Raw genomic sequence first — 72,089 nt, forward strand, 5'->3', positions numbered from 1 at the left:
AAGCAAGTTCGGATGTGATCAAAAGCTGAGCACTCTAGTAGTGTGTGGTACTCAGACTCTCGAACTTGCAGTGAGCATAATGTGCACAATCGATTTGACTCTTCTCCATTGCCCCAACGCCCTATCTCGCATCGAAGGAAATGGGAGCTAAGTCGAATTGCTGCGATAGTGCGTATCGCGGACAAGGGAATAGGCTCAAGCATGTAAGTGTGAGTACGGTTTCCTCTCTCAGCGAAGAACATGGTTTTGTAGTTGGGGGCAATATAGGTGGTGTAATGTATGAAGCGTGACCCACCGGATTTCTCCCAAGCCGTAATACATTGGCGTTGTAGAAAAGCTTCATTCACTTGAGAGTCAATTGAAGCATCATGTAGCAAGTGTAATGCATCCCATCTCCCAAACCACTTCTTTATGTCTTGCATCCATCCCGTGCTCAAGATCTTGCTTTTATGCGTCTTTTGAACTTTTTTGCTTGCTTCCCATGCAATTGTAGGAAGTCGATGTGAGGGGTTTTGACGCATCTTTATCATGTACTCCACAACCCTTTCCATGCCCATAACCTCAATTGGAAGAGATCCCGACTCAAGAAGTAGGAGCATATATGGTGTTTGTGTCTTAACTTGGAGAAAGTTTGTAAGAAAATGCTTTTGGACATTCTCAAACTCTTTCCAAGTAGACTTTGAGATGCTCCCGCCCCACACTTCAACTCCATAAAGAAGAACCGGTGTCACCAATGCATCAAAAAGATACTTCTTGAGAACCCAACACTTGATGTTTCCCGCATTACACATGTTCTCAAATGCATAATATGCTCTCTTTCCCACTTCCAAACGACGCATAGCACATTCATGCCACTTGTGATTGGATGGAACCTCAAGGCCAAGGTACTTAAAGCTCTCAACAACTTCGAGTGTCTCGTTGTTGTACACAATGCATGGCTTCTCCTTATGGTTGGTTTTCACAAGCATAACCTTTGTTTTGGATTCATTTACAATCAGCCCACTATGCAAGCAAAAGTTCTCAAGGACAACCATAAGCTTTTGTGCATCTTCTAAAGTGTGTGCTAGAAGCACTACATCATCCGCATACAACAAAAGCATGATTACCGCATTGCAAATAGTGACCTCTTCAATGCCTTCTTCTTGCATAAAGTCAAGTACCATTTGTTCCAATTGATCGATGCATAGACCAAAGAGAGTTGGTGACAATGGACATCCTTGTTTAACCCCAATAGTGCTTACAAAAATTTCTGAAATTTCTCTTCCCTGCGTAATTGACAAATCACCTTCTCATAGATTTGAGAAACCGCAAGCATAAACTCACTTGGCACTTGGAGTTCTTCCATCCTTCTCCACAAATTGTTACGTGGAATCATATCAAAGGCTTTCTTAAAGTCCACAAAACAACAATACAATCGCTTGCCTTTCAACCGACTTTCCTCCATGAGAACACGAAGAGTGACAAGATGATCAATGGTGCTATGGCATCGACGAAAACCCGCTTGTCCCTTTGCACGCTTGTCATTCTCTTCAGCCCAATCACTCAATTTCATCTCCATTATGCACCCAAACAACTTTGCCATAAGAGACCCAATCATTATAGTCCGGTAGTTGCTGACATTCTTTACATCCCCTCCTTTATGCAAAGGCTGAACCCAATTAGTACTCCAATCATAAGGCATACCATGTTGAAGTGCAAGGTTGAACATATCACACATCCACTCATGGGTAAAATCTCCTGTCCATTTGATCATCTCCGGCTTGATACCGTGAAGATCTCCCGCTTTGCGAGTGGCCAACTTTTCAAGCCCACCGCATACATCCTCAATAGTAAAAAAAGACGGCATACATGGGAGTGAACCATAAAATAGCATTTTTTCAGTATTTGCTTGCTCATATAATTGCCTACAATGTGTGTACATATCCACTAGACTCAAGTTACCAAAATTCTCAACCCGCTTGCCTCTCAAGTTTCTCCAAAATCTTCCACATGCATGTGCCTTTTCTTGGAGTTGAAATTCTTGTTGCTTTACTTCCCATCTTCTTCTCTTCTTTTGAATCAATGCCTTGTATGTATGCAAATGACTTTGATAGTTGTCTTTGTCCATAGTTGCATCAAGCTTTATCAAGGACTTTCGAGCATCTTGACATTCTTTATCAAACCACCTTTTGCGTGATCTATCTTTGTTGATACCATGGAGATGCTTTATGGAAAAGCATTCTTCCGCACAAGAACAAATAGCTTTCTTGAAAGCTTCCCATTTAGTTTCCAATGGTGCATCACATTGAAGCTTTGTCATCCATAATTTTTGCTCAACCATTTCAATGTACATTGGTGCCCGTTTGAAATCCATACATAGTGATAACTTCTCTTTCCTTTGGCTGAGATTATCATGCTTAGTTGCTTCTCCACATGAAAGGTCAATACATAAGGTGCGATGGTCGGATTCCGGGGTCCATTGAACAAACATAAAACTCTTTATGCGATACATGATGGCTTCAGAGAGTAGCATATAGTCAATCACACTATCCCCATTATATCTCCTATATGTAAATCCATTGGTTCCACTCCACAAAGATACACCATTGGCAATGAGCATACCCGTGCTATTACACATGTGTAAAAGTAACTTTCCATAGTGATCCGGCTCTTTCTCATCCATTGAAGTACGATCATACAAGTGAACTTCCTCCAACTCCCTTGAAATGTATGGCATATCAAATTGTTGAGTATCATGTCGCAATGTTTTTGTGCGAGCATTCATATCCCCAAATACAATAACATCACCTTCACCTTTGAAATAAGCAATGTCCTCTTCCAAATCAGAAAATGGTTGATCTCTATCCATGCAAGCATAAAAGGGAGAATCATGATGAGGAATGTAGCAACCGGCTACAAAAATGGGTGCTCTTTTTGGTGTCATAATTTTCAGCCATACATAACGTTTGTACTTGTCATCTTTCACAATTGATACAAAATCTTCCAATCCTTTCTTAACCATACATGCTAACCCTCCTTGTCCTCTTCGTTGCTAGTGATTCTTTGACCACATCAATGAATGTACATTGTAATCCTCCAAGCCGTTAATCCTTTGTGTATCATGCTCCCAAGTTTCAACAAGAAGTACAACATCGGCTTTGCTTGTTAGTTCATCAATGCCAACCCCCGCATTCCATGGGTATCCATTACAATTCCAAAAGCATATTTTCAATTGTAACTCGGTCTCATAGGTCACGCATCCCTATTTGCTTGAGGGACTTGCCTCCTCCTTGGGCACATTTTCTTCATGAGAGATCTCCTTGTTTTTATTATTCTTTTCCTCATATGCCTTGCGACGCATATTTTGTTGCTTAATAGTGCGATCTTCACATACAAAACATTTTGTATCCCTCAAATAGATCCAACTATTATCAAGGATAATCTTTCACTTGGTCTCATCCGGCATGGTGCATACAATTGGCCGTTCTCCCGAGCGAGGAGCTCCTTGCTTCCCCACTCTATGTGCTCCATAGACCATAACTCCGAACATGCCGAAGTGGGTTTTGAAGAAATCTTCAATAACAATGGCAAGAGAAAGAGGTGTCTCTAACTTCTCTTCAGGAATTCCACGAATAACAATGTTCTTGGAACGTCGCTCCCGTTCCTTCAACTCCTCCACATCCACATTCTCAACATTCTTTGTTTGAACCATAGCCTGCATGAGTGAGGAATTAGAAACCACATTGCTACCACATACATCAGCCCAAGACTTGTTTGTGTATACATTTTTCATGTCGCATACATCCCGGCTCATAGTGTCAAATTTCTCCTCTTTCAATACATGGTCATACTCTACTTTGCTCATCCGCTCCTTCAAAGCATTCAAGTCCACAAGAGAGCGTTTACATTCCTTGACTTCCTCTTCAAGTTGCATCAAACGTGTTGTTTGCATCTCAAGTGTCCTCTTGAGATTCTCATTCTCAACCACAAGTATCCTTAGTGTGCCATTCTCCATTGCAAGTACTCGTAAGTCTTCGCCTTGTTTGTTTACGGTCTCTTGCAATGATACCAAGTACGTCATGATCATGGTTTCCGATGTCGTTGGTTGGGTGGTTGTGTTGCTATCTCCACACTTAGGAGATTTTGGATCATTTTCCACAATGGTTGTAAACCTTGTTGAAGAAGAAGAACCCTTGCGAGTGCCGGAAGACATTGTATGTAAAATAGGAGATGAGAATCAATTTTGTTGAACCTGTTCACTTCGGAAAGGGCATCCTTCAAGCCCTTCCAATTTCCAAGATATTATAGTTTTCTTCACATTATAGTGTAACTTTAAAAGGATAGCTAACGATTTTCTTCGGTAGAAAATGGATGAAATGCCTTAAAAAAACCAACCCTCACATTAGTACCCCAAATGAGGAGAGAAATTGCCCAGTTGACGGACCTTTTACCGGTTCTTGAATATTTTGTCCTTTCTTTTAAAGAGTTAAAATGTGGGCCATGCTTAAAAGCATATAAATTCTCCAAATTTTGACACGCAAGGGTGCCTATTAAAAATCAACCCTAGAGAGAGAGAGAGAGAGAGAGAGAGAGAGAGAGAGGGCAATTTTTGAGCGCCCAACCAATGATGCGGCAAGGAGAAGTAGGGAGAGAAAAAGACATAGCAAAATGTTCAAGGGTGTAGGAACAATTTAAAAAGACACTAAAAGTTGCAGAGTCTTGAAGAGGGGGGGGGGGGGGGGGGGGGAGAGAGAGAGAGAGAGAGAGAGAGAGAGAGAGAGAGAGAGAGAGAGGTTTTGCTGCTGGGGAGGAGGGGGGGATAGAAATTGTGAATGTCATAATTACTGTACTAGAACAATAGCAGGAGGCCTCAAGACCTATGTTGCAAATCTTTGATTGAAGCATATAATATATATATATATATACACACACACACACACACACACACACACATATATATATACATATGCATGTGTCTTGATGTGTGTGTATACTTATTTATTTATTTACACACACACACACACATAGACACATGCATATGTATATATGTGTGTGTGTGTATATATTATTTATTTATTTATTTATTTATATTTATATATATAGGAAAAACTACCAAAATACCCCTCTAAGTTGTGGAAATTTCCAAAATATCCCTCAATTTTCAAAAAGCCCAAAAATACCCCAAATATTATGTCATAAATTCCCAAAATTCCCTTCAAATTTTTGAAATCTCCCAAAATACCCTTGGTTGTGAGATTAAATTCCTCCAACAATAAAAAGCTTTGTAGCTTTTCATAAGAAGATTGATTATCTTTGAATAGAAGAAGCTAAAACTAGAATTTGAGTTGGTTATGTAGGCTTTGGAGATGAATTGCTTCATTATTTTTAGACATAATATGTATATGCATGCATATATACATGTATACATACGTATGTATGTATGTATGTATGTATGTACACACACACATATACAAAGAGAGATTTGCGTCTTTAAAAAAATCATAATTTCAATGAAATATCTATCCATAAAGTCTTGAACTCAAGCACACAATGTGTGCGTGTGTGTGTGTGTGTGTGTGTGTGTGTGTGTGTGTGTGTGTGTGAGAGAGAGAGAGAGAGAGAGAGAGAGAGAAAGTTTATGTGTATCATTTCTATATCATTCCAATTTTATTAGATGCTTCAGATCTTTGAAATAATTTGAGGTTTTTTCTATGATGTTAGAATATTCTATAACTTCTTTATTGATGTCAATGGTGGCATCTTTAAAGTTTCCATAAAGAAGATGATCCTCTACTACAAATTGAGTCCATGAAGTTTCTTGGAGAGAGAGAAATATTGTAGGCCGTGATCCAGGCTAAAATGTAAGAAAATAAATTTGACGTGATCAAAAGCTGAATACTAAAGTAGGGTATGATATTAGTACTCTCAAATTTTCAAAGGATATAATGTGCATACAAAAAGACTCTCTCTTACATTGCCTCAATGTTTGGTCTCACATGCAAGGGAGAGGAGCTAAGGAGCTAAGCCAAATGGTTGGTATGATATAGATTGTGCATGAGGGAATAGTCTGAAGCATGTAAATCATTGAATATAATATGCTCTCACAAAGAGGAACATGCTTTTGTAATTCGGGGAGAGAGGGAGAGAAAGATCAATGGCATGCATGATTTCATGTCATCGACTTCATTTTGCACCACATCCTTCAATTTAATATAATGGCCAAAACTCTTACAAAAATAAGCAATTAAGCAACCTTATTTTACTTTCAATTCTATCGCATTTAAAGATGCAAATGACATGAAAGTATAAATGAACAAATAGTGTGAACCTTGTTGTATTAAGTTGCTTATGCATTATTGTGATTAGGTGATGATTTAAACCATTACTATGCTTGTGCAGAAAACATAGATAGAGATGGAAGCGAGTAATCTAGAGAGAAACATAGATGGAAGGGTCAATCACATTCTTAATATTAATAGAAAGCCAACCCCTCTCTTTGAAACTTGAAACTTGAAACTTTCTTGGTACATTGGAAACTATGAGCCCTAATCTTTTCTTACACAATGTAGGAGTCATTGGTCCTCATCTTTAACAATTTGCTAGCTTACCCAGTTTGTACTTCTTGACTTGGTAGCACTTTTGTCAACCCTAGGTAGACCAAGGAAAAGAAATCCTTCTTATTATATAGGCTGTTATGATGTGCACTACTACCATGTTTTGCTCATAAGAAAGACGCAAGGATAGAAGCAAGTAAGAGATTGGAGTAGAGACATTGAATCCAATTGTGTTCCTATCATTGAAACCAATTCTAGAACCCACTTCGTTTTCAAAAAAAAGTTTTACTCACATTGACTTCTCTTAGCATTCATCTCTTCACACCATGCTAACTTATCTAATCTCTATTATCAATTTTGGTAGCATCGCTAGATTAAGATAGACCAAAAGGAGGACTCTGACTCTCTCTCTCTCTCTCTCCCTCTCTCTCTCTCTCTCTTTCTACCCACCCCAATAGAAGGAGAGCACTCCTAAGTTTGCTGAACAAAGGTTAGCAGGTCCTCATGAAAGATAATGTTTATGAGAAGCTCCCAAGCTTGGCTTTAAAGTATGTTTTGCATCATCTTACATATAGACCACAAGGAGGACTCTCTCTCTCTCTCTCTCTCTCTCTCTCTCTCTCTCTCTACCCACCCAATAGAAGGAGAGCACTTCTACGTTTGTTGAGCAAAGGCTAGCACCTCATGAAAGATAATGTTTATGAGAAGATCCCAAGCTTGGTTTTAAAGAATGCTTTGCAGCATCTTACATATAATCATGTTTGTTAAAATATATCAAGAGTTTGTGTCATGCGTCATTTTTAGAAATACAATAGACTATACATGTAGAAAGAGAGTATTGATAGTGTTCTAATTGGAACATAAGATAACCCGTGAGAATACATGCCATGTTTCCTTGACCGCAGCAACACGCGGGTCACATACTAGTGTCTAACAAGGTGAGAAGGCATGAAGACTTGCTACGCTAAGGGGCGATGAGGGAGAGTAAGTTCAAATATGTGCCAATAATCAGATGGATTTTTTATTGTGTTTTAATATAAAATGTATGATCTATCATACATCTATAATCATTACAAAGAGCCCCACTTAAATAATGTGAAAGATACACATTGCATATCAACATTTTGACATAACATAAAATGAGAAAGAAGTAAAATACAAACAAAAAAAATTAAATTTAAAACACAAAATATATTTTAGTGCTTTTTTATAAAAAATATAAATTTAATAAACATGATAAAACAAGATAGTGAAATGAATTTTTAGGAAGTTTTTAATTGATAGGACCTTTATCAATACCTCATGTCATGGGGTCAAACTCCTATGAATACACTTTTTAATCCAAAAAGGTGAATACACCTCTGAAAAATAGCATTTAAAAGACTATAATGTCTTTCTATTCACAAGACTTTCAAGGTCCCCGACACACTTGTCCAACAATGAAAATTGGATGACCTTCACCCATAGTGCACTAAGGCTTTTAGTAGGCCAAAAAAGGTGAAAGAGGGCGAGAAAGATTGTGTGTGACCCAATATTTAATGGCCAAGGTACACAAATGTCAATACCTCTCACAAACATTTAAAAGAAATATTAAAAAAGAATTTTTTTTGCCATGTGGCACTAATCCACAAGCTTTATCCAATGGTCCACAATTGCACCACAAATCCAATGCTTTACTAAGGATCCTTATGTCGTCCAAAAAATAAAAACTCCATCTAAAATGCAAAAGTGAACGGTGTAGAAAATGAAAAGCTTCTTGCATTTGGGAAATCATAAAACTTTTATTCTATATAAAGGGGTGGCCTTGCCTATATTCAATGTGCCATGCATGCTTTTGTGAAATTTAGTTAATTTTAAAATGATTAATAATACATAAAAAATCAAAAGTTTTAAATTTATTATATTCTAACTTCAAATCATTTGTTGCATCCCTCTCCAAAAAAATTTGAAAAACTGAATGAAGCTTTTGTGAAAGATCATTTAAAAGAACATGGTTTCTTTCTTTTCAATTCTCTTCTTTAGGGTCTCTTGAGATAGTTTCCTACGACGTTAAAACTCTCTTCTTCTCGGATGTGTGTGTAGGTGTGTGTGTGTGCGCTGATAAAAAAGAGAAAAATCGTATAACCTTTCTATCATCCAAATGTGGTAGATTGGTTATGCCATTTCCCTCTTGAATAACAGGTCTTGAGTTCAACTCTCCTTGTCGGTTAGATCTTTAAGGTCTCTTGGGATAGTCGTAGAAGGTCTCTTGGAATAGTTTCCTACTACGTTAAAACTTTCTTCTTCTTTCTTCTTCAAGACTTTTTAAAACTCTTTTGAGAGACACATGTCACACAACAAAACTTGAACGACCTTCATCCATATGGATACTAAGGCCTTTAGAGGCCAATAAAGGAGAAGACAAACACACCAAGTAGCGGGTACAAGCTGGTTTTTATTCATAAAATAGCGGGCGACCTCTCTCTCTCTCTCTCTCTCTCTCTCTCTCTCTCTCTCTTTTTCAACGTTGTGCGTAGCTCTGTCTCTCTCAGGTCGAGGCGAGGATAAGTGCAAGCCCCCCCCCCCCCCCCCGCCCTTCTCTCTCTCTCTCTCTCTCTCTCTCTCTCTTGCACGCATCAGTGGGCTGCACTGTGGAGGGCTGCAGAATGCTATGGAGGAGATGGAGGGCTGCCATAGGAGATGGATGGTTGTAGGCAGTGGAGGGTTGCAAAGGGCTACAGAAGGGCTCTAGGCAATGGAGGGTTTTACAGGTCGAGGGAGGAGCAGGAGAGAGCTATAGGCGATGGAGGGCTAGAGATGACTACGAAAGGGTTGTAGGCTATGGAGGGCTCTTCAGGTCAACGAGGGCCATGCAAACAGAGGCAAAGAGAGAGAAGAGGAGCGTTGAGGTGAACGAAAGTCAGAAAGGGGAAGAGAGAGAATATTTCTAACTAATGGATTTTATTTAGTGTGAGCAAGTGGGCAAGTGAGGTTTTGGAATGAGGGGAAGCAACCAGTTACTTTAAGAACTCCATTTTGCACTGGTCCCCTTGGCTCTCTAAAATATTGGGGCTGCCACAAAGCCCCTATTGGATAGAAATGGCCAGGAGTGTGAATAATAAGGGGCTCGTTTGACTCGAGCAATTCTGGGATGGCAACAGGAAGTGCTGGAAAACTGCTGACTCTTTAGCCATCCAATTTCAACTGAATGGCTTTAAGATCTTACTAGTCTACAGGGTGATGAAAGAGCTTGATAAGGTGGTGATGCCAATTTGTGAATCGAACTTTGAATGGGACGCTTGGAGATGGCCTCGGAGTAGCCTCTTTTGGAAACCACATTCTAAAGGCGTTTCCCATGCATTAATGCACGAGGCTAACTGGTGTAGCCCCCTCAACAAATTATGGAAGAGGCACTGGATGAAAAAACGGTGGGAGGGAGTCATGGAGAACATCTGGAAGCCAAGGTGGCCTCAATATATGAAGATATTTCTGTGGAAAGTGATGTGGGATGCTCTGCCGGACGGGCGTAAAGATACAAGAAAGAGGAATCGGGTCCGATTGTTGCTTGGGGTGCAGAATAGCTAGTGAAGACCTAGCCCACCTTTTCATGGGATGCCAAGCAATCAATGGCATGGCTGGGAAAATATGCAAGTGGATTCAAAGGACATGGCAAATTAAGTTCTTCAAGACTGATCTGTTCTTTGGTAGTAACAGGTTGGGAAGTCCTGCTCTTCTTGTCCGCACTCAAATAATCAGGTACTACTTCTTTCACCATATTTGGCAAGCAAGGAACCGCCGCGTGTTTGAGGGGGATCTGGCTGTGGCAAGCTTTTGTGAAATCATACAAGAGAGCAGAGTGACGATCCACAAGATCGGAGGCAAACAAGCCTCAGAGGACTAGTCTAGAACAATACATGTCATGATGACATCTTGTAATAAGTAAAGCCTAGGAGTAGTTGAGGTTTCTCTGTCAAGCAGAAAACTTGTAATCCTTTGACCCTCAAACTCGGTCTGAGCACGAGGTTGGTGTACATTTCTGATGTTCTTAATACTATCCACTTACAATTGTGAGTTTTGAAAAAAAAGAGAGGAAAAGTTACCAAAATACCCCTCTAATTTGTGGAAATTCCCAAAATACCCCTCAAATTTTTAAAAATTGCCAAAATACCCTTGTATCTAATTTGGTAAAATTGTTCAAGATTTTCTAATCTTTATTCCTTTTGTGACGATTAAGAGAGTGCTTAGCATGTAATTTGTCACAAATTACCTCGCAGAAAAGGGTAACTATGTCTAAAAATAGTGAAGAAATTCATCTCCAAAGCCTACGTGACAGGCCCAAATTCTAGTTTTAGCATCTTGTATTGATAGACAATAAGTCTTCTTATGAAATACTACAAATTTTTATGTCTTTCAAGAAATTTAATCTCACGACCAGGGGTATTTTGGGAATTTTGGAAAAATTGAAGGGCATTTTGGGAATTTGTGACAAAATACTGGGGGTGAATTGGGAATTTTGGAAATTTGAGGGGTATTTTGGGAATTTCCACAAATTAGAGGGGTGTTTTTGTAATTTTCCCAAAAAAAAAGATGTTTTGAAAGACGTTTTATTTTTCCCAGATTGGCCGGATTAACACAGGCAGAGAGCCCTGCACACCAAAGCGTCAGAGAGGGTAACTAGGACATGGAGATCTGAGGTCACCACAGTTACGAGGAGTTGCAGAAGGTCTAGGACACGGAGCCCTAAGGAAGACTCACACATACAGGGCACCGAGAGAATAGAGGGCACACAAAGACACAGAGAGAGATGGGGGAAGAGATAATCACACTCACTGGGCTGCTGCAAAGGCGGTGTGCAGAATGTCCAGACAACTTGGCATTGTTATCTTCAGGTGGGCCGGAATTGACCTATGCATACCTTGATGCAGCGGTGAATGAGGGTGCCACCCAGCTTTTGCGTGCAGGGATCAAGCCTGGGGATGTAGTTGCTCTGTCTTTTCCCAACTCTATTGAGGTCAGCTAGAATCAAGAAAGGATTTAATTTTTGGGTTGTTTTTTTCTTGGGAATTCAATTCCGGAGATCATGTTTCTGCGTGTCACGTTGAGAAATGATTGTCTTTTAAAAGCATGTAGGAATTTAAGTCTGGTGCTGACAAAGGACTGAGGGCGATTTTCTTTCTTTTCAAAAGAAAAGAATCAAGACTACCATTTATGATTATTATCTGTTAATATATGTATGAGTAGTCAGGGGGTTAGTGGAACTGCCTAATTTTTAGCATATAAGATGGATAAAACCCTCTAAAGAGACTCAAAGCTGAGCCTCAATTATGTGAGATAAACAGCAAGCCGTATCAGGAAATGATCAATGCTATCAACTTTCAACTCAAAACAAAAATGTGCCGAACGATTGTAAACTTGTATGATTGCATGTCTTTGTGATACATAGACTAAGCAACTGCGAATGCTCTGTCTGTATACGTGCAATACATATGTATTTTACATGGGCAAGTGGCCAGGACAAGCTTAATTTCCTTTTATAATACGCATCAAGGACTTATTTGTATGAAACCTGAGCATTTGAGGACTAATTAAATGCATGCATTTATGGAACATGTGTGCAACTGATGTATGCACAGGCTGCCTCACACACAGTTTCACTAACCATTCTTTGGTTATTTTATTTGATCAATATAGCGAACATGGGAGTATTGCAGGGAGCTCCACGCATTCTTTTGTGTGGTCTCCTCTTCCCTTTGTCTGAGTGCTGTGTACTTGTCACCCTCTTCTAGTGGCATCAGAGCCACAATATAGCTGGCAAGAGCGCGGACCTCATAGGTGGAGAACACATGTTGGAGCTGTGAAAGAGAATTCTTGTTTGAGATCTTGGGGCTTTCTGATGTTCTGGAGATTGGTGGACTTAAAGTTCACTTGCTGTAAATATAGGCACAAGATTCTCTCTTGTTTTTGAAACAAAAAAGAAAGGCAAAAATCAAGTTCTTGCAGCTTTTGTAATTCATGAATACTGTTTTTCTGGTCAGAGTCTAGACAATGAGCTTTGTGCTTCTACCCCTACACTCATTGGCGAGATTAGCAAGGCAATACAGATCTTCACCCTTCGCATCTCTTGTTTTGCTTCCAAGGCCACAATCAAGTTCTGGCAGCTTTTCCTAATTCATGGAGACTGACATGAGCTTTGTGCCTCTACCCTCAGGTCATCTACCCTTTCTATTAGCAGGGCATTGAGCATCTTCACCTTTTGCATTTCTGTGCTGGGGTTAGACTGTCAAAGGTGCAGCGATTGGATGGCGATCAAGTCTGCAACTGTGAGCAATTTTCCTCACCAACACGGGCAGCCACTGGATCTTGGATCTACTGAAAGAACTCCACCGAATCAGCCTCTGAACTAGAGAAGCCCACTGGGCAGCACACACCTGCATTATCTGCACACTTAGGAGCTGCAAGGAAGGCCAGGGAGAGGTGAAGAGAGATCACAAGTGTGAGAGAGAGAAAATGCTGCCAGCAAACTGGAAAACGCAAGTGAGAGGGTCCAATGTGCAAAATGCTAGAGAGTGTATAACCACCCGCCGGTTCGATGATTCAAACTTTCACTAAAATAGATCAGATAGACACTGAACTGAGATGACACTTTGCACATGTGGATGAGACGGAATAGGCGGAGTTCCTCTTTAGAGAGTATTGGCCCTCAAGTTGAGCGCCCCTATCGGTATTTCTTAATTTATTTATCAAGAGAGCTTGTCTCATGCAGCGCGATGATTTGCTCTTGCTCATCTCTCTCCCCCCTTTGCACATATAGTAATGCCCCACTAGTAGGGCTTCTCAGATGACCATGTATAGTTTTGGGGGTTTTATGCGCGTTTGCCAAGGCAAGAGCCTTTTGTACAGGAACCGGAAATAGCTAATCCCCTACAGATATGCACAGATCCATCACGAAGGAATGCGAAAATGGAGAGTTTTCTCGTGTGAAAACTCGTCCAATTTACAGGGGAGTTGTCCCATTGCACGTTGGAGCTTCTGAGACACGCATAGACGCGCTTGCTTCGCTCAAAATGATGCGAAATAGAAAATACAACCTGTTGTGTTTTTTTGCAGGTTTAGGGTTTCACACCTAAACTGCAAGGTAATGCCAAGGGAGTCTCGGGAAAGCCTTGGGTGCTTGTACAAGACAATTTAGAGAGATTTCCCACGAGGAATCTCGTCTAATTCAATGTCACGTGACACATCCAACCCTATGTGTCCGTGGACAAGCTACTTCATAACAAGGGTTCCGTTAGTCCAGTCAGTCTAGTGTTTTGGCACTTTTGAGAGTCTGTTTGCAGACCGTGCATGCCCAGGCACTTAGTGTAGATGCATATCCTCTGGTTGCACACAACATGATCATAAGCATTCCTATCAGAATCCATTAGAATCCTTCACGGGAATTTTCTAGTGCATTTAGCCTATTTTCCCTATTTTTGACATTTTTCACTTATTATTTTAAGTGACTTTTGTTGGGAACTGAGTAGGGCAAGATAATATATAAGCAAACCAAGGCTAGCACTATTTGGGAGAAGAGCAAGGAGAACACAGGCCACCGGCAGCAGGTTCCTCCTCTCTCTCAGCAAGACCAAACCTTGGGCGATTCCCTCTCAAGCAAGACCTTCCCTTTGCTGGCGTTTTTCAACAGATGCTCATCGCCATCATCAACCTCAACCTAGTGTTTTCAGTAGGGATCCATCGCCACAAATCCCCCCCCTTTTTGCTAGCGTTTCCATAAGCAGAACTTCATCGCCAAAGGACTACAATACCTAGCGTTTTCAGCAGGCAGTTACCGCTCTTTGCCTAGCGATTTCAGCAGTATACAGCAGCAAATCAGCGACCTAATCATCAAGGATTCAGCCATACTAGATCAGCCAAACCAGCGTTTTTTTTGGAGTCTTTTCACGGCTGCAAATCAGCGTTTTTATGGGCAGCAAAACAGCGTTTTTCAGCAGCAGCAGATTTCAGCCTCTGGCGTTTTTGGACAGCAGGACAATGGCACTCATTTTCAGCCCTTAGATCGGTCTCATCATCCCCGTCGTCGACATCAACCTAGCCTAAACTTGCATCAGTTGCATTTATCCACTCTGTACTGGTTTGTGCAATCAATAGTAGACCACTCTCGCCAACGAGAGTGGGGCCTTCGGAGGAGGGTTTTACAGTCTCTGGTGTCATATTCTCTTCTCTCTCTATCTCTCAGTCTCATACACTCATGCACAGTGTCCATTCACTTTGTTAGTGCTCATTGCACTCTCTCATTAAGAACTGAAGGCTCTCCCTTCCCTAAGAACGAAAGGAACCTTGAGCACATTATGGAGCACTCATCTTGAGAAAGAACAACATTCATTCCGCTGCACCTTACATTGGTATCAGAGCTTTGGCAGTGTTCTGTATCACTCAAGGAAAGAACCACAATAATTTTTTTTGCTTGTTGCGGTCGCACGAACCTAAGTTCGCTTGGGCGTGTCGATTCCTAATCGTGTTTTTGAAGAGTGACAGGAATCCAAGGAAAGAAGGGCTTGTCCAGCCTCCCCTTGTGTCTCTTTTCACTCATTGAGAGCGGACCATGCACTTAGCAGCCGGCCAATCGACGTGAGGTGGGAAAAAGTAACCTTGGTGTGAGCGCAAGACCGCCAAGGGGTGCGCCCGCGGGAAAGAGCAGAACTCAGGTGAAGAGAAGATCCTTCTCTAACATAGATTGCAAGCAAAAGAAGACCCCCAAGAACTTCAAGAACCTCAAGACCTCAAGAACCCAAGAACCCAAGACCCGCAAGAACCCAAGTTCCTCGTGAACTTAAGTACCAAAGATCATAGTGCATGGTCATTACCCGAAGCGGCATGGATACTTCACATACAGGTGATGAGCTTGAGAGAGGCGACGAAGAATTTTTCCCACCAGGAGGTTTTTCCGACCCTCCCCCTTCTCCATCTACGCCACGAGTTGTACCAAATCCTATGGAGGCGATGGTCAAGTCGATGTTGGACATGATGGCACGACAAGAAGTGACTCGCATGGACAGAGAACGCGAGCGCGATGAACGCAAAGAAAGAAAAGCAGACAGAAAAGTGGCTATGGAGCGTGAGCGTGAGCAAATGCGCTTGGAAGCAGAAGCAAGACGAGCGGCCTTCGAGGCCGATCGAGAGGTTCAAAGGGACCTCCGCACTCAAGAATTGGTTCGACAAGTTCTTGCCTCGAAGTCCGAACCAGCCAAAGAAGTTGGTAGTTCCTCAATTGGCGCAAGCCGAGATGTGGACTCCAACAACCCAGTCACAGAGAAGTTGACTTTTAGTAAGTATGATGGTAAGATGGATGCTACGGTTATTCATTCTTGGTTGCATCAATTTAATGCTTATTTTACGACAACTAAGAAGATAGGGAATAGCAAGGTTTTGACGGCGGTTATTCATTCTTGGTTGCATCAATTTAATGCTTATTTTACGACAACTAAGAAGACAGGGAATAGCAAGGTTTTGACGGCAGCTATGTACCTTGCCGGTGATGCCATCAATTGGTACCACGCATGGCAAGAGGCACAGTTAGCCGCGCACCTAGAGGAAGCCGACGAATTCACGCCTCTTTCCTTTAGTTGGGCTGATTTCCAAGACAAGCTCAAGGCGCGGTTTATGCCACCTCAATACCTCGCACGATTGAAGGACGATTGGCGTGCTCTCAAGCAAAATGGTATGCCGGTTATGTCTTTCTCTAATCGTGTTTTGCAGCTCGGCACTCAATTACGCAAATCGGATGTGGAGCGCAAGGAGGCATTCCTTTATGGATTGGACGAGTATATCAAGTATGATGTGGAGGTACTTGATCCAATCGATCTCAACAAGGCAGTAGCGATTGCTCTCGCCCAAGGGATGAAGCACAACAAGGGGAAGCCTAAGGAAAACAAGACTTCTCAAGAAACCCCTTAGAATTCACAAAACACGCAGAATGGTAAGAACGGTAAGAATGGTAACTCTTCTAGCCTATCTTCCTCTAATTCTTCGGAAAAGAACTCTACCAATGAATCTAATGGTAAAGCTAAAGCACCTGCAAAACCTAAGCTAACCCTAGATGAAAAAGCTGCACAAGGAATTATAGGAAGATACATCACGGCTGAAGAACAATTGATTTATGCTAAGGAAGGTAGATGTTATCAATGTCACATCAACGGTTACATTAAGAAGGCTTGTCCTAAGATAGCCCCACCTAAGGAACCAAAGGCACCCACAGCAACTAGAAACACTTTAATGAACCAAGCTGAATCTTCTCGTGTCTCTGAATCACACATTGATGAGTCTCTCATGAAGTGTTAAGGTCATGTAAAGGGTCAGCGTTTTATCATATTGTTTGATCCAGGCAATATGCATGATGTGATTAGTGCCTCTCTTGTTGAGAGAGCCTGCCTAGAGGTTAGTCAGAAATCTCCTCTCGAGGTTTCTAGCTTCGCTCCTGGTATGGACTCTCTCATCACGAAAGAGTGCCTTGATGTGATGTTTACCGTTGAACAAGCTCCTTTCCGTAGGAAATTTCTTGTGTCTCCTCTCTCAGGATGTGATATGCTTTTGGACATAAGATGGTTTCGTGAGCATAACCCTCTCATTGATTGGGAGGCTAACACTCTCACATTAAATGCCAAAACTGACTCCCCCCCGCATTATTCGTGCTGAGGAGGGCATGCATTCTTTGCCTTTTATCTCTCATGTGCAGGTAAAGCGTGAATTACGACGAGGAGCACAAGCGGAATTCATCTATGCTGCTCCAGTTTCCCAGAGCATTCAGGCTCCAACTAAGTATTCCGATTTGTTTACCAAGTTTAAGCTTCTCTTTTTGTAGGATGATCTTCCATCCCGTCTCCCACCCGAGCGGCCCGAGGACCATCGCATCGAGCTTATGGAGGGGGACACAGCCTGTCAGTAAGGCTCCCTACCGTTTGAACAAGATACAAGAGGAAGAGTTAGAGCGACAACTCACGGAGTTGGTGGCTAGAGGATTCATACGTCCTAGTGTAAGTCCTTTTGCTGCTCCTATTTTGTTTGTTCGCAAGAAGGTTGGTTCTTCTTGTTTGTGTGTTGATTACAAGGCATTGAACAAGATGACCGTCAAGAACAAGTTTCCGATGCCTCGCATTGAGTATATCCTTGATAGGCTCAATGGAGCAAAGGTTTTCAGCAAGGTCGATCTCAAGAGTGGATACTATTAGGTACGGGTATTCAAAGGCGACATCTTTAAGACCGCTTTTCGCACCGAGCAAGGGCAATGGGAGTATATTGTTATGCCTTTTGGATTGACAGGTGCCGTGGGTACATTTAATCGTCTCATGGTAGGTCATTTCGGCGAGATGGTCGGTGTATGTGTGTTTATCTTTTTGGATGATATTCTAATTTTTTCTGCATCGTGGCAACAACATGAAAGGGATGTCGAAAGGGCACTAACCCGTTGGATGAGTGTCAGTTGTACATTGCAGCTACGAAGTCTGAATTTTTTCTTAATGAAGTCACTTATGTGGGTTATATCATTTTTGCAGACGGCGTCAAGCTAGATCCTGCGCAGGTGGAACAGGTTCGTAATTGGGATCTGCCCAAAACTGCATATGATGTGCGTTCTTTTCTTGGTTTATGTTAAGCATATAGTTCGCACATAGAGAATTTTGCACGCATTGCTGCACCTATGGCTGATGTTTTGAAAGGGGTAAAGACTCGTCGTCAGCGCGTAGACTTGCCCGAAGCAGCCATTGAGGCTTTTGCAGCTCTCAAGGTTGTGGTGACAGAAGCACCATGTCTTATCCTTGCCTCTTGGGATGATCCCTTTGAGGTATGGACGGATGCAAGCAATGTCGCCATAGGCGCTGTGCTTCAGCAGCATGGTCGTCCTATAGCTTTCCTTAGCCGGAAGCTCAATAGTGCGGAAAATAATTATTCAGTTTATGATAAAGAACTTTTGTTTGTCATTCTCTCTCTTAAACATTGGAAGCATTTTCTTTATGGTAGAGAGTTTACTGAAACCGGCCTGTACTCTCAAAAAGGGCGGTAGACTTCAGACTTAAACCTTATTTGCTTTCACCCATTTTATTTGTCGCCCACTTTACCTGTACTTTCAAGACACAACAAAGGGGAGAGGGATATAGGTTGCTAGATTGCACCTGTATGAGTAGACCGACACCAGATTGGCCCCTAACTTAGGCGCCCCTTTCGGTATTTCTTTATTGTTTAAAAGAGGGAATAAACGCTGTGGTTCCCTACAAGCTGCCCCGCACAAACTTGGCTGAATTTCAACTGTTCCGGCCCGATTTCGGCAGGATAACTGTACTAGGATCCTTCACAGCCAGTATTCCCACGCATTGAATGACTTTCCCGACGCATACGGGCACTTTGCAAAACCTGGCGAGAATCTGCAGCACGCTGAATTCTCTGTTTTCAGCCCCGAAAATGCGCCAGATCACCTGTACAGCGGTCCCCTCGCATCCCCGAACCTCCTGGGGGTATTAGGGACCGTTTAGGGCCAAAACCCTAAACCTGCAAAAATACACAGCAGGCTGTAATTTACTGTTTCGGGCTCCGTTTCGCGTGCCGGTCGCATCCGTAGCAAGTCCTCGAGCTCCCGCACCTGTAGGGCTACTTGCCCTTTGAATCGGACGAGATTTCCGGTGTGAAACCTCTCCGAATTCACCTGTACCTGCGGGGGATTAGCCGCTAGCTAATCCAGTACTTGTGCAAGAGGCTCTTGCCTTGGCAATCGCGCATGAACCCACACAACTGTACATTGGTCAAATAAAAGGCCCACTAGAGGGGCATAACATACTGCCATAGAGGAGAGAGGGCAGTGCGTAGCGTGCAGGGCATCACTCTGGCACCGCACTGTACATAGGAGGGAAAGCAAGCACTCTATAGCTCTTATCCTGTGACAAAATCTGAAAATGAGCCTCTCCCAGCTTAAAATTCAGCGCTACCTTCTCTTGCATGAGGAACCCACACAACTGTACATTGGTCAAATAAAAGGCCCACTAGAGGGGCATAACATACTGCCATAGAGGAGAGAGGGCAGTGCGTAGCGTGCAGGGCATCACTCTGGCACCGCACTGTACATAGGAGGGAAAGCAAGCACTCTATAGCTCTTATCCTGTGACAAAATCTGAAAATGAGCCTCTCCCAGCTTAAAATTCAGCGCTACCTTCTCTTGCATGAGGAAAGTGCACCGGAATGTGCCACTTGGCACATTTACAAGCATTTTCCCGTTTCGGGGTTGCCGCCTAAAAATCTCCCAACCGGTTGCCTAGTTGACTTCACGGCAGAGTAAGAAAATGTTCCCCTTGTCATTCCGGAGGTAATGACGCAAACACATTTTCAGGTCCCAAAATAGCAGTTCCCTAAATTTTAGGAGATGCTGCCATTGTATCTTTCTAGGTCATCCGACCCTCTTTGTACACTGTAGCCACATCAAAAACTGAAATGTAGCCTATGTAGCAAAGGATTCCACTTTGGCTAGTCAATGACCCCACTTTGGCTAACCATAGTCCTTGTCCAACCTTAGTGCTCTCTTGCCCTCAAGCTTGGACTCCGTCTGGACAGTTCCACACTAGCTATGCAATGCAGGGCAGTTAGATTTCCCGAGGGGTGTTTCCAAAAAGTGAAAGTAAATAAATAATAAGAAAGAAATCAACAAAAAGGATAGATAGTAGTCACACGGTGGTGACCTACCCTCCTCTTGAAATCTCAAACGTCCTCGTTTGCATCTATGTCGTACATGCTCACAGTCAACACTGATGTATTCAATACCTGTCGACACATGTACGACACATACATGCTCATTGTCAACCCTGGTGTATTCAACACCTCGTCGACACATGTATTGCCTGCGTGTGAACCCTGCCCCAATGACATAGTGGTAGCTTCGCACTCTGCCATTGCTTTGAGTCACTAACTTTCCAATGACAAAATGGTAGCCATACATTTTGCCACTGTCTTATAGTACACGTTGGGCCCAGTAACACTTTCATGCATACCCAAACCGACAGTTTAAGAATGTAGTTACACATGTACCCTTTAATAGAAGCAATTACTGTATCCTTGACAAATTGACAAGAAATACTCACTTCTATAGCACTAACCGTACTTTTGGACATTGCATAAGAGCAATTGCCAAACTGACAATCTGTACAGCTCTAACATTCATGTAACAGGTATTTCATTTGAGCTCACTTTAAATACCATGTATATCATTTGTTTCAGAAGCCATTGTCACACTGACAATCCATGTAGCTTTGAAACTCAAGGGGTCAAGGTAGGTTGCAAATCGAAGGCTTCAAGGTAAAGTGATAACACAGTTGGTGACTCTGCAAGTTTACCTTCTTCCATCCACTTAGCATCCATTGGTGGATAGTTTCTGAACTTTACCAAGTAACGCCTAGCAACCTTGCCTTTCACTTTCCTTTCTTTGTGTGCCAAAATCTCTTCGGGGACCAAGATCTCGTCAAGTTCCTCGACTTCCGGCTGATCTTCAGCTGGCATATCTTCTGGCACATCACCCACATAGGGTCTGAGAAGACTCACATGAAACGCATTGTGAATCTTCCAACTGTCAGGCAATTTCAGCCTATATGCAACATCATTGATTATGTCGCACACTTGAAAAGGCCCATAGTAACGCATGATGAGCTTTGGAAACAGTCTTTCCTTGCCCTTCATCTTCTTTAACCTTGCCTTTTCAAAGCGTAGAAGCACCCAATCACCAAGTGAAAATACCACTTCACGACGGTGACGATCGTTGCTTTCTTTTGCTTTGCTTGAGTCTTTTCCAAGGCCACTTTGACCTTCTTGTACATTTCATCCATGTCCTGAACATACTTATCTGCTTCAACTATCTTGTTCTTTGTATGCAGTATGGGAGGAACTTTCTTGCCACCTTGAACTATCTCAAAAGGTGCCTTGCCAGTTGATGAATGCATTGTATTATTGTATGCATACTCCACCAATGGAAAATACTGCTCCCACTTTCCTTAATGCTCTGACACATAACACTTCAACAGATCTAGGATAGTCTTCTGACTACCCATCTGTTTGAGGATGAAATGACGAAGAGAATTTGAGCGTTGTGCCCATATTCTCAAACAAGCCTCTCCAGAACAAACTTGTCATGCGTGGATCACGGTCGCTAACAATCGACTGTGGCATGCCATGATACTTGAAAATATTGCTCATAAACAAGCGTGCCATCTGATCTGGCTTTATCTTCTTCCTGACAGGAATAAAATGAGGCTGCTTGCTGAATCTCCAAATGATGGTCCAAATACCATCGTTTCGTGTCTGCGTTCTCGGAAGATCAAAGATAAAATCGATAGCAATACTTTCCCATGGTTTATCTGGAATAGGTAGTGGTTGCAATAACCCTGGTGCCTTTTGCCTGTCAAACTGGACCGACCTTCTGGCAAATTCGGCATTCTCGCACAAAGGCATCCACATCTCTTCTCAATGTAGGCCAATAGAAGAATGTCTCAACCGCCTTAACTGTAGCATCGATACCACGATGCCCTGCATACGGTGGGACATGACTCTCTTCCATAACTTTGCGTCGCAATGGCTTTGTGACACACAATCTGCCATGCATCATCATGAACCCATCTTTGAGAAGATAGTGTTCATGACGTTGTCGATCCATTAGTTGCTCGAAGACCCTTGCAAAATCTTCATCATTTGCATACTGTTCTCTCATATCATCAAGTTCATGATGATAAGGAATTGACACAGCTGAAATTTGTGGCTTCCTTGACAAGGCATCAGCCACAACGTTCTTCTTGCCTTCCACATGCACAATCTGAAAATGGAACATGGACAAGATATTTGCCCATCGCATATGCTTCTCAGATAACTTTGTCTGTGTCAGAAGTATCGCAAGGTCTGATGGTCCGTTTGGACATCGAAATCTGCACCTAGCAGGTAGTGTTTCCAACTTAAGAGCGCATGAATCACAACCAGTAACTCTTTCTCATAGACCTGCATGGTCATCTCTGGCCCTTGCAAAATTCTGCTCTCATAGGCTACTACCCTGCCATCTTGCATTAGCACTGCACCAATGCTACTACCACAGGCATCACAGTGGACCACAAATGACTTCCTAAGATCTGGCAACACAATGACTGGATTTGAAGTCATCTTTTCCTTGAAGAGATTAAAAGCTGAAATCTCTTTCTATGTCCATTTACAGGTGACTGCCTTCTTTTGAAGAGCATGTAAAGGTGAAGCAATCTCAGCAAAATTTTGGATAAACCTTCTGTAATAGGAGCATAGTCCCAAGAAACTTCGGACATCGTGCACCGTCTTCAAATCTGGCCATGACTTGATCGCTTCAACTTTTGCAGGATCCATTCTGACACCATCCTTTGAGACAATGTGTCCCAGAAAGTGGATCTCTTCCAGAAAAAAATCACTTTTCTTTGCATTGATGAGCAACCTATGACTGCGTAGCTCTTTGAACACAATGGCCAAGTGATGCCTATGCTCCTCTTCATTCTTTGAGTAGACTATCATGTCATCAAAGAATGTACCAACAAACTGCTGGTGTGGACGGAAAATTCTGTCCATCATCCTATTGAATGTAGCAGGAGCATTTGTGAGACCAAAGGGCATCACTAAAAATTCGTAAAGGCCAAACGTCGTTCTAAAAGCAGTCTTGTGCACATCCTCTGATCCAATGCGGATCTAATGGTACCCACTCTTTAGATCTATCCTGCTAAACATAGCTGCTCCTTCTAATTTGTCCAGAATATCATTAATTCTAGGTATAGGGAACCTATTCTTGATGGTATTCTTGTTCAGTGCACGGTAGTCGATGCACATACGCCATGAGCCATCCTTTTTCTGCACCAACAACACTGGAGAACAGAATGGGGATGAACTGGGCTGAATCAGCCCCTTTTCTAACAGCTCCTGTACTTGGCCCATTATCTCTTTCTGTTGAGCAGCACTAACCCTGTACGGAGGCTTATTCGGTGGGCTACTGCCTGGCACCAAATGTATCGCATGGTCCTCGGGTCTCTCTGGCGGTAATTGAGACGGTAATGAATCGGAAAAACAGTCACTATACTGTTGTAAAAACATTGACCTTTCTTTATCTAGCACAGATAAATTTGATTCATCACAATCTGACACTTCACGTGCAAAAACCAAATACGCAGAAAGATGCTTTTTCATTACAGAAGTAATAGCAAAAGCTGATACAGTGGGAATAGACTCCCCTTTAAGCTTTACATCCAGAATGTGAGTCTTTCCCCTGCTCTGTACAATGATCTTTTTGTTGTAGGCATCCATGATTCCTTGTACACGAAATAACCAAGGAATTCCTAACAACACATCACATCCGTCCAGTGGCATGATGTACAATTCTTCAGCATCTACATAAGACTGGATATGCAGGCGCAACTTTCCGATGATAGGTGTCACAACCTCTGTATGGCCAGGACATGCCAAACCTGCCTTTGCTGTATACCCCATCTCTTCAGGTCTGATTCCCAACTTGGAAGCCAATTCTGGGGAAATGAAGTTGGCTTTGGCACCTGGATCAAAGAAGATAAGAACTGTTTGATCCCTGACCTTTCCCCATGCTCTGCAAAGCTCACTTGCATCTGAATTTGGCTTGTCGCCCACCATATCTGGCACTAGACCAGCCATGGGCTTCTTTCCTTTTTTGTCCTCCTTGTCTTCGGAATCAGCTGGCCTTTTCTTTGTAGGACAATTGTAAGCAATGTGGCCAGGCTGCTCACAGATGAAACATTTGTTCTCTGACCTCAGGACCTTCTTTTGCTCTTCCGACTTGCGAGGAAAACGTCTTTTCCATTTCTTCGCTGGTCCCTTTTCTGATTCAGCCGTAGCTTTGCCTTTCCCTGCATTGGCTGGCTCCCGAGTCCCTTTAGGAACCTCATTGGGAACGTGCTTCTTCGTTGAATTTTTCTTGGCTGATCCTTCCTTGACGCCAGTATTGAATTCACAATCTTCTCCCTTGAGCAAACCATTGCCAGTGTTTGCTACCTCGATGAGCTGCGTCGATGAGCTGCGTCAAAGTAGTGACTTTGGTCTTCGTGCAGTACTTTCTCAATTCTTTGGGTAGGCCGCAACAGTATTTTTCAATCTGTTCTGTCAATGGCACAAACCTATAGGAAGTTACTGGAAGTAGAGCTTTCCAAAACTTCCGATTGTAGTCATCCAGATTCTTGCAAGTGGCAACATTAAGCTGGTGGCATTCTGTCATGACATCTGCTTCAAAGTCATCAGATAACCATGCTGCTGCAAAAATCTGCTTGAAGTAAATCCATGTGGACGGAGCTTGCCCTTGAAGCAATAAAGTTGTCCACCATTGTCCCGCATTCCCTGTCAAGAAAGTGGCTGCCTTGCGGACCTTTGAAGCCTCTGTAAAGTTTCCCCCTGCATAGGCCTTGTCAAACTGCTGGAGGAATGAGAGAGCCTTCTTCCTGTCATCAAACCCTGTAAAGGTCGTGAATGTCACACCTTTGCCACCTTCTTTGTACGGAGTTGGCCTCTCCAGCGGCGTTAAATTGTCATATGGAAGTGACTGAAACATGGGAACACTGTTAGGGTTTATTTGTGTTCCCTGACCGCAATTAAGTTGACCTGGAAATGCCATATTTGGCTGCTGATTTGTAATTCCAGCCATACCAGAATTTGCCTGTGGCATCCCAAATTGGCCCTGAGTGCTTTGAAACCTTGGTAGCATGCCCGTGACACCATACATAGGGTTGGGCATCATGGTTTGAGCACCCCCGAACCCTGTTCCTGGCGTGTAAAACTGATTTCCAGGTGCATGACCAGCCATGCTCTAGAATACCGATCCACCTCCAAAATAGCCAGGGTGTACTGAAGGTGGTGGGAAGACCTGTTGCATAGCTTGTAGGTTGCTTCCCTGCCCATTAGAACCAGCTATAGGCTGCTGAAAAGTGGCTGGCTGAACTGGTACAGCTTGAAAGACTGGCATCTCAGCCACCTGTTCTTGCACCTTAGGCAAAGGTTGTGGAGATTGCATGTTCTCCGTCAAGTGTACATGTGTTTCCATTGACTGTGCAGTATGAATCACTTGTGCTCGAGCCTTAACAGGCTTTTGAATATGATCCAGTGACCCAACTTGCTCAAACGGAAGAGGAGGTTGCAGAAAGGCTAAAAACCTCGGGTTCTGCATTACTTGTGTGAACATAGCCACAGCAGTAGCCAACTGGGTCCTGAATATATCATCATCCGTCTGTGGTGGTCTTGAAGACTCACCCACTTCATGTGTCTGTTGACCCTGCGAAGAGGAAACCTCTTCAGTCACATCATTTGGTCTGTCAGCCATAATTGCAATTCCCTGTGTCTGGTCTATGATCCCCAGTGTCTTCAAGCCCAACCTGACCAAGGCTCACTTCTATGGGAAAAAGTGATTTAATCCTGGGGATGGAACCATGAAACCGGCCTGTACTTTTAAAAAGGGCGGTAGATTTCAGACTTAAACCTTATTTGCCTTCACCCATTTAATTTGTCGCCCACTTTACTTGTACTTTCAAGACACAACAAAGGGGAGAGGGATACAGGCTGCTAGATTGTACCTGTATGAGTAGACCGACACCAGATTGGCCCCTAACTTAGGCGCCCCTTTCGGTATTTCTTTATTGTTTAAAAGAGGGAATAAACGCTGTGGTTCCCTACAAGCTGCCCCGCACAAACTTGGCTGAATTTCAACTGTTCTGGCCCAATTTCGGTAGGATAACTGTACTAGGACCCTTCACAGTCAGTATTCCCACGCATTGAATGACTTTCCCGACGCATACGGGCACTTTGCAAAACCTGGCGAGAATCTGCAGCACGCTGAATTTTCTGTTTTCAGCCCCGAAAATGCGCCAGATCACCTGTACAGCGGTCCCCTCGCGTCCCCGAACCTCCTGGGGGTATTAGGGACCGTTTAGGGCCAAAACCCTAAACTTGCAAAAATACACAGCAGGCTGTAATTTACTGTTTCGGGCTCCGTTTCGCGTGCCGGTCGCATCCGTAGCAAGTCCTCGAGCTCCCGCACCTGTAGGGCTACTTGCCCTTTGAATCGGACGAGATTTCTGGCGTGAAACCTCTCCGAATTCACCTGTACCTGCGGGGGATTAGCCGCTAGCTAATCCAGTACTTGTGCAAGAGGCTCTTGCCTTGGCAATCGCGCATGAACCCACACAACCGTACATTGGTCAAATGAAAAGCCCACTAGAGGGGCATAACATACTGCCATAGAGGAGAGAGAGGGCAGTGCGTAGCATGCAGGGCATCACTCCTGGCACCGCACTGTACATAGGAGGGAAAGCAAGCACTCCATAGCTCTTATCCTGTGACAAAATCTGAAAATGAGCCTCTCCCAGCTTAAAATTCAGCGCCACCTTCTCTTGCATGAGGAAAGTGCACCAGAATGTGCCACTTGGCACATTTACAAACATTTTCCCGTTTTGGGGTTGCCGCCTAAAAATCTCCCAACCGGTTGCCCAGTTGACTTCACGGCAGAGTAAGAAAATGTTCCCCTTGTCATTCCGGAGGTAATGACGCAAACACATTTTCAGGTCCCAAAATAGCAGTGCCCTAAATTTTAGGAGATGCTGCCATTGTATCTTTCTAGGTCATCCGACCCTCTTTGTACACTGCAGCCACATCAAAAACTGAAATGTAGCCTATGTAGCAGAGGATTCCACTTTGGCTAGTCAATGACCCCACTTTGGCTAACCATAGTCTTTGTCCAACCTTAGTGCTCTCTTGCTCTCAGGCTTGGATTCCCTTTGGACAGTTCCACACTAGCTATGCAATGCAGGGCAGTTAGATTTCCCGAGGGGTGTTTTCAAAAAGTGAAAGTAAATAAATAATAAGAAAGAAATCAACAAAAAGGATAGATAGTAGTCACACGTTGGTGACAGTTTACAGTTTGCACAGATCATCAAGCCCTCAAGTGGCTCCAGTCTATGCCTAGCGCACATTGGGGTGATCGCCAGGCACGGTGGTCACAATTTTTTGAGCAATTTGGAGGTTTGATTGAGTATGTGCCTGGCAAAGCTAACCTGGTTGCAGATGCGTTGAGTCGCAAAGGACAGATTTTGGCTCTTGAGTCAAGATCCATTTTTTCTATTCAGGGTGTGTCTGTCGATAGCATGAAGAATCAGTATGCGGATTCCGAGTTTGGTAACCATTGGTTGCAGGCTCTTGCTTCCCAAGGGCCAAGCAACTATCTCATTCGTGATGGTTTGTTGTATTTTCGTCAACGTTTATGTGTGTTGCTCTCTCTCAGGCCAACCATATTGCATGATATACATGATTCTCTCACGGGTGGGCACAGGGGAATGAACACCACTTTGGAAAAATAGAAAGATTCTTTTATTGGCCTAAAATGTGCAAATATGTGTTTCGTTATGTCACACAGTGCACTATATGTCGAAAGGTAAAAGCTCCTCGGGGTAAGCAGCAAGGCCTCTTGCTTCCGTTGCCTATTCCCGATGGACCTTTTCAAGATATTTCCATGGATTTTGTGACTAACCTTCCACCAAGTTTGCATTCAAGGAACACTCAATGTTTGACAATTGGCGATCATTTTAGGAAGTTTTGCATGTTGATTCCTTGTAAAGCCACAGTTACGGCACAAGATGTAGTACGGTTGTTCATTAAGCATTGGTACCCCCTCTGTGGTTTGCCAAAATCAATTGTTTCAGATAGGGATGTTAAGTTTACGTCCAATTTTTGGCGCGCACTCTTTGTCGGCTTTTCATCCACAGTCAGATGGTCAAACAGAGATTTACAATCAATTGGCTTTTGATGTTTTAAAGTCATATGTACATGATCAGCAGTTTTAATGGGAGCTCTATCTCCCATTGGTTCAGGCTATTTTGAATAACTCTTTTTCTTCTGCCATTGGTCGAACTCCGCATGAGGCAGCTTTTGGCCGTTCGTTCCACTCACTTTTGACTCGCTTGGTCAGTCAAATGCCTGATGCCAATGCTGAAAGTCAGTCATTGGATGAGATTTTTGAGAGTGTGAAGCTTCGGCTAAGCAAGGCTCAGGAATCTTATTCACGGCAGGCTAAGAAGCATCGTCAGGATGTTTCGATCAAGGAAGGAGATTGGGTGTATTTAAGAATCATGAAGCAACGTCTTAAGCAAGTTGGAAAGAAGTGTCCAAAGTTGTCTTTTCATATGTATGGTCCATTTCCAGTCATTAAAAAGATCAATGAGGTTTCAATGAAATTGCAGTTGCCTAACTCATGGTCAATGCACAACGTTTTCCATGTTTCTTGGTTGAAAGTGTTTCAGGGAACACCTTCAAAGGACATTTCGGAAGAAGAAGAACCAGAGATCATCGATAAAGCTGAAGTCATGGAGCCGGAGCAAGTGTTGTTGCATCGGTTTCGACATGGTTCGAAGAAGCAAGTACTTCTTGAAGTTCAAGGATCGAGAAACCCATGAAGCGGTGTGGGTCGCGAAGAGTTTTTCAAGGATTATCGAGAGTTGTTGGCAGACTACAAGGAAGCCATGCAGCTCGGTACCAGTACCTCACTTTAAAAAGGAGGGGATGTCACGTGACACATCCAACCCTATGTGTCCGTGGACAAGCTACTTCATAACAAGGGTTCCGTCAGTCCAGTCAGTTTAGATTAGCAAGTATTTTGGCACTTTTGTGAGTCTGTTCGTAGACCGTGCATGCCTAGGCACTTAGTGTAGATGCATATCCTCTGGTTGCACACAGCATGATCATAAGCATTCCCATCAGAATCCATCAGAATCCTTCAGGGGAATTTTCCAGTGCATTTAGCGTATTTTCCCTATTTTTGACATTTTTCACTTATTATTTTAAGTGACTTTTGTTGGGAACTGAGTAGGGCAAATTGGGTAAGATAAAAAATAAGCAAACCAAGGCTAGCACTATTTGGCAGAAGAGCAAGGAGAACACAGGCCACCGGTAGCAGGTTCCCCCTCTCTCTCAGCAAGACCAAACCTTGGGCGATTCCCTCTCAAGCAAGTCCTTCCCTTTGCTGGTGTTTTTCAGCAGATGCTCATCGCCATCATCAACCTCAACCTAGCATTTTCAGCAGGGATCCATCGCCACAAATCCCCCCCCCCCCCCTTTTGCTAGCGTTTCCATCAGCAGAACTTCATCGCCAAAGGACTACAACACCTAGCGTTTTCAGCAGGCAGTTACCGCTCTTTGCCTAGCGATTTCAGCAGTATACAGCAGCACCTAATCATCAGGATTCAGCCATATTAGATCAGCCAAACTAGCGTTTTTTTTGGAGTCTTTTTACGGCTGCAAATCAACGTTTTTATGGGCAGCAAAACAGCGTTTTTCAGCAGCAGCAGATTTCAGCCTCTGGTGTTTTTGGACAGCAGGACAAAAGCACTCATTTTCAGCCCTTAGATCGGTCTCGTCATCCCCGTCGTCGACATCGACCTAGCCTAGACTTGCATCAGTTGCATGCATCCACTTTGTACCGGTTTGTGCAATCAATAGTTGGCGAGAGTGGGGCCTTCGGAGGAGGGTTTCACAACGTCTCTGGTGTCGTATTCTCTTCTCTCTCTATCTCTCAGTCTCGTACACTCTCATGCACAATGTCCATTCACTTTGTTAGTGATCATTGCACTCTCTCATTAAGAACAGAAGGCTCTCCCTTCCCTAAGAACGAAAGGAACCTTGAGCACATTATGGAGCACTCATCTTGAGAAAGAACAACATTCATTCCGTTGCACCTTACATTCAAACCTATAGGTGCGGGAGCTCGAGGGTTACCAATAGAAGGGATCGGCACGCGAATCGGAGCACAAAATAGAGAATTATAGCTTGCTGTAATTTTTTGCAAGTTTAGGGTTTTGGCGAGTTTCGATGCCTACACGTCGAGGAGCTTCGGGGAAGTTAGGGAATCACCGAACAGGTGTTCTGGTGCAAATTGGAGGCCAAAATCAGCGATTTAAGCGTGCCGTCATTTCTTGCCAGGTTTTTGTAAAGAGCTCTAAAGTGCATGGAAAGTCACCGTTTTACTTTGGGATTTTGTCCGTGGAGACTTCTACTGTGGTTATGTTACTGAAATTGGGCTAGAGTAGGGGAATTTCAGCCCGATGAAAGTGGGACAGTTTGTAGAAGTTTACAGGTTTTTCTCAAGTGCTATAAGAATAAAGATATACCGAGAGGGGCACCTGTCTTTGGGGCCAACAGGTGTCGCTGTCTCCTTGGAAGCACTCTAGCTGCCAAGCCGTTGTTTTGTTTGAAGTGTAATTTTCAATCACACGCTTTTTCGTGAAGTTCTTTTGTGTCGTAAAGTTCAAGTAAAGTTAAATAGTGTAAAGATCAGGTGAAAGCTAAAGTCTACTGCTCTACGGGCCGGTTTCAAATGACGTGGCGTGCCCAACTGGAAAGAACTGGCCGAGTGGACCAAGAGACACTGAACCTTGAAGATGGGCCGAGGTTTACAACCCTTAGCTTTCACTTGATCTTGACTTTGTTTAACTTTACTTGAATTTTACGACACAAAGGAACTTCATGAACAAGCCTGTGATTGGAATTCAACACTTCAAAACAAAACACGGCTTGGCAGCTAGAGCGCTCCCAAGCAAACGACGACACCCTGTTGGCCCCAAAGATTGGTGCCCCTTTCGGTATTTCTTTATACTTATTATACTTGTGAAAAACCTGACCACAAACGCAAGATATGATGATGAGGGGGCGATCAGCCCTCCATGACTACCATATCTTGCGTTTGTGGTCTCTCTCTCTCTCTCTCTCTCTCTCTCTCTCTCTCTCTCTCTCTCTTCCGCACACGCGCACTCACATGGTATTAGTTGCTTCAGGCTCTCCATGGGACTAGCGCTTCATCATTAGCAACAGGTTCTCCTCCCAAGGGATCACAACAGCCAGCGTTTTTGGAGAATCGTCATCTATTTCACTGTGGAGGCCTAGCTTTAGCAATTCTGCACAATTTCGTCGCGGGAAAACTGCAAAACACCTTAGCGTTTTTGCAACAGCCTAGCGTTTTTTGAGTCCTTCAGCGTTTTCTGCAAACCAGCCTTGCATTTTTGCCTCCGAAGGCAGCGATCTCCTTTCCCTCTCTTGGCGCCCCCTCCTTGCAGAGCATCGCACCAAACGGCATTAGATCAGCCTTGCGTTTTTTTGGACCAGATCTGCGTTTTCAGATCTTGTTGCGTTTTTTGTGCAGCTGCTGCATTTTCTGAGGTTGCTGCATTGTTAGCAAACGCTAAGCCTCTTGCATACGCGGGAGCGGCCAAGGCACTCACGGGAGTCTTCTACACTGCTTGGGATTTGCAGATCTACACCATTGTCAGGTATCTACACCCAACCGACACTATTTTGGCATTGATTACTTGCTGTTTTTCTCTGTTTTCAGCCCCTCGACGGCTAAGAAGTGCGAGAGCCCCCTCCTCTGACACTCTGCGACGCTCCCATTCCGATCGGTGGCGTACACGCACGAAGAAATCTCTATTACAACAGCGTTTTCAACACCCTTTGCAACATTTTTTGGGCAAACAGCAGGCTGGATTTTTGCCAATTGTGTGGTCAATCACTCCATTGCTCGTCAGGACACCATCCGGTGGTTGAGCGATTATTGTGGACTGCCACAACTTTGGAGACGGTACCTTGTATGGTGACGTGAGATCCTATTCCTTGATCCTTGGGAGATCCATTCATTCGAGCCATCATTCGGCGGTTGCGCACTTTAGAGGGGGTGGTAACTTGTGGTTTGCTATGAACACACCTATGCACTCATCAGAGGAGTTCACACGAGATATGGCCATGCTCATGGCGTATGGGATTCTGACATTCCCAGCGAAGACACCACCATCTTGGGTGGACAAACACTTACCACTTGACCTCGACAGGTCAAATCACTTGCTTACACAGGAGCATCTACATGGATTTAGGGAGAGGATCTTGGATCTCTTCTTGGACAGGTGCATTGTTTGGATCTACAGACTGGAGGGGAACTTCAATGCTTTGGACTCTCTTGGAGAGTTTACTAGCGAGATGCGGGAGATCAGGCATCCCGCGACTACATCCTGAGTCACGGGAAGCTTGGCTTGGATGGTAGTGCAGTTGCTCTTCTACACTCCTGATCATTTGGATTGCTACCGTCAGAGTTGCTTACACTCACCCTCGGTAACCTTACAACAGACTTATCCCCCGACCTGGGCTGTAGGTCACTCCCAACTCATTCACATTGAGAGCCACACCGAGATACGGTTTGATAGCATTGTTGGTGCGGATTCTGTTTTGGTTGACACCGGAGGATTGAAGGCAAGAGATACAAGCAAGACGGCATAGACAGATTGGTCTTGCCTTTCCTCTTCTTAGAGAATCTTCACAACGCAAACTGCTGAGTTTGGCTTCCCTACTTCTATAGGATGATCACTGTGCAGACAGCTTGGTCTGACCTCACCTCTTCTCAGAGGCCCTTCATAGCTCAGTGTCACCAGCGTGTGACTACTATCTATCCTTTTTGTTGATTTCTTTTTTATTATTTATTTACTTTCACTTTTTGGAAACACCCCTCGGTAAATCTAACTGCCCTGCATTGCATAGCTAGTGTGGAACTGTCCAGAGGGAGTCCAGGCCTGAGGGCAAGAGAGCACTAAGGTTGGACAAAGACTATGGTTAGCCAAAGTGGGGTCATTGACTAGCCAAAGTGGAATCCTTTGCTACAGAGGCTACATTTCAGTTCTGGGTGTGGCTGCAGTGTACAAAGGGGGTCGGATGACCTAGAAAGATACAATGGCAGCATCTCCTAAAATTTAGGGAACTGCTATTTTGGGACCTGAAAATGTCTTCGTGTCATTACGTGCAGTTTGACATGGGGATCATTTTGTTACTTTGTGGCCAAGTCAACAGAGGCTATAGGTGAGATATTTTTAGACCCGAGGGTCTAAAGCGGGAAAATGCACAAATGAGTGACACTTGGCGCTCTGAGGCCAGTTTACTACTTATAGAGAAGGCAAAAACGTGATTTTCAGCTGTGAGCTCATTTTTTCAAGTTTCCTGTCACAGGTTAAGAGCTATGGAGTGCTTGCTTTCCCTCTTATGTACAGTGCGGTGCCAGGAGTGATGCCGTGCACACTACGCACTGCCCTCTCTCTCCCCTATGGCAGTATGTTATGCCCCTCTAGTGGGCTTTTCAATTGACCAATGTACAGTTGTGTGGGTTCATGTGCGATTGCCGAGGCAAGAGCCTCTTGCACAGGTACTGGATTAGCTAGCGGCTAATCCCCCGCAGGTACAGGTGAATTCGGAGAGGTTTCACACCAGAAATCTCGTCCGATTCAAAGGGCAAGTAGCCCTACAGGTGCGGGAGCTCGAGGACTTGCTACGGATGCGACTGGCACGTGAAACGGAGCCCGAAACAGTAAATTACAGCCTGCTGTGTATTTTTGCAAGTTTAGGGTTTTGGTCCTAAACGGTCCCTAATACCCCCAGGAGGTTCGGGGACGCGAGGGGGCCGCTGTACAGGTGATTTGGCGCATTTTCGGGGCTGAAAACAGAGAATTCAGCGTGCTGCAGATTCTCGCCAGGTTTTGCAAAGTGCCCGTATGCGTCGGGAAAGTCATTCCATGCGTGGGAATACTGACTGTGAAGGGTCCTAGTACAGTTATGTTGCCGAAATTGGGCCGGAAGAGTTGAAATTCAGCCAAGTTTGTGCGGGGCAGCTTGTAGGGAACCACAGCGTTTATTTCCTTTTTTTTTTTTAACAATAAAGAAATACCGAAAGGGGCGCCTAAGTTAGGGGCCAATCTGGTGTCGGTCTACTCATATAGGTGCAATCTAGCAGCCTGTATCCCTCTCCCCTTTGTTGTGTCTTGAAAGTACAGGTAGAATAGACGATTAATAATGGGTGAAAGCTAAATCAAAGTTTGAAGTAAAGTCTACCGCCCTTTTTGGATTGGACAGGCCGGTTTCACGCAGACTGTTGAGTCTGGCTTTCCCCTCATCTTGGATTACCCTACCTATTGACATGACAGCATCCGGTGGTGGTTAGTGCAGTCTATCGGTGACTGCTGCAACTTACGGTAGCTTCTATAGTGCAGGCTGCTTAGTCTGGCTTTCCTTGTTTCGGAGGACGTTGACGATGCAGATTTCTACATCTGGCCTTCCTTGAGTTTTACACAGCTTAGCCACCTGGCTACCCTGGGTTACATGTTCATGCATTGACAGGCTTCCGGTCATTCTCATGACGGTTCCTGGGCTTCTCTATTTTCTCTAGACGTTTTGACTAGATACACCACAAATCCTATTGGGCACGACACTTGCAGGTCTATTCACACTTCTTTCATGACAAGGAGTTGTTTTTACACTCAGTTCGGGACCTTCACGCAATATGTTTACCCTACGTTAGCGGAGTACAACAGTTTGCTACACTGCTTGTGACAGCATCACACCATGGAGATTTCTTGGTGGTTGGACAGGCTTGACTGCTGCTACACTCATGGAGTATTCTTCAGTGGACATTGCAGCAAACATCTTCATCATTTGCCTCACATCATCTTTCATGCGGTTTGTTTAGCATCCGGTGCTGAGAGGGGGTGTTAGATTTACACCACTGTGCTGCTTCACAGGTCTAGGGCATGCATGTACGGCTAGTGTGCCTCGGGGCTGGCCACTCTTTGCATATGCATATAGGCTGCATTGTCCGGCCGCCCACTTCTGGGCAGACAGGCCGTCCACCTTGTTCGGGCGCCCTCTATATTCCTATTTTTTCTTCTTGGGTTGTGAGGGTTTTTTTTCCTTGCATTGCCCTACCTCCCCTTGGGCACCTATATATGGGGCTAGGGGGGGTACCCAGAGATACTGTCACGTGCACATCTAACCTTATGTGCATGTGGACAAGCTACTTCATGACAAGGGTTCAGTTAGCTTAGGAAGTGTTCTGGCACTTTTGTGAGTCTGTTCGCAGACCGTGCATGTCCTGGCACATATCCTCTGGTTGCACATAGCATGATCATCAACATTACCATCAGATTCCATCAGGAGCATTTTACAGTGCACAGAACCTATTTTCATATTTTAGCCATTTTTCACTTATTATTAATAAGTGACTTTGTTGGGAAACTGGGTAGGGCAATTTTGGCAAGTCACTATATAAGAAACCTAGCGCTAGCACTTTCTGGCAGAAGAGGCAGCAGGGACCAAGTGTTCGACAGTGCACCTTCTCAGCAAGACCCCCCGGCAGGCAACCTAGCGTTTTCAGCCACCAAAGACCAGCCTAGCGTTTTTCATTAGATCAACCTTGGCATTTTGCAGACAACAGATCAGCCTGGCGTTAGCACTTCACAACAGATTGTCTAGCGTCTGCAGGCAACATCCTATGGGGAGGCTTAACCACCCTTGATGCTTAATCGCCTCAAGGGAAAGCTTCCTAGGAAATTTTCTACGGGGAGGCTTAACTGCCCTTGATGCTTAACCTCCTCAAGGGGGAAACTTCTAAGGAAACTTCGGGGGAGGCTATTCTCCCTTGGTGCTTAGCCGCCTCAAGGGAAACGTCCTAGGAATTTTCCAATTATGGCACAAAAAGCATCTGGAAAAATTTCTTGTCCCCTATTCCCCATGAATCACTTGCAAAATATATATACTCAAGAATGTAAAATCCCTCTTACCATGATGTGTGTCACCAAGAGGTGTATTTTTCTTGTTGCCTTCTTTAAATATGTACTACATATATTTATTTCTTTTATTTTTGCTTGTTTCCCCCGAAATCCTTGAAAAGGTGCAAGTGGGTTGCAACCTAAAACTGGTTTCTCACATCGGGAACCTAGTCAGTTATTCGGGTACTGGTCCAATTAGCACTGAATTCTGATGAGTATGGAAGCTTGTGTGCGTTAAAATGGAATTTGGGCCACGCGACAAGTCACTGACAACTTTATAAGTTGGGAGGGGTTAGGAAACTGAACCATAAGGGGCAAACTGGACACATGTCAGTAAGAAAAGCAACCTGCTTGACAACTCAACCTCTAGAAGCAAGGCCCAGTGTTAGGTGCAGCGGAATGAATGTTTGCGCTTTTCTCAAGATGAGTGCTTCGAGCTGTGCTCAAGGTTTCCTTTGTTCTTATGAAAGGTAGAGCCTTCCGTTCTTAATGAGAGAATGCTATGATCACAAACAAAGTGAATGGACACTGTGCGTGCAAGTGTATGAGAGTGAGAGATAGAGAGAGAAGAGAGATACGACACCAAAGACGTTGTAAAACCCTCCTCCGAAGGCCCCACTTGTCGGCGAGAGTGGTTTACTTATGATTGCACAATCTGGTACAAATGGAATGCATGAGACTGATGCAAGTCTAGGCTATGTCGACGATGATGACGGTGATGACGAAGTCGACCTAAGGGCTGAAATCTGCAATCTTCCTACTGCTGTCCAAAAACGCTATGGGCTGAAATTGGCTGCGGGTCCAAAAACGCTGATTTTTGGGGCTGTTTTTGTGGTTCTTTGTCCTTGAAATTTTGCAGGTTTAGGGCTGAAAACTGAGGTCTTTCCGGGCTGAATCTGCTACATTTAGGGGGCTGAATCTGCAACTACTTCATTGCTGAAAATCGCTGCATTGCTGTGGGTGGTATCTGCTGAAAACACTAGTCATGGGCTCCCAAAAACGCTAGGCATGCTGATGACAAAAACGCCAGGTTAAGGTTCTGCAAAAATACTAGGTGAGATCTTTTGCTGGCGATGATGCTGATGCAGAAACGCTATGCAGTGGGACTTTTTGGCGATGGTGTGATGATGCGAAACGCCAGGCTGTGATGCTTTCCAAAAACGCTAGTGGAAGGAGGATCTGTTGCTTGGAGGGAAGGTCCACCAAGGCTTGGTCTTGCTGAGAAGTTGCCTGCTGAGCTTGGCTCCTGTTGCCTCTTCTGCCAAATAGCTAGTCTAGGTTTGCTTATATACAAACTTAGCAAAATTGCCCTACCTACTTTCCAACAAAAGTCACTTAAAAATAATAAGTGAAAAATGTCAAAAATAGGTAAAATAGGTTAAATGCATTGGAAAATTCCCTTGAAGGATTCTAATGAGGATGCTTATGATCATGCTGTGTGCAACCAGAGGATATGCATCTACACTAAGTGACTGGGCATGCACGGTCTACGAATAGACTCACAAAAGTGCCAGATCACTTCCAAATCTAGACTGATTGGACTGAGTGAACCCTGATCATGATGTAGCTTGTCCACGGCCGTACACATAGGGTTGGATGTGTCACGTGACATCCCCTCCTTTTCAAAGTGAGGTACTGGTACCGAGCTGCATGGCGTCGAGGGAGATCGCCAATAGCATCCGGAATCCTGGAAGGGACTCTTCACCGGCCCACTCGGATGTGTGGGTCGTGCGGTATTTAAACTCCATAAAGGTCTACAAAGCTTGCTTCTTTGGGCCGCTCCGAAAGCGACACAATGTCTTCTGTGGCTTCTTCGATGCTTCAACTTCGTCTAGAGTCATGCTTCTTTCTTCTTCAAGAATCTCCATGGTTGAAAATTCGTGAAACCATTTCCAACACAAAACCATGAACATACCCATTCTATGTAAAGTGAGTGGGAAAAATATTGTCTTCTCTAAAGACTGTGTATGCAATGTAGATGAACATAGAGATGGAGTGACAATCCGTTCATCAAACATATGCAAACAATGAGATCGAATCTTTTCTGTTTGATTGAAATCAATCAACTGTGGCAAATCACAATGGAAATGCGCATGCTTGGTGCTCATACTTTCATGTGCTCTTTCTACAAATGTGTCATGCCAAGGAAGAGACATGGACTGTGACTTCCTTGAATGCATACTTTTCAGCTTTTCATGAACAATCCGCATACATCCGTACTCATTCATGAGTGAAACGTGCTCAACGTACAATATGTCATGCCTAGTAAAAGGGATCACATAAAGACGCTGATTAAAATACAGGAAACGATCACGAATGAAACACTCGTACAATGCGTGCGTATCAATCATGCGAACACATAATACTTCCTGTGAGGGTTCTTTGGACCTAGGTCGAGAGCCAAGATCGGTTCTTCTTGAATGATCGAATCGTCCTGTGGGGGTTCTTTGGACCTTGACTCGAAAGCCAAGATCGGTTCTTTGTGATTGATCGAATCTACAACGAGGTTAGCTTCGCTAGAAAAAGCATCCACTAACACATCATCCTTGTGAACAATCACATCATCTTCATGCAACTCATCATGCTTGTGAGAAATCACATCTTGATCATGCAAATCATCATGCTTGTCATTGTCATCCAAATCATTACGCAAATCATTGGCATCCAAATCATCATGCTTATCATTATCATTCAAATCTTGTGTGTCATGCTTTGGAGAAGAAAAGACAGAGAGAGTCTCCTTCTCCCGATTCTCTTCAATGGGCGCCTACACATTAGAGAATAGTAGGACAAACTCTTGCATGCGTTGATCTATCTACGCTTCACGCTCTTACCGTCTTTCTTTGCGCTCGCGAGCCAATTCGACTAGTCTTTCTATGGACTCACGATCCAATTCTGCATTTCTTTCTGTGGCCGCCAAGCGTACTTGCTCACACTCACGCTCTATGGCTGCCATTCTTTCCTCGTGTCACTCTTCTTGTTGTCTACCTTGTCGTACCATCATGTCCATCATTGTCTTGCACCAAGCTTCCATAGGATCTGGTGCAATTCTTGGCGTAGATGGGGAAGGGGGAGGGTCGGAAAAACCTCCTGGTGGGGAAAATTCTTCTTCGCCTCTCTCATGCTCATCACCTCCAACCGAAGTATCCATTCCGCTTCGAGTGATGACCATCCACTGAAGTCTTGGGTTCTTGTGGGTTCTTGTGGTCTTGGGTTCTTAAGTTCACGAGGAACTTGGGTTCTTGAGGGTCTTGGGTTCTTACGGGTCTTGAGATTCTTGAGGTTTTCTTTCGCTTGCAATTTGTGTTTGAGAAGGATCTTCTCTTCACCCGAGTTCTACTCTTTTCCGCGGGCCCACCCCTTGGCGGCCTTGCGCTCACACCAAGGTTGCTTTTTCCCACCTCACGTCGATTGGCCGGCCGCTAAGTGCACGGTCCGCTCTCAATGAGTGAAAAGAGGCACAAGGGGAGGCTGGACAAGCCCTTCTTTCTTGGGATTCCTGTCACTCTTCAAAAACACGATTAGGAATCGACACGCCCAAGCGAACTTGGGTTCGTGCGACTGCAACAAGAAAAAAAATTTCTTGTGATTCTTGTGGTTCTTTCCTTGAGTGATACAGAACACTGCCAAAGCTCTGATACCAATGTTAGGTGCAACGGAATGAATGTTTGCGCTTTGCTCAAGATGAGTGCTCCGAACTGTGCTCAAGGTTCCTTTTGTTCTTATGGAAGGTAGAGCCTTCCATCTTTAATGAGAGAATGCTATGATCACAAACAAAGTGAATGGACACTGTGCGTGCAAGTGTATGAGACTGAGAGATAGAGAGAGAAGAGAGATACGACACCAGAGACGTTGCAAAACCCTCCTCGGAAGGCCGCACTCTCGTTGGCGAGAGTGGTCTACTTATGATTGCACAATCTGGTACAAATGGAATACATGAGACTGATGCAAGTCTAGGCTATGTCGACGATGACGACGGTGATGACGAAGTCGACCTAAGGGCTGAAATCTGCAATCTTCCTACTGCTGTGTAAAAACGCTATGGGTTGAAATCTGGTGCGGGTCCAGAAACGCTGATTTTTGGGGCTGTTCCGGTGGTTCTTTGTTGCTGAATTCTGTAGGTTTAGGGCTGAAAACTTGTTGGGTTAAAGGCCCAGATGGCCCCCTTTAATGTATATTTTAAAGGTTACTAACCTTTGGCCAAGTTCACATTGAACTTGGCCACTAACTTATAAATTGGTGCTATAGCTTTCCTTTTAATAAAGGGAATGTGAGTTTTTCCAACTCACTCACTTATTCCCCCAGCTAACGAGCGTGTTCTCTCTCTCTCTCTCTCTCTCTCTCTCTCTCTCTCTCTCTCTCTCTCTCCTATCGTTCTGCTAGCGGCCTCCTTCCTGTCTGCACTCGCCCCTCTCCAAGGTGCACACCCTGCACATTTCCGCGTGCTCTTTTACTTGCACACACCGCCGTGCGCTCCTCAACTGGTATCAGAGCCAAATAAGGGTTTGCTCCCAAACCTGCAAACGCTGATTTTCAGCCAAGGAGGTCAACTTTCACGCGTGATTTTGCAATTTATTGCCAAAGGACTCGTCCCCGGACACTAGAGAGCTCCTAGCAAGTCAAATTGACCTAAAACAGGTTGAAATTAGGTCAAAATCAGCAAATTATAGGTTATGACAGCAAAATACAGGTTTTGCAAATGATGTATTAAGGTGTGGGAACACTTTTGGTAAGTCCCCGTTACGCGAAAACACTGAAGTTGCCGAAAAACAGGTCCTAAAACAGACGTTTTCAGCAAATTTCAGATTTACGCAAGTTTTTCGCAAGTGTTTTTATGATGCGACTACATTGGGGAAAGTGCAAATTGATGCAATCTACGCACGTTTGACAAATTTTGGCTATGTATGACCATTTGTGGCTCAATTTCATGCAATTTGATGCTACAAATTGGGGCTTTTGCTTTTACATGCTTCTCAAGGCTGTGCATTAGCCTTATGTATGTTCTGTGAGGCTAAAAACAACTAAATTTGTTGTTTTCGAGCACAAATTCGCTCGCTGAAATTTCCTGCGCATAAATTGCAGAAATTGATTTTTGTGCCCAAATCGACCTATTTTGCCCCAAATTGCTCCTGTGACCATTTGGATCTGTAGTGCACATCTGGAGCTGTAGTGCACATCTCTGTGAGGCTATACTCCGGTTTTTGTGCATTTTGCCCAAAAATTCAACGTATTAGCCCTCTTATTCGTGCCTCATCTTCTTCGGATGTGAAGAATCTCTCGAGATTAGGAGGTTCGATGGAACAGGTTTCGACCTTTGGAAAGACAGGATCCAGGGAATCCTATTTCTTAAGGATTGTGAAGGGGCACTTTAACAGGTAAAGCCACAGAATATGACGGATGAAGCATGGGTTAACCTGAATAGGAAGGCTGTTACATATATTAAAATGGCCATGATCGATGAGACAGTCATTGATGTGAAAGGTCTCACAAGTGCTTTTGATGTGTGGGAGAAGTTAAAGGGAATGTATGAGAATACAATGCTTGCCAATCAAGTGCATTTGATGCGAAAACTTGTTGGCATGCAACTAGATGAGTCCAAGAGTGTTGCAGAGCACTTGTCATTGTTCGCAGGTACTTTGTCGCAGTTACAGGATTCAGGCTTGCCCCCTTTTGATGATAAGCTGAAAGCTATCTTCTTGCTTATGACCTTACTTGAGTCATGGGAAACATTGGTGGTTTCATTGTCGAATAACCCCAATTTGACCTTTGATGGTGTTAGGGGTTCTATCTTGAATGAAGCTTTCAAGAGGAAAGCAAGTGGAGAGGGAGACAGCTCTGCCAACATGGTTAGAGGCAGGACAGAAAAGAAGAATGCTTATGCACAAAGGAGTAAGAGTAAGAGTAAGGAAAGGAGAAATGCCAACAAAGGCAAGGGTGATGTGACTTGCTATCAGTGTGGCAGGAAAGGTTACGAGAAACCCGATTGCATAAAGCCGAGTCAAAAAGGAAAAAGAATGGTAGAGACAAAAAGAAAGAGAAGAAGGAAGTCAAGACAGATGCATAGGATAGCTCAAAGGACAAAGAGAAGGCCAATGTGGCTTCTAGTGTTGTGATTGAGGAGCTGTCAGATGTAGAGGACATCTTGTGTGCCACTTTGTCAGATGATGATGCTTATGACTATGATGCCTCTCTTAATGTTCATTCACAGGACATCGGATCACCAAGAGTGATCTTATTGATGCTTTGTTGATTGTCAATGATGCATTATCCCAGACTTGGATTGTTGATTCCGGTGCTTCATTTCATGTAACTCCTATCAAGGAGTGTTTCTCTACTTTTGATGCAGGCAAGCGTGGCCATGTATACCTTGGAAACAATCATGCATGTTCCATTGAGGGTATTGGCACTGTGCATCTCTTCATAGATGGCACAAACGAGCTTGTCTTGCATGATGTTAGATATGTGCCGGGAATCAAGAAGAGTCTGCTTTCTGTTGGTCAGATAGATATGCATGGTTACAGCATCTTGTTTGAGAGAGGATCATGGAAAATGACTAAAGGCTAAGGCTGATTGTAAAGGGCACAAAGAAAGGGACACTTTACTGCATGCATGGAAAGGGTTTATTTGCTTAAATCTAAGGATGAAGCCTTTGCTGCGTTTAAGAGATTTCATGCATTTGTGACCACCCAAACAGGTAGAAAGCTAAAATGCTTGCGTACGGACAATGGGGGGGAGTTCACAAGTGCTGAATTTAACAAATTTTGTGAAAATTTGGGCATTAAGAGGGAGCTTACTGTGCCATATAGCCCCTCTTCTAATGGTGTGGCTGAAAGATTCAATAGGACACTTTGTGAGAGGGTGAGATGCATGCTGTCCACAACTAATCTCTCTCATGGATTTTGGGGAGAAGCTTTGAAAACTGTAGTCCATATATGCAATCGATCCCCTCACATGTCTTTGAAAGGTGACATCCTTGAAGAGGTTTGGTCTGGCAAGCCTGCTTCGTATGATCACTTACGCATTTTTGGTTGCGAGGCTTTTGTGCATGGTAGACCTGAGTTGAGGAGTAAACTAGATGCCAAGTCCATTAAAGGCCTCTTCATGGGATATGGTGAAGAAGGCGAAATGGGTTACATAATTTGGTTACCTCAGCTCAAAAGGGTTGTACGCAGCTGGGATGTTGTTTTTAATGAGGCAAGGCTGCTTCAAAACAATTGTGCCTCAAAGCATGACCATAAAAGGGTGAAATTTCAGCATGACCGGCCACTTGTTAGGCCTATTTTTGACCCTCAAGATGCACCACAAATGGCTGAAAATGTAGATGATCCAGTGGTGTTTGAGCCAGATGATGTTGGACAGCAAATTGAGGCTCCTGAAGGGCATTTTCAACCAAGAAACAATGCTGAAAATGGTGCTGAAAATGATATAAATCAGCCCATTGTTGATGATTTTATCATGCCACCTGATGTAAACCCATTGCCGGATAATGTGGATCATTGGGTGAGGCGGTCTACTTGTCAAAGATGGCCTGTGAGCAGATATGATCCCTCTTTGCATTACATTATGTTGACAGATGAGGGAGAGCCTCTTATGTATAAAGAGACAAAGACATGTGAGCACAACGACAAGTGGGAGCTTGCTATGCAGGAAGAGATTAAAGCTTTGCATGCTAATCATATGTGAAGATGACCACTTTGCGTGTACTGTTTGCCATAGTGGCTGCTCTTGATTTGGAAATGGACCAAATGGATGTACATACCGCTTTCTTGCATGGTGATGTGGAAGAAGAGCTTTACATGAAGCAACCCGAGGGTTTTGTTATTCCTGGCAAGGAACATATGGTATGTATGCTCAATAGAAGCTTGTATGGGCTGAAACAATCATAGGGACGCCTGGGAAGTGCTGTGAAAGCATTGTTTTTAACTTATAAGGTTTTATTGAGTTTTTGGGCAGGTTCAGACTATTTTTAAAATACGCCGGCCTCCCACTTAATAAGTGGGCAGCCATTTGATAAATAAGGCAACAGATCAGCTAGCATTTTCTCTCTCTTTTTTTGGCAGAAAAAAAAAAGGAAAAAAAAATTTGAAAAAAAAAAAAAAAAACCGGCCGCGATCTCGACGCGAGCAGCTATTCGTGTCCGTGGCTAGGAGCTATAAAAGCATCACATGCCCTCACTCAGAGAGGAGGACCAATCTTTGCAAGGAGGAGATGCTGCTGCAGATTTCAGCCGTAAAGAAGACGTTGCCGGTGATGCCCATGGCTGCCCCAAGTGTACCAGATGTCGCCAAGACCCAGTGCGCGAGTTCCCTCGCGAAGAAGTGCCTACGAAGCGTGTTTCCATCGCGACAAGTTACTGTTTTTCTCTGTTTTCAGCCCATAAACGTCGTAGACGGGGCTGATTTACGAGAAGGAACCCGAGAACACACCTCTTTTGTGTGTAGGATTGGAAGAGAGGATTTTCTATGGAGAGATCTCTTCCGGGGAATTGCTTTTTCGAGAACGGAGTTGCGTTTCGAGCGTCGAGACTTTGAAGGTAACGATTTTCATGTTCTGATCTTTGAGTATTTGATTGTAGGTGTACTTCCTCTTCGTGAGGGAGTAGGAGCAGAGGAAGGCATGAGCCTCTGCAGGAGAAAAGCGCTCTGAGGAACTAGAGCCAGATCAGCCCAAGGGTTTCGTACCCGAGTTTGGGAAGTAGATCCACGGATCGGAGAGAGGTAGTCTCTCAAGTTGTGATCCGGAAGTTGGGATTCCCAAGTAAGGACTTCGTGTCCGGGAAAGCAGAGTTGTTCTGCGGGAAGAGGACTCTGGAAAGAGAGTTGGAAAAGAGTTGCAGGGATGCCATGCCTTGAGTCTGGAAGGTGAGATCCAGAGGCGAGAACCTTGATTCTCGAGGAATTGGAATAAGGAACGGAAGTTTCTTGGAATAGGGTTTTGCCCTAGGAATTGGAAGCTGAGGCTTCCGGAAACCATCAAGTCTTATTCTAGAACGAACGTGGTAATACGTTCGGTTCAAGTGCTTGTATAGACTTCTCCTCAGTAATAAAGATACTATTACGGGGGGGGACCAGCCCATCTTCTGGTCCCCAGTACTGTGTCGATCTTCTCACTCTCTATCTCTCTCTCTATTTATTTCTCTCTATATCCTCTGGCTTCAGTAATAAGTGATAAATCCTATTTATCCGAATGTATTTTATATTGTTATGCGCTCCCATTTGTGACAGTTGCTACTAGGCCTAGCACCTAGGCCTGACATAGCCCATGCAGTGGGAGTTGTGAGCCGATTTATGGCTAATCTAGGTAGGTTGCATTGGGATGCAGTGAAGTCCATTATGAGGTACTTGAAAGGGACTAAAAAAAAAAGCCTCTGCTATGGTAAAGGACCAATGGAGTTGAAGACATTTTGAAGGGATTTTGTGACTCTGACATGGTTGGTGATGTGGATACACGGAAATCCACAAGTGGCTATGTGTTTACTCTTGCGGGAGGTGCTGTTTCATGGTGTTCTAGATTGCAAAAGATTGTTGTATTGTAGTGAGTTTGGTTTGCCTGCCAAGGCACCTATGCTTGGTTGTGATAGCTAGAGTGCCATATGCCTGGCAAAGAATGCCATGTTTCATGCACGCACAAAGCATATTGATGTGTGGTATCACTTCATACGAGAAGTGCTTGAGGATGGCCTTATTACATTGGTTAAGGTCTATACATCACAAAATCCAGCTGATGCTCTCACTAAGTGCTTATCGAAATGTCACGTGACATATCCAACCCTATGTGTCCGTGGACAAGCTACAGTATAACAGGGTTTAGTCAGTCCAGTCAGTCTAGATTAGAAGTGATTTGGCACTTTTGTGAGTCTATTCGTAGACTGTGCATGCCTGATCATCAGTATTCCCACCAGAATCCATTAGATTCCATCAGGGGAATTTTTCAGTGCATTTAGCCTATTTTACCTATTTTTGACATTTTTCACTTATTAATTTAAGTGGCTTTCCAACAAAAATAGGTAGGGAAATTTGGGTAAGAAAATATATAAGCAAACCAAGTATAGCACTAAATGGCAAAAGAGGCAACAGGAGCCAAGCTCAGCAGGCAACTTCTCACAAGAACCTTGGTGGACTTTCCCCCTCCAAGCAGCAAATTCCCTCACCTAGCGTTTTTGCACAACATTCCCATCGTGGCGTTTTTGCATTAGACTTGCATCGCCAACAGTACCCAGCACCTAGCGTTTTTGCAAGGACCACAACTGCTAGCGTTTTTTATCATCAGATCCCCTGGCGTTTTTGGTTTTCAGCAGCAGATACAGACCGGCAATTTTCACCTAAAGTGTAGTAGATTCAGCCCGGTAAAGACCTCAGTTTTCAGCCTTGAAGAACCTTTGTTTTCAGCCCTAAACCTGCAGATTTTCAGCGACAAAGACCCACAGAAACAGCCCCAAAAATCAGCGTTTTTGGACCCGCAACAGATTTCAGCCCATAGCGTTTTTGGACAACAGTAGAAAGATTGCAGATTTCAGCCCTTAGGTCGACTTCGTCATCACTGTCGTCATCGTCGACATAGCCCTAGACTTGCATCAGTCCCATGCATACCATTTGTACCAGATTGTGCAATCAATAGTAGACCACTCTCGCCGAGGAGAGTGGGGCCTTCGGAGGAGGGTTTTACAACGTCTCTGGTGTCGTATCTCTCTTCTCTCTCTATCTCTCAATCTCATACACTTGCACGCACAGTGTCCATTCACTTTGTTTGTGATCATAGCATTCTCTCATTAAGAACGGAAGGCTCTCCCTTCCGTAAGAACAAAAGGAACCTTGAGCACAGTTCGGAGCACTCATCTTGAGCAAAGCGCAAACATTCATTCCGCTGCACCTAACATTGGTATCAGAGCTTTGGCAGTGTTCTGTATCACTCAAGGAAAGAAGCACAAGAATCACAAGATTTTTTTTTTGCTTGTTGCGGTCGTACGAACCTAAGTTCACTTGGGCGTGTCGATTCCTAATCGTGTTTTTGAAGAGTGACAGGAAGAAGGGCTTGTCCAGCCTCCCCTTGTGCCTCTTTTCAATCATTGAGAGCGGACCGTGCACTTAGCGGCCGGCCACTTGACGTGAGGTGGGAAAAAGCAACCTTGGTGTGAGCGCAAGGCCGCCAAGGGGTGCACCTGCGGAAAAGAGCAGAACTCGGGTGAAGAGAAGATCCTTCTCAAACACAGATTGCAAGCGAAAGAAGCACCTCAAGAACCTCAAGATCTGCAAGAACCTCAAGACCCTCAAGAATCCAAGAACCAAGACCCCCAAGAACCCAAGTTCCTCGTGAACTTAAGAACCCAAGACCACAAGAACCCACAAGAACCCACGACTTCAGAATGGTCATCACTCGAAGCGGAATGGATACTTCGCTTGGAGGTGATGAGCATGAGAGAGGCGAAGAAGAATTTTCCCCACCGAGAGGTTTTTCTGACCCTCCCCCTTCCCCATCTACGACAAGAATTGCACTAACTCCTATGGAGGAGTTGGACCAGATGTTTATGAAAAGGAAGTTAGAACGAGAAGCAAGAAATGCAGAAAGAATGGTAGAAATGGAACGCAGACACGTAGAAAGATGAGCAGAAATGGAGCGCAGATACCAAGAAAGAATTGCAGCCGCCGTCAAAGGAAAGAGCGACCAATAGGTGAAAGAGTTCTTGCAACTCGTTTCTCAAGCTCAGGCACAGATGCAGAAGATTCGGGAAAAGGAGACTCTCTCAGTCTCTTCTTCTCCAAAGCATGACACAAAGGATTTGCATGATTGTGAGAAGCATGATGATTTGAATGACAATGACAAGCATGATGATTTGCATGATCAAGATGTGATTTCTCACAAGCATGATGATTTGCATGATCAAGATGTGCTTTCTCACAAACATGATGAGTTGCATGAAGATGATGTGATTGTTCACAAGGATGATGTGTTAGTGGATGCTTTTTCTAGCGAAGCTAACCTCGTTGTAGATTCGATCAATCACGAAGAATCGATCTTGGCTCTCGAGTCGAGGTCCAAAGAACCCCCACAGGACGATTCGATCATTCAGGAAGAACCGATCTTGGCTCTCGAGCCTAGGTCTCAAGAACCCTCAATGGAAGTATTATGTGTTTGCATGATTGATATGCACGCATTGTTCGAGTGTTTCATTCGTGATCATTTCCTGTATTTTAGTCAGCGTCCTTATGTGATCCCTTTTCCTAGGCATGACATATTGTACGCTGAGCACGTTTCACTCATGAATGAGCACGAATGTATGCGGATTGTTCATGAAAAACTGAAAAGTATGTATGTAAGGAAGTCACATTCCATGTCTCTTCCTTGGCATGACACATTTATAGAAAGAGCACATGAAAGTATGAGCACCAAGCATGGGTATTTCCGTTGTGAATTGCCACAGTTGATTGCTTTAGATCAGAAGAGAAAGATTCGATCTCATTGTTTGCGTGTGTGTGGTGAATGGTTTGGCACTCCGTCTCTTTGCTCATCTACATTGCATGCCCAATCTATTAGGACGACATGATTTTTTCCACTCACTTTACATGAAATAGGTATGTTCATGGTTTTGTGTTGGAAATGGTTTCAGGAATTTTCAGCCATGGGGATTCTTGAAGAAGAAAGAAGCGTGACTCTAGACGAAGTTGAAGCATCGAAGGAGCCACAAAAGACTTTGTCGCTTTCGGCGCGGCCCAAAGAAGCAAGCGTTGCAGACCTTTATGAAGTTCAAGTACTGCACGACCCACACATAAGAGTGGGCCGGCGAAGAGTCCCTTTCAGGATTCCGGATGCTACTGGCGATCTCCCTCGACGCCATACAGTTCGGTACCAGTTCCTCACTTTAAAAAGGAGGGGATGTCACGTGACACATCCAACCCTATGTGTCCGTGGACAAGCTACAGCATAACAGGGTTCAGTCAGTCCAATCAGTTTAGATTAGAAGTGATTTGGCACTTTTGTGAGTCTATTCGTAGACCGTGCATGCCCAGTCACTTAGTGTAGATGCATATCCTCTGGTTGCACACAGCATGATCATCAGTATTCCCACCAGAATCCATCAGATTCCATCAGGGGAATTTTCCAGTGCATTTAGCCTATTTGACCTATTTTTGACATTTTTCACTTATTAATTTAAGTGACTTTCCAACAAAAGTAGGTAGGGCAATTTGGGTAAGAAAATATATAAGCAAACCAAGTTTAGCACTAAATGGCAGAAGAGGCAACAGGAGCCAAGCTCAGCAGGCAACTTCTCACAAGAACCTTGGTGGACTTTCCCCTCCAAGGAGCAGATTCCCTCACCTAGCGTTTTTGCACAGCATCCCCAGCCTAACGTTTTTGCATCAGACTTGCATCGCCAACAGTACCCAGCACCTAGCGTTTTTGGAAGGACCACAACTGCTAGCTTTTTTGATCATCAGATCTCCTGGCGTTTTTGGTTTTCAGCAGCAGATACAGACCGGCAATTTTCACCTAAAGTGTAGTAGATTCAGCCCGGTAAAGACCTTGGTTTTCAGCCTTGAAGAACCTCTGTTTTCAGCCCTAAACCTGCAGATTTTCAGCAACAAAGACCCACGAAAACAGCCCCAAAAATCAGCGTTTTTGGACCTACGGCGCCGCGCACTCATCAAAACTGAGGTCTTTCCGGGCTGAATCTGCAACTACTTCATTGTTGAAAATTACTGCATTGCTGTGGGTGGTATCTGTTGAAAACGCTAGTCATGGGCTCCCAAAAACGCTAGGCATGCTGATGACAAAAACGCCAGGTTGAGGTTCTGCAAAAACGCTAGGTGAGATCTTTTGCTGGCGATGATGCTGATGCAGAAACGCTATGCAGTGGGACTTTTTGGCGATGGTGTGATGATGCAAAACGCGAGGCTGTGATGCTTTCCGAAAACGCTAGTGGAAGGGGGATCTGCTGCTTGGAGGGAAGGTCCACCAAGGCTTGGTCTTGTTGAGAAGTTGCCTGCTGAGCTTGGCTCTTGTTGCCTCTTCTGCCAAATAGTGCTAGTCTAGGTTTGCTTATATACAAACTTAGCAAAATTGCCCTACCTACTTTCCAACAAAAGTAGGTTAAAAGTAATAAGTGAAAAATGTCAAAAATAGGTAAAATAGGCTAAATGCATTGGAAAATTCCCCTGAAGGATTTTGATGGGAATACTTATGATCATGCTGTGTGCAACCAGAGGATATGCATCTACACTAAGTGACTGGGCATGCACGGTCTACGAATAGACTCACAAAAGTGCCAGATCACTTCTAAATCTAGACTGACTGGACTGGTTGAACCTTGATCATGTTGTAGCTTGTCCACGGACACATAGGGTTGGATGTGTCACGTGACCCCAGCTTAGGGGACGCTCAAGAAGAGAAGGGGCTGCCTCTGGCTCATTTGTGAGTGAATTTTCAGGTTTGAAGCTTTAATGGAAAGCTTGCCTTCTTCCCTTGTCTCATGTAGTGCTCTCGTGCATCTCTCTCTCTTCCCTTTGCTCATATGGTAATGCCCCATAGTTTGGCTACTCAGATGACCATGTACAACTTTGTGGGCTTTATGGGCGTTTGCCAAGGCAAGAGCCGTCTGATCAGTAACTGCATTAGCTTATTGCCAATCACCCACAAGTACACACAATTCCATCGCGACAAATTGAGTTTTCACTCATCCAAACCAAAGGGGAAGCGCCCCATTATGCGCAGGAGCTCACAAGACAGGCATAGACGTGTTTGCTCCTCTCAAAATGATCCAAAATAGAGAACTACAACCTGCTGTGTTTATTTGCAGGTTTAGGGTTTCGCACCTAAACTGCAAGCGAACACCAAGGAAGCCTTGGGGTGGTTATATAGGGAGTTTGGGCACTTGTCAGTGACCAAGCAGAAAATTACAGCACGCTGAAATGCAGTTACAGCTCATTGGAAAGCTTCTAAAATGCAAGGGAATTTGTCCTAGAAGTGTACTTCTGACCTACAGGGGTTTTGGCGCTGTTATGCTACCGAAATTGGGTCGAAAACCTACAATTTCAGCCCTTGACAGGTTTGGACAGCTTGGTGAGGGTTTGGTGTAAGTGTTCGGGTCGTTTGTTTGCAATTGAATAAAGAAATACTGAAAGGGGCACTAGTCTGGGGCCTACAGGGTGTCGGACTTCGTGTGTGCAGTGACATTCTACCTCTCACTTTGTACTCCCCGTCTTGTAAAACCTTTGGGTGATAGGCCTTTGAGCATCCCCAGCTGTCTGTTGTGCACAATATACAGCTTCTTTTTGTGCAAAAAAAATAAAAATAAAGAGACAGGGGGACAGAGTCAAAGAAAGTAGGTTTAGGTGACATAGGCAGAAAGGGGCCATCCGTATTACTCAGGTTTGCAGACATTAGACCGCCTTGTTGAGGGTCCGGTCCACCTCCTGACATTTCCTCCTCTTCAATAGCTACACCATCTGCTTGTTATGAGGCTTCTCAGGATATAGTTTCCTCAAATAGTGCTGATAGGGAATGGATTCTGTTTGTTGCACTTATGGCAGAGTGCGAGGACAACTTCCCACCTCTTGCATTAGATAAAAATATATACATCAAAGAGAGACCAAAAACCAAGAAATGTTCTTGATGGGGACCACATGATCGGCTTAAACTGAGCTTAGCTGCAACCTGAGGCCCTTACTCGGTAAAGATTGGCAGACCTACTGATTTGTCTTTAACCTTTCCTTTGGACTAAAGTTTTTAGGTAGTATTAAGCCTGGGTGAGTGTGTCCATCATTCCCAGTTGTACGTTCAATGTTGTGAGAGGATTTAGCCTATTGCGTGCTTTCTCAGATTCTAGCATACAAAAGGAAAAAAAGTCTGAGTTCAATGAAAAGAAGAGGTGGTTTTTAGTAGTGAATTGCTCAAGGAGAGCTCTGACGTGACTGTGATCTATCTGTGCAGTTTGTTTTGACATTCTTGGCTGTTATCCGGGCCCGTGCTGTTGCTGCTCCTTTGAATTCTGCCTACACTGAAGATGAATTTAAGTTCTACTTGGAAGACTCCCAGTCAGTCTTGTTAATTGTACCTGCTATAGAGGGAAACAAGGCAGCAGAGAGTGCAGCCAAGAAACTCGATCTTCCTATCGCAGAAGGAAAATGGAATGTCAACAATAATGGGGTAGATTTTCTAGCCAAGTCCAAATATGCAATAATTTATGAAACAATGGATATAGCAGGGATTGTTAATGAGAATGATGATGAGGCCTTATTTCTTCACACGTCAGGAACCACAAGTCGTCCAAAAGGGGTGCCATTGACTCAGTTGAATCTGTCAGCATCAGTACAGCACATTGTCCAAGCATATGAATTAGGGCCAGGCGATAAAACTGTCATCATTTTACCACTTTTTCATGTGCATGGCTTAATGGCAGGTTTGCTGTCCTCTCTCATAGCAGGAGGGACTGTTGTTCTACCTAGTTCCGGACGATTCTCTGCCACAAAGTTTTGGGATGATATGAAAATGCATGGAGCAACATGGTACACAGCAGTACCCACTGTACACCAGATTTTACTGGAAAAGCACAAAGCTAAACCAGAGCTAAGCTACCCAGACCTCAGATTCATTCGTAGCTGCAGTGCATCTCTTGCCCCTGCTGTTCTCCAACAGTTAGAAGAAGCATTCAGGGCTCCCGTTTTAGAAGCATATGCAATGACAGAAGCCAGCCATCAAATGACTTCTAACCCTATACCTCAACATGGCCCTCACAAACCTGGCTGTGTTGGTAAACCCACAGGCATTAAGCTTGCTATCCTGGATGATGAGGGAAGAGAGTTGCCACCTGGACAAGTGGGAGAAGTTTGTATCAAGGGACTGAATGTAACCAAGGGGTATAAAAACAATGCGGATGCTAACAAAGTGGCATTTGCATTTGGGTGGTTTCACACCGGAGATAGGGGGTTTTTAGATGAGGATGGTTACTTGAGCTTGACTGGTCGAATCAAGGAGTTGATTAATCGTGGAGGTAGGCTTCATAATTCCTTTCTTTGTTTCTAGGTTTTCAGTTCAGTTTTCTAAAAGTTTTGATCATCTGGGTTCAAAATCTCTTTCTGTGGCGTTCATACAGGAGAAAAGATTTCACCTTTGGAAGTTGATGCTGTCCTTCTTGCTCATCCAGCTGTGGCACAAGCTGTCACCTTCGCAGCACCTGACAGTAAATACGGCGAAGAGGTGCTTGTTGCCTTCATATAGCATACAGCTACTTTGTGGTTGGCTTTGTTGCAGAGCTCATGAGAAGATTGTTTATATTTGCTCCGCAGGTAAATGCTGCCATTGTATTCTCAGAAGGGGCGTTCGTAACTGAGGAGGAGATCAAGGAGTTTTGCAAGAAAAACCTTGCAACTTTTAAAATTCCTAAAAAGATATTTTTTGCTAAGGACGTGCCTAGAACTCCAACTGGGAAGATCCAAAGAAGAATTGTTGCCGAGCATTTTTTATCCAACAAGTCATCGTAAAGGTGTTTGCTTCTAGCTCAACCAATTCCAATTCACTGCACTTCACTGAGAATGTTTCCCGCCAATAAGAAATGCTTTACATCAACAAGGAGCAATAAGCATGGGTATCTTGTAAGAATTACGTTTTCTTTACCTAAGGCAAGGATGAGGGTGATACAAACCCCACCTACACTAGGCAATGAATGGGCCTAGTTATAAGCAGGTGAAATTTCAAAGATTATTGTGGTTGTATCTTAAGCTGAGTGTTTGAATATAATCGGCCATCTATGAGGGAGTACGATTTTCAGTTTGTGCAGTGTCTTACAGACATTAGATTGTTGTTGTGCTGAGCTGTGTCAGGAAGTATTTTGCAGCTCTTCCAGATTTTATACAGTAGATTTTTGTGTGTGGTTGCATATAAATATGTGCATAAATAAACATTTATATGCAGCCTTTGACACTTGACCCTGGGAGAAAATTAGAGGCAGCAATTGACATGGAGCGAGCACATAAGGATGGAGCGAGTACTCATCTACTCACACCTCCTGAACATGCAGAGGGATCTCATGGAACTCAAACAGGATCATCTGCCTTAGCCATCTCTGTGCTTCATCAAATGTGAGCGTCGAAGGCGCGAGGTGAATGACAAACCAACAACTCAGATGGCAGATGAGAAAGCTCGCAAAGCAGTTTGGGGTGAGTTTGGCATATGTTGAACTACATCTTTGACGGGTGAGAAGGCAAGCCCTCTGTGATAGGTGAGCTGTAGGTGAGATACTTCTAAGTTTTGACTCTTGTGTTTGTAGAACACTATTCTGGCCTAAAGGAATTTGTGAATCAGCTTCACAGACTTTTAATCCAAATCTTAGAGAATCATGAAGAAAGACTGCATAGCATCTATATCCTACTTTCTCATAGAGAATAATTCTCCTCGGTTTCCCTGTCCCCACTATACGTGGAGGAGATATCCAACGGAAAACGTACTTTATTGGGCTTCCAAGTGTTAAGAGTTTTGGCATCTCAAGTGAGTTGTCCAATGTGATTATTTTGGCTTTTAGATATTTATTTTGCTTAATTGCCAAAGTCTAGGTAGGGCAATTTACTGAGGTTAGCATATATGCAACCCCTTGCCTCCATTGTATTACAAATTCAGTTATTCATTGCCAAGGTTGATTGGTTCATGATACTCTCTCTCTCTCTCTCTCTCTCTCTCTCTCTCTCTCTCTCCTTGGTCTCTACGCTTCCTTATTATTGTGTCAATTGAAAGGATAAATGCATATTAGCTTAGCGTTGGAAATTTTTTGAACTTTTCAGAGTAAGTTATAAATACCTTGTTTGGTATCCTTGACTTGAGTAATTTATGCGTGATTAGGACTATATGGGTTCACTACAATTCTGGTTGAATTTGGATTACTTAGTTGGCTGAGTGCTTTTATTGGTTGATACGCTTTTGATTGTATTTTACTAAACTTTGGGTTTGTTAAAGCTTGGTTTTTGGCTCGAAACACGATTGCAAAACTGAGGTTTTGGTTATTGCTTGAAGATGGTTTAGTTGCAACAAATGGCTTCTTAAATCACTATGAAAATATAATTAAGATTTGCTTGTGGATGGTTAGACAAAGTTTGAATTCTTGGATACAGTACAGTGCTACTCTAAGATAAGGCTTTCAAAGATCTACTCTGAGAAAGTAGTTTTATCTTGGAAACTTTAACTTGAAATGAAGGAGAATTATTTGAGATTTGCTCATACTTTTTAGACAGTAGATTATCTAATATTTAATAAAGCAAACTATTTCAAGATAATTATTGTGTTAGCAACTCCTTTGTGATACAATATTACATGAAATACAAGTATTGCCACTTGCATCAGAAGGGTTGATGGCCTTTCGATGCATTATAGTTACATACTCTAAACCACATACACATAAAAATAAAACTTTTTAGGATAGTAGTTTAAGTTACAAAATTTTAAGTAGAAGGATAATAACATATAGATTCTTGGACACTTGTAATTTGTATTGGAAGGCTAACGAATTTGTTGTTTTGTTTATGTGGATGTATGTGAGAATGCTATCGTTACTTAAAATGGTTTAGCTTAGTTGATGTCCGACTTTAAAAATCATGGCTGATTTCAACCTTGACGATGTCTACAAACTCTAGTATTTATGTATAGGATTATTAGAATGATATCTCATTCTTACTTTATTCTATAAAAATGAATCTGATATTGGGTCATTTTTGTACAAATCATTGTCCAATTTTTTAAAGCCAGTTATCTTTTGAACTTTATACTTTTTTGTGTATAACTATTAAGTTTAATACAATAACACACACATCCTAAACACAAGGCTCTCCAGGGTAATTGGGTAGACCATGATGTTGGCTTTAGATTACGTTTGGTATATAGGCTTTGATTAAGCCATTGTTTGTAATTTGTTATTGGGTTGACAAGTGTTAGGTGTTCTTTCTTTGGCTATAGACTGGTTCTCGCTCATGGTTGTTGTAGTCCTTTAGCTTAGCCGGCTTAAGGTTGTAGGTTAGCCCAAATTTACTCACTCATGTTTGATAAATTTTCTTAAGTCATTCTTGTTTTTTCAGGAACATTTTACCTCTAAACAGACTACTTGAATGAGGGTTATCTACGACCGTGAGAAACATGCAAAAATAATGGAAAGCATCGTACAATATTTACAAAATTACCTCACACAAAAGCCCTCCGTTTAGGACTAGGCCTTTTCTTGATAGAAACGCCAAAAATAAAATGTTTATATATTCAAACTAGCTACCTCTCTGCAACTAATCTTTCACTTTTTTGATACAAGGACTTGACCCTCTCCCAAGGGCTCAAGCTAGCTTTCGAGCCCCTTTCTATTGCTAGCTCTCTTGTCCTTCGATGTATTAGCAATTTGGAAGCTTCACAACTAATTTATGCCTTTCTTATTAGTAGAAAATAAATTCTCTATTTTACACATGCTTTCCTTCAATGATTGGATCAAAATCCTTACTGCTCTGGGCAAAGAGCCCGAGGAAGGTTGTACAATGATCTCTGAGTTTATCTCGCAGCTCCTTATTTGGCTCAATAATATAATCAAGAATCATCCCATTTTCCCTCGCCTGATGCTGAGCTTGCCAATCTGTTGAAAAATCTGTGTGGCTTTTAGAACTTGAAGCTTTTCATGGACTTTTTTTCGAAGGCCATGAGCCTATAAATATGTAACTTGGTCCACTCTCTCTCTCAAATTTTCCTAGGAGCATTGAGCAGAGAGGACCCTCAGATTCTGTACTTTGCTTAAGCATTAATATAAAAATAAATACCAAAAGGGGCGCCAGACTTTGGGGCCAATAACTCTGGGCACGGAACTACGTCGGGCCTTGTTGTCTTTATTAAATTGTGATAAGATGGTGTTAAGTGGTTTTAAGTATTTTCTCGTATGTCGTGCCAAATTCCCGACTTGGGGTATCCAAGTCCGTTACAATCAATTGAGATATCTGTGAGATCTAGGATAGATCTAGATGTGATTGCTAAACACGTTGTCTGATAGATCATGGTCCTATATCTCGATGGTGATATGTTGTGGATGTGATTTGAATGTTTAGTAACTTTCGTCTTTGTGCAAGTGCTGGGTTTGTGTTGTCTAGTGCATTTGTACTTAGAGTCATTGTCTACTAAACTGGTTTCTGTCTTATGTTTGATTTTGCAGGCGTAATCAAGGATGATTACAATTCTTTCAAGAGGGGGATATGTCACAAAGTGATGATGTGGCACCCGGGAAACCTGATAGATAATGAATTTTATAAGTTGTTTTAACTTATGGGGCCCCGTTTGTCGATGGGGCCTAGGGGACACAAAGGAATTTAGATGATGCAAGAATCCAAAGCATATGAACTGCTGACGTGGTAGCTATATGACATCCTGCAAATTACGATGGATAAATGACGTGGCACACCGTACACATTTCTGCAATTTCTATCGCGTTTTGCACTGGCTACCTTGGGAGGCTAGTTTTCGAGCCAGGATGCTTTTAGAATTTGAAGCTTTTCATGGACTTTTTTTGGAAGGCCATGGGCCTATAAATATGTAACTAGGGCTACTCCCTCTCTCAGATTCACTTGGGAGAATTGAGCAGAGAGGACCCTCGGACTTTGTACTTTGCTCAAGGTTAATATAAAAATAAATACCGAAAGGACGCCGGACTTTGGGGCCAATAACTCCGGGTATGGAACTACGCCCGGGTTGTGTCGTCTCTATTAAATTGTGATAAGATTATGTTAAGTGGTTTTTGTATTTTCTTGTGTGTCATTCTAGATTCCCAACTTGGGGTGTCCAAGTCCGTTACAAAAGCAACGAGTGAGTCAAGTATCATGTGGTTTGACCATACTATCTAATACATTTTGAACCATCTTGAACACCTCTTTCTTGAAAAACCAATGGATTTTCATCTTTCTCTATTTTGCTCTTGGCTTAGGGGACATGCTCCATCCCTTGTGATTGCCCAAATTTCCTTTAAAGCTTTTAGAAGCACGATGGGCGCTATTCTCAAAGAGTTAAAATCAAATGAACTTGACACCTACCTTACTACCTATGCCAATTATAAAGGGGTTAAACTTGTGACTAGTTTTCTAAAGCCATATAATTGAAGAGGATAGCACACCCTCTTAAAAGGCCAAACTCTCTTACTACACCCAATAGTTCTTTTACTTCTTTCCTAACCCATGCCTCCATGACTACCCATGATAGAGGAAAAGGTAGAAGTTTTACTAGAGGGAGAGAGAGAGGAATGCCCCTATTTGACACCTCCTTCACATATAATTTAAACATGCTTGCAAGTTCTTTTTGGCATGTGTGTGAGGAAGACAAATTTCAAGAAGGTGCATGAGAAAGATTTGATCTATGTCCACTGCTTCGATCACAATGAACTTTTGGATTGGTTTTTGCCTAAATCTATCTCTTGTGTAAGTTTTGATGCTTTGTTTGGTCACCATAATATGCTAAATAATGTCATGATTGGGTGGACCTATCACCATCCTACCAAAAATCTTATTTACAACACTAACTTTTTACAAAATGATATTGTCCATGAACGCTTTTGTTCACAATATGATATGTTTTGTAAAAACTTTGATGGTCTTGGTAAACATGTATATACCTGTGATCTTAAGATTTTAGACAATCTCAAAATTTAGAATTTTTTTGCTAAAGGGTCAAATCACATCCCGGATTTTCCAAGAAATCCACATCTAGCCCTTTCAACCTTATTTCGCTATTTGACTGATTTAGTCAATACTCTTCGATTGGAGATGACAGTCCAAATAGACTTAGAAAATTTTGTAAAAGATTGCTTCTTAAAAAGAAATGGTTCACTATCACCTTGCTCCTAGATTTTACCCCAAAAATAGGTAGCTTTTTACATATGCTCTCATAAAAGTGGTTTATTATTGGACTAGATAAAGCTTCTAATAGTCCTACAATTCTATGTTAAAAATTAGCTTGGGTTGTTGCCTACATTTGGCTTACTGGGGTTGAATTCATTCCCCTCACCTTATCTCTTATAACTATCTCCATGATAGTCTTGGACCATTACTACAAAATTGGCTTTTCTAAGGATTTTAGTAAACTACTAGTGTTGTTTCCAACCTATAAAGTTCACAAGAATAAGTTTATATGGATCTTTGATGCCTCCAATGGCATTTACACTAACATTACAAAGGAAATTACTTCATGTATTGATCTTATCCTCACCAAGTTTGAACTCGTTTGTGCCAGAAAACAAAAAGTTTGCAAAGACTTCCTAAATACCTGCTACAATCTTTTCTGGTTTATCAAGAACTTCATAGAAGTAGCTCTTAATCACAGAGACCAGATTTATTACCTTTTTTTTGCAGATACCAATCAATGTTACAAAAAAAATTCCTTTAGACGCGGAAGTTGGTCTTGCAAACATCTTAAGCGAAATAGTCTTGATAGTGCTAAGTTGCAGGGGTTCTCGAAAATCTCATCATCCCTTAAGCCCAAATAGGTTAAAAAATATAATGTGAAATCACCTTCATACTTTGATGAGCAAGAGCTTTGAAGTAATCATTTCTTAGGTACTCTTGCTTCGTACAATTTGGTGGGCGATGTTTTAGACAATGTCGAGGCATTCTAATGGGCTTTTCGTGTTCACCTATAATGTGTAATCTTTATCTTGCTTATTTTGAATATAAATGGGTTTTAATACCATGGATGACTAACAATCTCTTCACAAGCTTACTCTCTTTTCACATACTTACAGTTACAATTAGAAATTCCTTTAATCTACCATGACTATTTAAATACCATGGCTGACAAATAAACTCTTCACAATCTCTTTGTCTTTTCACATACTTACAGATACATGGATGTGTTAAGAGTTTTGGTATCTCAAGTGAATTGCCCAATGTGATCCCATTATTTGTTTTGGCTTTTAGGTATTTATTTTACTTTTGTTAAAGTATGGGAATGGCAATTTACTGAGGTTGTCATACAAGCAACACCTTGCCTCCATTGTATTACACCTTCAGTTATTCATTGCCAAGGTTGATTAGTTCATGAGACTCTCTCTCTCTCTCTCTCTCTCTCTCTCTCTCGTGCTCACTCTCCTTGGTCTCTACGCTTCCACTTCGTCGACTTTGACATGGTATCATAGCCATGTGCTTGAAGACTCTTGGAGGAGGCGGAGCTGCACAAAGAAGAGAAGAAGAAGCTTAAGTCACTTGTCGCCGGTAGCATTTCCCCCACCATCTGTCTCCAAATTTTTAAAATGCTTCTACTCAGCGGTGATGTGTACCTTTGTCTCCAGTGTTTCAGCACACTATCTGGCAGCCCTCTAGTGATGCCCCTTCTACACGGGTCTTGAAACGCTGCCGCCGGCATTCAACACGCCCTCTGTCTCTAGCGTTTCAGCATGCCATCTCTCGACAACTTCAACCCACTCCCTGTTGGTCCTCATACGTTTTGAAATGCATGGCGGGTGGCATAGAGCTGCTAGTGGAGAGCGCCCTTTAATGCAACGTGCAATTTACCCCCCCCCCCCCCCCCCCCCCCCCCCCCCCCCCCCCCAAAGTACTCTCCACCGGTGGTGCTCCTGTGTGACAACAAAGTTTCCCCACTTGAAGCCCAACGATATAAAATGTTGTGGGCTGTGAGGGCACCCTTTAGAAGAAGAGAGGGAAGGTGGGGTTTTGAGCCCATTTTGCGGATCTTTGGAGCGGTTTGGAAAGACTACGAATCTCAAGCTTTTGAGCGAAGCTTCATGGATTGGCTTGGGAGACAAAGAGGTGGAACTTGGAGCTGAAGAGTTGGGACAACTTGGCCTATTTTTGCGGCTTGGTTTGTGCAGCTACCCTTGCTTGAGCGCCAACGACAAATTGGACATTAATAACTATGCTCATTGGAATTTGATTATGCGACTCTGGTTCTCATGAAAGGGCTTATGGGATGTTGTCAACGGCTTGGAGCCTTGTCCCACAAGGGATCCCCACAACAGGTACACCAGCCTTCCAGATGACGAATATCTCAATTCATGTGTTGATTGGGATGCGGCTGATGCAAAGGCAATGTCGGCCATTGTGGAATCTCTCACAAAGGACCTTTTTCCAACCATTCAGACTTTGGAGACTACCAACAATATGTGGCTCAACCTCGTAGGAATGTTTGATCGGGATTCTACGATGCGAGTAGTCACCCTTCTTGGCCAGCTATTTTGCCATCCAATTTCCATGAAGAAGTATTCCTTATGAAGGCTAAATTTATTCATGATCAACTATCAACTATGAAAAGTGCACTGATGAGTACTCAGTTAGCTGCTTTGGTTCTCACAAAGTTGACTAAGGAATATGAAATGCTGTCTAAGATACTTCGGCTACAAGTCACAAAGGAAAAGCTAGAATTTGATGATCTCAACTATTTTCTCATTGAGGAGGAAGCCGTGTTGATAACTCAAGGCAAAATTCAGATTTTTGAGACAACAGGTGAGGAAGCACTTGCTGCTTTGGATTCCAGAAGGAGGACCAAGAACCGTTGTTATGTGGAAAGTGTGGTCATTTGGCCAAGGATTGAAAATCCAAAGGCAAAGATAGATATTCTACAAAGGAAAAAGGTAAAAGCAAGCATAAGGAGGAAAGCAGTGATGGTGACTCATGGAAGGACAACAAAACGACTGTTGGTGTAGTGGAGTCTACACTAGCATGGTCTATTGCCTTCTAGTCACATGGATACCAATGCCACCACCAACTTCAAACAGAGAGAGGCTTGTGAGTGGGAGAGAGGGGCAAATACTATAACTAATTTGGACCCTTGTGTTGGAGTTCAAGCTATCGATGTTTGGACCCATAGGTCGGGGTTCAAGTCATATGCATCTGACAAGAAACCAATCAGACGTATCTAAAACACTATGGATGAGTGCACCAATCCATTCTTGTTGGTTGGATTATGGACAGGGTAAGTCCACAATTCATTATCTTGGAGTATTATTTTTTGTACGTGATGTGTTCATATTTCATGAATGGGGATTCTTGGACGTAGTGTGGTCTACAATTCAATTTTTCTAAAAAGGCAACCGATGCTCAAGATGACATTCTTCTAAGGTACAAAGTTGAGGGTAGCAAAATCAAGGTGTATCCAATAGTCCAAGGAGTTCTACTTGGTGTGTCCATGGTAGCTTCTTCATCGAATTGGTCTCACTATTGATGTCCACTATGAGCTGCAGGAGAGGGTGTTAGAGTTTTGGCATCTCAAGTGAATTGCCCAATGTGATCCCATGATTTATTTTGGCTTTTATGTATTTATTTTACTTATTTGTCAAAGTCTGGGTAGGGCAATTTATTGAGGTTTCTATATAAGCAACCACTTGCCTCCATTGTATTACACATCCAATTATTCATTGCCAATGTTGATTCGTTTAGGAGACTCTCTCTCTCTCGTTCTCTCTCTCTCTCTCTCTCTCTCTCTCTCTCTATCTTCCCCCTCGGTCTCTATGCTTCTGCATCAATGACTTTGACATGATGATCTCCTTAGTATTAATAATATACCCTTTCAATTAGAAATAGATTCAATCTATCATGAATTTTTAAAATAGAATCTATGCTTGGCTCATGGTTTGATAGTCCCTTTGGCCTTTTTCCAACCTCTACAGTTTCTAAACTATTCTATTTTTGTGCTTAGCCCCTTTATTGGAAATTTTGACCTAAGGTTTGTTTGGAAAAGAGATAAATTACTCTTGTCGAGTTTAAAAGAATAGCAATATACTTGCTAAATCCGCAATTAACACATGCCTGGGCATAGTCTACATGATCCTTTACTCATCTTCTAACATATTTGTTGCCATGAAAGAAATCAACTGCCTCATAAATAAATATTGCTTGAATGGTTTCTAAACTATTCTATTCCTGTGCTTAGCCCCTATATTGGAAATTTTGACCTAAGGTTTGTTTGGAAAAGAGATAATTTAAAAATTACTCTTGCCGAGTTGAAAAGAAAAGCAATATACCTGTTAAATCCACAATTAACACATGCCTGGGCATAGTCTACACGATCCTTTACTCATCTTCTAACATATTTGTTGCCATGAAAGAAATCAACTGCCTCATAAATAAATATTGCTTAAATGGTTTTAAAATGTGTGACTTAGATAAACACCATCACCCGTGCCATTTTACACAATAAGTGGCATGGACTTAAACTACATCGCATTAATCTCATCAACTTGATGAGGCAGTAGACCCATACTCAATGGTCCTACTGTCGACTCGTTCAATATGGTGCCTACGATTGGGTGGACTCGTTCTCTCTCTCTCTCTCTCTCTCTCTCACACACACACACACACACACACACACACACACACACACACTAACACTACTGTCTTTCCATGGAACTCTCTTGGTTTACTATTGTTCATTTATTTATTTTACATCTGTCTTGGTCTTACCTAAATATTGTAAGATATTGTAGACTATACACGCTCGAGACCTCACAACTATCGTATGCTTGACCTATGTGAAATTATGTGGCTTAATGTCAACTCCAAACCATTACCCCTCTCTCTCTCTCTCTCTCTCTCTCTCTCTCTCTCTCCTTCCTTTTTTGATCTCTCTCCTATTTTCCACTTCCTCTCTTCCCCTTGCATGGCAAACTAATAACCTTAAAAACCTTGCCTTGGATATTTTCCTACCTAATGGGACCTATCCCCCTTGGACATTGCCTTCTGTGTAGTATGCACCCTTCTTAAATTTTCTTTGAAGATGCCTATACTCTCTTCCCCCCACACTAAAACAATGGCATCCACATCTACACTAGTCCTCTAATTTTGTTTCTGGATATTCAATACTACTACTATTATTCGTGTACCCTATATTGGTGCATACTAAGAATATTTGGCCCTTCTCGTGGATTCCATGGATGACTTGTAGGATCTTGTGCTACTATTGAGTCTGTTGACTTAACTTGGAGTGTGGCAGCCAACTGGAAGCCTCTCACAACCAACTTCTTGCATCTATAAAACTGGTGATGGATCCCATTTTTCCTCACTTAGCCTTGCAATACTTTTTAAGAGAGTGAATGTGAGGGAGGTTGTGCTCCCTTGCTATGGTGAAACACTCTCTGCTTTAACATGGAATTAGATGAAAATATGGCCTCTTCACACTTTTTTTTTGACTCACTGATTATAATCTGTATTGTTTGATGCTTGCTTGCCGCTTGGTTATTAATGTTTGTCGTGATGGTTTAAAATATATCATCTCATGGAAAAACAAAAGTAGCTGGCCTAGGCATGGAGTCCAACTCAATCTAGAGCCACTTAGACTGTACAGTTTTCCTAGGCGTGCCTCGCCTAGAGGCCGTCACCTTTTCATAGAGGAGACTCACTTAAAGGTTGAAAAAGCAAGAACTCTCGAGGCACTCTCTTTCTATACATTAACAACCATTTAGGTACATTTAGTGACTTGGGTGAGGAAAGTTGCTCTCTCTCTCTCTCTCTCTCTCTCTCTCCCCCTCCCCTGTTCATGTAGTATGTCTCTAATTTCTTTCTGTTTGAAATCTCAATGGCTAAGATGGTTTATACAAAATGCAAGTAAATGACAACACGCAAATGAATGGGATGATAGAGCCCCAATCTGATTATTGCTAGGAGACTAAGTCCGATGCTAAAAAAACTTAGGTTGAATCTAATCTCACCTACAAATTTTGAGATTTAACTCTAAATTTTTAATTGCAAGCTAAGAAAACTACAAACGTTAGAGAAATTAACATAAATTTTTTGGAATCTATTCAATTTACCTCCAATATCCATCATATTTAATTTTTCCAAGTTTTTGGAAAAAGTTTTTTTTAGAGCATTGCTAGTGACATGCAAGGGGAGATTCAATGTTAAACATCAACTATTACATGTGTCACCAAAATTGGCTCGCATGGGTGCTAGACCTTGACATTCCTATTATCAATGATGGGGTTTTTAAAACAAAAAATATATATCATGAACTCACTATGGGAGCTATCGAAGCATGCATTTTACTTCTTAACATAAGAGACGGCCTTAGAATTTGACTATTTCTACACAAAGACATATATATATGTCTATGGGTTCATGTGACCTACAATGGAGTGATGTGCAATTGACCTTAGAGATTGTGCAAGATTTTGTTTTGCGTGAGTTTACCATAAACGGACGTGCTTTTTTTTTTTTTGGCTACTCTATCATCTTATAATAGTTGTCCTCGATGTGTATGAAAGCTCCTATGATAGCATGCTTACCATCACAGTCTCCAAAGGGAAGCCCTTGTGATTTTATCACTTGTTAGAGAGCTTGTTGAAGGGTAAGGGAGATGTCCCTTGACTCAAGAATACTATCGTTGCAAACACTTGGAAGTTCCTTAATTGCATATTCTTTCCTAGTGGACCCTTCATATTCTTTCCTTGTAAGTTCCTTAGTTGCATATTCTTTCCTAGTGACCCGTTCATAATTATTCCTTCTTGTTGTAATTCTCTTTTGGCCTATTCAATGTCTTTGCCCTGACTGATTGATTGGGCCAGCTTGGATTACTATGTATGAACACACTTTCTATTGGCATGTTGCATCAACATCTCTTAGCTACATATAGCCAACACTTGCATTGTCAGTCCGTCTTCAAGTAATCACTAATGGGATGTTGGAGCTTTTCTATCATACTATACACATCATGGACAATTATTCCATGTGAGCAATAGAGCGCTTGGAAGAAGAAGCTGGTAGAAACTTGGTCTTAGGGCATGCAACATAAGAACCAATGATCATGAGATTGCTGCAAGTGAGTTGATGCTCGGGGTGTTCACTATGTGTAAAGCTACTATATTGCATGCAAAGGGGTATTATTAAAATCCCTTATTTTCACATTTTAAATTATTATGACTCACCTTTTTTCTATTGAATTTATTTAAAATTTGATTTCCGTGGCATGAACCACGTAGGCTTTGGCTGCATACAAGGAGAGGCCATGTTGGCTATAAGGAGCCTTAGCTCTCATGGTTGCAAAGCATTTGCAGTCATGCGGATGGATAATATTATCTATATAGACTAGTACTAGTATAGTCACTTGTATTCCAAGGAGGGTTTATATTGGGCTTTGTGTATGAACAAACTTCCAAGCCCCAATTTGTATATACTTCCCAAGAGTTTTTCTTGCTTTGAAATGACCTATGGATATATACCTTCCATTAAAACATGAGTTGCTCCATCAAGTTTATGAGCTTTGCTGTGTGTTTAAACCCAAGTATCTTCTTAAGTAGCTATGCTATATATTCTATTACCCTCATCGTTGCATCTCACATCTAGCAACCTTAATATCTATGTTGTCAGATGTACCAAGATTCTTCCTCAGTCTATGAGTAATCCCTTCTTTTTGAAGAACTCACAACAGTGAGTGATGTTATATTAAACATATAAATTTTTTACAAGACTATTCCTGCTCACAATCCGAGCCAAGGTATCCATATGACCATAGAGATACAAGAGATGGTTTAGAGTACAACAAAAAAAAACTCAAGCTAGCTCTAGCTTATCAAAACAGCATTGATGGCCCAATACCATTTGTCTAGGTCTGTCTAGGTCCTTTCTTTTACCAATTGAAATAATTAGTTCTTTGCTTTCTTGCATCCCCATCCCTCCAAGGATTAGGTTGTTCTTGAGGAACCCTATCTTCCATGTCTTTTGTACCCATTTTCACGTCTTCCCTATTAGCCCACTTACGGGCACTCCTTGAAGAGGTGTACGAGGTCCTCACTAGCCCCTCGATAGCCCAAACACCTGTTAGATCCAATCCTTCTCGTAGTAGAGATCTTCACTCCTAATGGCAAGGCAAGGTCCTCACTAGCCACTTTGTAGCCCAAACATCTGTCAAATCCGATCCTTCTCGTAGAGATCTTTACTCCTAATGGCAAGGGCCCCAAAGCACTTTCCAAACAAAGATCTTCATTGTCAGAGGCCATTGTGTCTTCTAAATGTTATTTGTTACCACCATCCACGTTGCCTACAGCCATTGCTTTCCCCTGAGCATGTTAGAGGGGATAGAAACAATCTAATAAGAGCAAGAGATAATGTCTTTGGTCTTAGGCTTGCCAAAATGTCTATCCTTGAGCCATCATTAGGCCTTCCATTTGAATGTAGGCTCACAAAATGTCATATAGTAATTTTCAATCCCATACAAACCTCTGCTGACTAGATGTCTTTTGGTCTTGTTGAGGTGAAATTGAGAAGCCAAGAGGTCCGCACATTTCAGCTCTTGGTAATATTGCCCCAAAGATGGCCTAGATGACTGAGTCCTTTATTGTTGATCTTTCTATCTATCTCTCTCCAAAATGGGTTACGTTGGAGGCTTTCCACTTTAGAAAGCCAAAAGGACCAATGAGTGATGGATTTGAAAAAGTAACTTGTCACCTCTCCCCATTCCAAAACTCTATTACACTTTTGTACAATCTCACCTATTGTGCCTCCTAGTCTTAAGTTGGATCATCCGAGGGCAAGCAGCTTGTCATGTACCTCTACTTTTTTCCACTCGCCTCCCTTCAAAGTAAGTTTTGCCTTGTCAATCAAGTCCTTTTCCATAATGGTTCATGCATGGTTCTGTAACATGATTGGCGTGAGGAACTTGGCACACTAGGCCTCTGCACGATCAACCGGGTTGAGAATCTCAATGCCTCCTCGCTCCATTGGCCTTGCAGCAGTCTCCGAACTTGCCTACTGCCAAGGCATCGTGTCTTTGGTTTTATTTTCCATAGGAATATTTTCACCAATTTCAAGAACTCCTTTCAATTGCACTTGGCTAATTTAAGAAGTGGGTTAGTGAAGGCTATGTACATGAGTAGAAAAGAATTGAGCACTTTAACTCCACTCAGGAAGGGAAGCAACACATATTCCCACCTTTTCATCTTAATTCTAATCTTGTCCATGAACCATTGGAGTCTTTGCTTATGTGTCACATCTACCCCCAACAAAGCACCAAGGTGGTGTAAGACCTCCCTTTAAAAACTTTCTCTCCGGTCCACATAGATGGATCAAAAGAGTCGTTTTTTGACAGTGAGATCAACCTAGATATTGCATTTTGATCCAGAGGCTAGGGAGAACATTTGTACAATCTCCAAAGCCCTTCGAACAGCCTGCATGTAGGCTTTGAGTAAGAGCAAGGAATCATCTGCAAAGAGCTTTGCTAGGAGCTAGTCCTTCTTTGGCAAGGACATCCCTTAGATCTCCCCTCTTGCAACACTATATTCCAACATGGTAACCAACATATGCGAGCCTATGGCAAACAACAATGAGGAAAGTGGGAATCCTTGCTTGATTGATCTTTTGACTTAAAAGGCACCTACAATTCTATCATTCAAAACTATCTCAAGAACAAGTCAAAACAATCAAGGCCCAAAGCCCAAAGATTTATGACGTGCTCAATGAATGACCAAGTAATCGTGTCATAAGCTTTATCAAGATCAAGCTACAATAGGATACACTCTTGCTTGGTGAATGCTGCGAACTCAATGCTGAGCATGGTTGTCAGGATGTTATCATATATAGAACTTCCTTTGATGAAGAAGAGCATGAGGACATCTCATAAGGAATTATTAGCTGCCCAATGATAGCTAAATATATAAGAGTAGCCAATCATGTGAAATCATAGATGAAATCTCGACAAGACTGGAAAAATAGTTATGGAAATAATGAAGGACAAATGCACCTTGTCCAAAGAGAAAATCGATGGAGAAAAGGAGAATAGTGATCTAATACAAGGGTCTCTTTGCACTTGTAACGCCCATATCAACGTATATGAAATTGGTTTTCTCTCCTTGAGGCATTGATCCAAGCATTGATACCAGTGTCACAACCAAACATCGATATAGGCATATATATTTGTGTTGCTATGCTGATATACAAATGGATATATCAATGCCTATATCAACTATGATAATGATGCTACACTAGTATAAATATTGACATGTATATCAACACTTATTGGTGAAAAAATTTAGGGGTGGTAGGATCAAAATGCCATGTCGCTTAATTAATCATTGTAAAATGATGCGAACCTTCAAAAATAGTAACAAATTCACCAGCACCAGCATAACTTGAAAACATTGAGATGACACAAAATTTGAAGAGAATGTGCTTTTTATTAATATAAATGTGCTATATATAAGGTATTGCCAACACCAAATGTAAAAACATTATCATGCAGTATCAAATGTTGCATTACAAAAATGGGCAAATGCCTCAAATAAAGATGACATATAAATAATATGTTGAATGTTGCAGTACAAAATAGGAGAATCATATCATCCTCAAAAGATACATAAAACTATGAATGTGCTAAAACTAAAAGATATGGCAACGCCCACATAAGTGCATTACTTTAGTGAGAAGTTTTCCTCACTCTACAATGTCCTTGAGTCAAAAATGGGCAAATGCCTCAAATTAAGATGACATATAAATAATATGTTGAATAATATGTTGAATGTTGCAGTACAAAATGGGAGAATCATATCATCCTCAAAAGATACATAAAACTATGAATGTGCTAAAACTAAAAGATATGGCAACGCCCACATAAGTGCATTACTTCAGTGAGGAGTTTTCCTCACTCTACAATGTCCTTTGAGTCAAATTCTACAAAACAAAAAGAGATAATAAATAAAAGTGTAGGTAATTAAATACAAGCACATAGTTTATCAAAGTTTATATTTTTTACCTCATTGGAGTCAATATTTCAAAATCTCCATGAGCTCATTAAGATCATGGCTTGCACCATAACTTCACTCAAACAGGGTTGGCTCCATATTGGTCATCGCCCACTATTTGAGAACACTGAAAGCAACAAAGAAAATAAATTAAGAAATTAAAAATTGATGAAATGCTAACCATAGATGCAATGGAATGGTACTTACAATATTTTCCTCAAAGCTCACTCATCCATCGCTACCTAAGTGGTGCAAACTTCCTCATTCCACTCGTGCCTTTGTTGCCCATTTTTGTTGCTTGTACTTGTCAATTTTTTTTCATAATTCTTTCTTTGCTTTCTTCCAATCTTTGTTGTTGAGCCAGGACATCTTGAGAAAGTCATTATTTATCGCTTAGTATACGTGATCATTTATGCTTCAAGTAGTTGCACATTTGTGTGTGCATCCATTTGATGTAGAAACGATGGTCCACACTCTCTACGTAAAAAGCATTGTGGAGCATTTTGATTACCTTTTCCTTGCACTGGGCTGGTATTACTTTTGATTTCATCATGAGGTGGAGAAAAAATACCTATAAGCACAAGTTTTGCACGGTATTAGTCACCTTTCTACTATTCTCATGTGTTCAAATCTCACCGGTGGTAGGATCTTTGGTGTAAGGGAGGTCCACCCACGTACCATGGCTTTATCAAGGGATCACATTGAGAGTCTCAATAGGAGTGGAAAATAGTGTGAATCCAGGAGTGAAAAGCAGTGTGAGGTGAGGTGTGTCCTCCTTACAGTGTGAAGGCAGGAGTGGCCGACTGTCGGGAAGTAGGGAGCAATTGTGTAAAAGGTGTGAGAGTGCCAAACAAGGGGCTAGGAATGGGTGCTCGATGGCTAGGAGACGACGTGGAAGCATTTTATGATGCCACAATAATATCATTAGCCTCCTCCACCACTGGAGTGTCGAACCCACGAGGTTTCACATGTGTGCTTGGTGAAAATGGATGAATCAGCATTGTGATTGCTCCGAAGATGTAGCATGTAAAGGGGATGGTCGGTGTGAAGTGCCATCACAATATGATGGTGATAAGGATGGTTTCTATGATGGGTCAATGCTATGAGGTAGGGCAAAGTGAACATCTTCATACCAAAAAATGTGCAAAGCGAATGAAGAAACAAAAAGAAAGTGCAAGAAATGATACGTAGCTTGCATAATAAACAAGTAAACTTCTTCACACTTTAAAAAACTAACACAAGTTTCAATTTGAATTGCATCATTATTTAAAACTTACTAAAGCAAGAACCTTGAACCTGAACGTAATTATGTTTTCTAATGTTGGGAGATTGTAGACCTTGTAGACTCACGGACTTCATGGGACTACTTTAATAAAATACCACAAGCTTTGTTGTGAAGCTTTGGGATAGAAAATCACATGAAAAAGAGGAACCATGCCACATGAGAGATTGTAGACCTTGTAGACTCACGGACTTCATGGGACTACTTTAATAAAATACCACAAGCTTTGTCGTGAAGCTTTGGGATAGAAAATCACATGAAAAAAGAGGAACCATGCCACATGAGAGATTGATGAAAGAGGTCGTGAAAAGATACGATCTACTCGTTCACAATGCTTGTGAAAAGATACGACTTATTTGTTCACAATGCTTGGATAATATGAATGTGTTTTGAAGATCCATCCATCTTTTTGTTGAGTTGACCTCAAAAAAATTTGACTCCCCTTTATGCAAGGGGCCCTCCATGTTTACCTTGAACCATTGTCCACCAAAGCATGTTACCTCCACGTTCCATTAAAAAAAAAACCCTCAATAGCCATGAGAAAAATAAAATGCAAAACAAGTTACATGTCTTATATTTGTGAAGCATATATTTTACTATGGTTATGGATCATTCATTTGAAGCATACTTGACACATTTTATGCCAATCACGTGACTTCAAGCTAGTCAGCTTTCGTTTCTTAGTGAACATCATCCAGAGTGAATGCATTACACCTGTGGATATTCACACGATTCATACAATCTCTTTCACCTTGCGTTCTTGTTCCGTTATCACATTACATTTAACACAACGTAATATCTAAAGTCTAAACTTAAACTTAACATCAAACCTAAACTTAAACTTATAATTTAAACTTAACTTTACACTATAAATGTAAAATTGCCATTTAGATGAGATTTAAACACGTGAATCGAACACTTAACTTAAATTTAAACTAAAAAACAAAAAAGATAAATTTAAATTTAATCTTTAAAGCTAAATTAAA

General features: G+C 42.5%; 1 protein-coding gene across 1 annotated transcript; it reads left to right on the forward strand.

Moving 5' to 3' along the window:
* The first annotated feature begins 11,121 nt into the window (after window positions 1-11,121).
* Window positions 11,122-53,920, forward strand: AAE3 (AMP-dependent synthetase and ligase family protein). The gene is made up of 4 exons (XM_086523065.1): window positions 11,122-11,523; window positions 52,082-53,141; window positions 53,244-53,347; window positions 53,437-53,920. The coding sequence occupies exons 1-4, from the start codon at window positions 11,317-11,319 to the stop codon at window positions 53,629-53,631; spliced, it is 1,566 nt and encodes a 521-aa protein (XP_086379191.1). The 5' UTR covers window positions 11,122-11,316; the 3' UTR covers window positions 53,632-53,920.
* Window positions 53,921-72,089: the final 18,169 nt, after the last annotated feature.

Source organism: Adiantum capillus-veneris, chromosome 11, assembly GCF_014529385.1.
Source record: "Adiantum capillus-veneris isolate H3 chromosome 11, ASM1452938v2, whole genome shotgun sequence".
Lineage (NCBI taxonomy): Eukaryota > Viridiplantae > Streptophyta > Polypodiopsida > Polypodiales > Pteridaceae > Adiantum > Adiantum capillus-veneris.

What these genes read in the sequence shown, in the direction of transcription:
- AAE3 (XM_086523065.1), top strand. Translation starts at nt 11,317, where the DNA reads ATGGGGGAAGAGATAATCACACTCACTGGGCTGCTGCAAAGGCGGTGT. An exon ending in CTTTTCCCAACTCTATTGAG is followed by an intron (nt 11,524 to 52,081) that starts GTCAGCTAGAAT and finishes CTATCTGTGCAG; the next exon opens with TTTGTTTTGACATTCTTGGC. An exon ending in ACAGTAAATACGGCGAAGAG is followed by an intron (nt 53,348 to 53,436) that starts GTGCTTGTTGCC and finishes TTTGCTCCGCAG; the next exon opens with GTAAATGCTGCCATTGTATT.